The 62329-nt window shown below is 37.8% G+C and overlaps 2 protein-coding genes across 3 annotated transcripts; one reads left to right on the plus strand and one right to left on the minus strand.

Moving 5' to 3' along the window:
- Positions 1-4218: 4218 nt before the first annotated feature.
- MS3_00006282 (uncharacterized protein) lies at positions 4219-7267 on the plus strand. The gene is made up of 4 exons (XM_051214413.1): positions 4219-5068; positions 5104-5537; positions 5584-5644; positions 5678-7267. Exons 1-3 carry the CDS (start codon positions 4777-4779, stop codon positions 5620-5622), a joined length of 765 nt encoding a protein of 254 aa, XP_051067581.1. The 5' UTR covers positions 4219-4776; the 3' UTR covers positions 5623-5644; positions 5678-7267.
- A 252-nt stretch (positions 7268-7519) lies between these two features.
- On the minus strand, positions 7520-29709 carry MS3_00006281 (uncharacterized protein). 2 transcript variants are annotated; one of them, XM_051214412.1, is made up of 12 exons: positions 29620-29709; positions 26634-26678; positions 26084-26131; positions 24556-24606; positions 24259-24309; positions 22757-22792; positions 22176-22229; positions 20835-20870; positions 19495-19530; positions 13929-13964; positions 12589-12624; positions 7520-7800 (listed from the first exon to the last, which is right to left on the minus strand). In XM_051214412.1, exons 1-12 carry the CDS (start codon positions 29669-29671, stop codon positions 7793-7795), a joined length of 489 nt encoding a protein of 162 aa, XP_051067582.1. In that variant the 5' UTR covers positions 29672-29709; the 3' UTR covers positions 7520-7792. The 2 variants fall into 2 exon arrangements, with proteins under 2 accessions (XP_051067582.1, XP_051067583.1); XM_051214411.1 differs by lacking the exon at positions 20835-20870 and having other exon boundaries at positions 7552-7800.
- Positions 29710-62329: the final 32620 nt, after the last annotated feature.

The raw sequence follows: 62329 nt of genomic DNA on the forward strand, positions 1-62329 counted from the left end.
TCATAAAACCTATTCATTTGTGCACATGTTCTTCTTAGTTCTGTAGGGTTAATAGAATATGATTAGCACACTCAAGGAAATAAATATTTCATTAATTCCAAACAATAATTATTATTATTTTATATGAAATCAACGAATTTAGTGCCTCTAACCTTAATCAAAGTTGGCAGAGTTCAATTCTGAAGTAACGTATCCTCATTACATACAAAAGATCATGGCTAAGGCATGAAAGAATAATCCACTACTTTCATACGCCTCTAAAAAATTTTGTATGATATGCAATAAGGTTAAGGAAATAAACTGTAAGTAGATCATGACTGGTTGAACTCACCAGAAATTGAACAAATAACTCCTTCAATCAAATGAATGACATTTTAGTAACGGTATAATTAATTCCTGAAAAGTAATGACTACATTTCCCTACTCTGATGACTATTCATGTGATTTAGTATTGTTTTAAAATCTTTGCTTCAAAATAGTAAATAATGTGTCTTTGGATCCTATTAAGATGAAGTTGTTCAGACAACTATGATGACATACTTCTCACCTTATAAAAATTCGGAAGTTCCATTTGTTCCATATAACTTTCAGTTAGGCTGATAACAATTAAACTAATCACTCAACATATTATTAACATACTATATATAGACGATATCACATATGTAGTGATCGTAGCTAAAATTAATTTACAAGTCACCTATAGAATTACGTTTTTACCATCTTTTAGAAATGGTATAAAGGTTTTTTTTATTAAATAACCCTTTGAAAATTGTAAAAGTACCTCTTCATTCATACAATGATAAATATTTGACTGTAGACACTTCAGTAATCAAGTATGAATAAATTGGTAAATCTTACTTTTGATTTATTGGATGAAACTCTAACATGATAAGATAGAATATATGATATATATATATAAAGTTTACAATATATGTTTATGGATATTTTGGGGAAAAAACTATTCACATTGTTCAGAAATGATAATATCTGATCATTGAGCTCTACCAGGATTTCGATTCTAAATTATCTACAAAGTCAAATAAATTAGTTTTAAACGAAACTGGATCATAAATTTGTGAATGGTTGAGGCTATGGTAATTCATCATTTCGAACATGATCTTTTTTGTACAGTAGCGATATATCCAATCACTTATTATTACCGTGATCCTAATCCCCATCCCACCGTTTTTTTGTTTTCAAGAGGTATTTGTAGGGATTTTCGAACGTTTTGCGACCACAAACTAGGTTAATTTAGAAAACCATGGAAAACACAGAAGCACTGCACATCTGTTTCATTCTAGTATAGGACTTCTCAGAAAATTTCATCTGTGTGAGGCAGGTGCCCACCGAAGATAATAGAAAATGGTTGCTCAATGTTGCAAATCGCTTTAAGTTAGACCGGTAAACTACTGGGTGTCGAATTTGTAGCCTAAAAGTTAAGCTCCAACCAGACGACCTGAGATCCTTGGGTTCGATTTCTGGGATGCTCGTTGATGCGCACCCCTAAGGAGTCAAGTACTAGAATGAAATAGCTGTCTTGTGCTTCCACATTCTCAATAGTTTTCTAGTTCAGGTTAGTTTGTGATTAAAGCAAGGCAGTTAGTTAAATTAGTTGAATTTAAACTATGACAATGTAAAAGGAAAGAACATGTATACATGCTTATCAGACTATTTTATAATCAAAATGAGTTATTAAATAGGTTATTAAGTTGGATCTTTTCTGACCATAAAGATCAAATTTTTAATTCATGTTCCTATCGCTTTTTCAGTCTAAAAGAGTCGAAGGAGTCACAACTTAAATACACTTGAAATGGATATCACTTACAATACTGTGTATTTTATTCTGAGAATTCTTTATTGTGACATTAAAACAATGTATTTGTAATATGTAATGAGTGAACAATTGAATTTCTAACATTTCGCAACTCATTGTAAGTCGCTTCCTCAGACAAAATGAACAAAGTCGTCTGGATTGAATTAAATATTTTGATTTGACTCCATGTACTAATTAAACTTGTGTTGATTTAGTCTAATTATTTATTCATTCTCCAGAGTAATGACTTGGAGCATTAGAGCATTACAAGTATATTACTTTATAATCATGATACAATCCAGTCGATAGGCAATTCAATCAAAATTACAAAGTGTGACCTTGGTGAAGATGATGTCAACTAACCTTGTTCACTGAACAAATCAAAAACTTAGAAAATAAAGAACAAAAATGCAATTTACAATTTAGAATGAATGAAATGGATCAAAATTTTAAAGAGAAAATTTTCAATGTTTTACATTTTTCAGCATTTTACCATCAAATACTCACAACTGACTACATATTGATAGACGAAGCATACACCGGTTGCTAACGTCGAATTGATGCCAACTTTAGTTTACTAGTCATTTTCCCGTGAACTTATATCTTTGATTATTGAGAGAAAAATAACATTTATTGCCACTATTTTTAATAGTTATCGATCTGAAATCAGTTTAAATATTTTACGTTTGTTTAAACGCTTAATTGATATAGTCTAAACATGCCAAGAGTGAAACAGTCATCATCAATGATATCCAATGATCTTCGTACTGTATCATGAAGTTATAAAGGTCGAAAACGTGTACCATTTGGGAATAATCCATTGTTCTAGTGATAAAACGTTCACCAAAATACCCGAAGCTGCTAAGTTTGAAACTTTATATGGTTGTGGATGTTCTATAATGAATAGGCCCTTACTAAGAAAAAAGTATATCTACTATCGCACGGTTCTCAATAATACCACAGGCGAAGTCAATTCTTGACGAATCCCATCTGCAGATATTGTGTGTATGTGTTTGTTTAATGAATAGATAATAATAATTTACATTATCAGTTTATTATTTAACAAATTAAGAATGCGTAGTAAAGAATATTTGGCGGGTAAAAAGTAACAAGCCTATGTACGTATATCAAGTTCATATGAGATAAAACGTGATCATAGAAATCGTTACATCTTGCAAAACACCGAAACATATTTACTTACTTACGCCTGTTAACCGCCGTGGAGGAGCATAGGCCGTCCACCAGCACTCTCCATCCAACTCTGTCCTGGGCAATCCTTTCTAGTTGCTATTCATCCTTATCATGTCTGCTTCCAATTCTCGACTCAGTGTATTCCTTGATCTTCCTCCTTCCGTTTACCTTCATGATTCCAGGTAAGCACTTGTCACGTGGTGCAGTTTGGTAGTTTCCGCAATGTATATTCTATTCACCTCCAGAGTCTTTTCCTAATTTTCTCTTCAGCTGGAAACTGATTTGTTCTCTCATACGGTATGCTGTCGCTGACGGTATTCGGACAATGGATATTGAGTGCCTTGTCTAAACAACTGTTTATAAATACTTGTACCTTTTTGATGATGGTTATAGTAGTTCTCCACGCTTCAGCTCCGTACAGTAGGACTGTCTTGATGTTCATATTGAAGATTCTCACTATGATATTAGTGTGTGAAACACTGAAACTACTACACATGTAGTTTAATGTCTTACAATGAATATATGTAATTTACTCCAGTATATGTTTACAGTTTATTTCAATTCATATCATGTCACCAAGCTTTTTATTCATTGCTTTTGTTTCGGTTAGGTTTTTTTTTGTGTTGCTAAGAAAAACAACTCCAACCGAAACGAAAGCAATTTGTAGTAGTTTCAGTGTTTCACACAGCATTTTAAACTGTATTTATTCAATGAAAGAAGAAAAAATACACTTCATACTCACATCCATCACCAACTTCTGTTTTATTGTATAAGAAAAAAAGAGAGAGAGAATATGGTCAAAATAGTAACTTTATATCATTAAAAGTTATGCAACTAGTATTATATTTAGAAACAAACAGTATATACTAGAACAAGATGTCACTTATTGAATTAAGATTTAATTGTTAGTTAGCTAGTATATCCTTTACACTAGTCTCAGAACAAAACTAACCAGTTGTTTATTATTCCATAATTTCTAATGGGTCACTCATTATTAAGTAGAAATGTTTACAATTTGATCTAATCATAATTTATGTAATGACATTGTTCTTGTACATATAAAATGCAACATTCAATTGAATAGTAGGTTCCATTAATTATATTCATAACTCTTAGTAATTTGAAACTGTTAGGATGTGCAGAAAAATATACCAATAATTATCATGTTAAGTCTAATGGTGGCCTTGGACTTTAAATGTACGCTCCCTATTGGTCGATATTTATTTCACTTGTTAAATATTGTATAAATGTTGGGTTTTAATTATCCCTGCGGCATTTTTTTTTAAAAAAAACCCCACCCTTTTTTAAAAATTTTTTTCAACCCCAAATTTACAATATTTTTCATACCGTTTCGTCCAATGAAAAGACTATTTTCATAATTCGTTTCAATTGGTTAGTCATGTATTGTCAAATAGTTATAAAATATCAGTACTTGTCGACGAAATACATTTTAATCATCATTATGGAGGAGAGTGACGTTCCGAGTACAAGCGCTGTTGTTTCTAACGTAACGGAAATGGAGGAAGTCTTTTTGACTACATTGTTTCTCGTTGCATTCCCATCGCTTGAAGCGTTGAAGTCCGCTATCACAAATTATGAAAGATCGACTTACAGTCATTATATAGTTCGAGATTCGCATTTGAGCAGAGATGAAAACTCGTATATTAAATTTGTATGCTGGTCATATAACATCTAGCGGTTCGTCACGTCGTATCAGACGGAGGAGGTAAATTGATTAATGTTATTAAAATTTTTGGTCATGAAGAGCTTCCATGAACACTCAATGCCCGGCCTTCATATATTGTAAGATCATAGACGGCTACTGGACTGTTGTACGTGGGAATGTGCATCACAACCACGAGTGCAATTCCCTGAGGTACCAAGGTAATTCATGGGTGCGCAGGTTAACGGATGGGGAGTTTCAAATTGTGAGACCGCTGCTGATATCTGGTACCGCTGCATTCCATATAAAGAATTTTGCTTACCAATCTTTTGGGAAACGTCTGACAGATCAAGATGTCTGTAATATGCGGTACAAAGTGTTCTCACGTGCGAACCTTCCTGGTAAGCAATTTGCCAATTTATAATGTACAGCATAGGTGATTACGGAAAATTACAAGCTCACATAACATCCTTGGGCGGGCTTTGCGAATACGAACTAAACGATGATAACTGTCTATCGTATTTTTTCCTCATGACTGCTGAGCGAATGAATTTGACAGTTCGTTTCTGTGATGTTATTGGTTTTGACGGGACGTACAAGACGAATAACGAGAACGTCTATTTATATCAGGTCGTAGCCCTTGATATGAATTTTAAGGCAATACCCGTTTGCATTGCATTTTTAAGTCGCGAAACGTCCGCCTTGATTTCTCGATTCCTCTTCTTTTTCCAACGGTCTACCAACAGTCGACAGGTGATAGGCATTGTGACGGATGATTCACCTGCAATAGCTGCTGCCATCACACAGGTCTATCCAAATGCCCACCATATTTCGTGTCGTGTACACCTTGTTCGCAATGTGATAATGAGGGTAAGTGTACCGTTCACTAACATTAACACATTAACCGTCAATGTAGAGGGTGCGATCAGAAATTATACAACTTTTTTTGGCCTAATGTTCAGTCGAACAATCGAAAGGTAAATCAAAATGTGCATAATATTATTTTGTAGTTTTAACAATGTACTAACATTAATTGAAAATTCCGACGAAACATGTCGATAGACATTTATTGAGTCAGACGACGTAGGCTTGTTCATTTACACTTCATGAAAATAATATTTCAAATGCTTGTCAAAAATGGTTACATTCGTAGTGTCTAGATATTTCAGGTTTCATATTACGGTTAACAATATTCACACATGACTGATTAAACACACTAGTTTTTATTACGACCGAAAAATGTATTTTAAAAAACAGAACTACAAATAATTTACAAGTGCAAACAAGAAACCGTTTCAATGGATTTTCAAATTAACCGTATTGAAATCTAACGTTTTCTAATTCTTATTTCGAAGGACCATTTACAAAACAACCATTTACTAAATATTCAGTGCATATTGCGGAAACATTATTACTTCTTTAATATTCCCTAAATGTCGTCTCATTAACCCATAGTTTACGGTTCGTTCGCCGTAATCAATAAATTATCAGGATGATTTATTAATATGTTGATTTCTTTTTCCCATGAACAGACCATGTGTTCCAAAAAAAATTATGCACAAACTTTGGTGATAATTTCATTATTATTTTGATATTCAATATTTGACTATCGACCTAATTCAGTAAGCACTATTATCAAATATTCAAACCGGTTTTCACTTTCTTTTTCCCAAAACTGGCTTTTTTATGTGGTACTTATAAGTATTCGTGGCAAGATAGCTAACGACTTCAATTGAAGGTTGACATTAAATCACTTAATCGGAAATCAAAAATTTATCTCACTATACACATTCACTAATAGTAGGATTGAACTTAAGTTGGTGTTTTTTTCTTAAAATGTCTAAATTCTTTTCACGACTAACATGACACAAATAGAATTATTCATAATCATTAAATTTCAAATGTAAAAATGCAAATTCTGACATTCAATCACAGCACTTGATGCTATTTCGATTTCAACTAATCAGATTACAAAGATGAACAGTTTACGACCAATTACAAAATGATTAAAGGTGACAAAATGTTTGTTCATTTTCACTTCACTACACACTAGCAAAACAAGTACATCAATCAACGATCAATGAATTTTTTTTCACACCCTACAATTTCTACGAAAAGGAGAGTACGAAATCTTAATTGCCGTAGGCATAATGTCAACCCAAATGTTGTTTTCTGTTTTATGGTACGATGTTGTCTGGTTGGTTGGTATATAAACAAAGTATGTCTGAAATACAGTGATTCATATCTCAGAGGCTAAGACTGGTGTTCTGACTCAACTGGCTGGGCTAGACAGCGAAGCAAGGCCAATCGGGACTCTAGGCCGTCCGTACGTGTTTTCCGTGTCACTGTAATCGATCGATAAATACGCTGCTCCATCTAAACTGCAATCCACACGTTACAACAGAAACAATAGATATAAATAATTCACTTGGTATTATTTGGTTTCTATCTTCCCATTGAGGTTTAAGACTGCAATTGATCAGTCTGTCATCAGCATATGTACATACTGTGCGTATGCCTCGATATTGCCTTAATTCACAAGCTTTTTGTAAGCAATGGTGGATAGTGGCTAGCAGCGGAATCCAGGTCGCGCATTTCGTCCTATTTGGGACTCGTCAGCTGGGTGTACCTGCATCTCAGAGTTGATGTTCACTATGGGACTCGAACCCAGTGCCATTCGCTTCAAATGCCATCGCGTTATCCACTTAGCTACTGAGTCCTGATAGCCACTTGCTTGTGCAATGGGGTGAATTTCAATTCACTTGGTATTATTCGACTTGTATCTTCCCATAGATACAAATAGTTTTATTGACTTTTGACAATTTCCTTGGTATCCAACCTAAGTGAAATACTTTTATTTGTATCAAAGGATAAGTATATTATACGATAGTTTACATAGTATTCTCATCTATAGCTGTTAAATATAGTTTTATATTATACTTGAATAAATGTATCTTCAGATAATTAGTCATTTAAATTGAAAAAATTTAAGTTAGTAATATTTAGGTTAAATATGAGATCCTAGATAGAAATAGAGACAGATATTAACCGCTATTTAATTGACATAATATGCTAATAAGCATAGTACGAGGTTATAAGTGAATATCAATCCTTGGAGCTATTCATCATTGATCTAAAATTTAAAAAGGTATAAACAGAAAATCTTTCAACAGTCTTAATTAGATTCACTATAGAATATTAGCACTTTTATATTAAAGGTCATCAACGTTTTAATGCAATAAATATTCGCTTACTTTTTAGGAATGACTCTTTAAAACAATCATATTTGAAAAAAAAACAGAACAATATATATTCCATATAAAAGAGATATCATTATATTAGAGTGAAGTATCCTGATTGTTCCAATTTACAATGTTAAGTTTCGTTTAATAATATTTAGTGGCCCTGAATCTGATTCCAATTGGATCGTATGAATGTTATTGAAATACATATGTCGGTTATCTTTGTATATAATCATCGACTTGATTCGCGTTAGGGAATAACGGGATTAAATAAATCAAATACGAAAATGGATCTTCGAATACATATATATTATTTACACTCATTGATCTGAACAGGCAATCAAAGAGACGAAGCGAAGGAAGCAAAGAGAAGAGAGTGAAGCGAAACGACGAGCAATGGAGTAGGCGTGTGAGCCAACTCCATTTAATCAAGCGTTATTTATAGCCAGATGAAAATAAGTTATAGATATGTGATGAATAGGATAAAAAGTGTACACACATACGCTCATATAAAAACAGTCAGGGTTGATAAGTGAATAATTAACAAGGTCAAAATGTGACTCAAGAAGGATGGATAAATTGGCCTTTCAAGTAGCTAGAATACGTTGTATGGGCTTAACACAATAACCAACACTACAATATTCAAACTGACTTCATTAAACAAATACATAAATAAGAAATATTTCTGTTCAGTTTTACAGTGTACTTCAACTCTGTTTAAAAAAAGATATTTGTCAATGTGTTTTTTTTTGGGGGGGGGGGTAATTGTTTATCTGAATATTTGACTGATCATGAAACTTGATGATACGTTCTTATAGTTCGATTTTCCAATAAAGGACACTCAAAAATTCTGATTTATATTTTCAATAACCTACATAATGTTACTTATTTCCTTTTTGAAATAATTCTCTACAATTTCATGATGACTATGAACCAGGCAAAATTAGTTGCCTCTCCATTTGGGCTAATAAATTAAAATGTTTATTCATTTGGTCAGAGGAAATATCGTCCCATTGGTTTTTACCAACTTTGAACTTACAAATAAAAACGCAAACAAGTAAATCAGTTCAATATTAATGAACTGAATACTGTCCGTGATGTCATTTAAAAGTAGTCGCCAAATCAATAGATCTCAATAAGCAGGCAGAACTATGAGGCAATCGATATTTAAATAACATTTGATTTGCGTTCAAACATCCACTTGTAAAATATTCCAGAAAGAAATGAATTGACTACAAATATTATCTGTAGTAAGTCCAGACACACAACTCTGAGTATGGCACTTTATTCGTGAACTTACGTGATGTAACTATTCAATAATTAGGTTATGTATATTTATATTCCCCTTATTATAAGCTTCATTTTGACCTATAATTTATTATTGTACGACTTACGGTCCTTAAGCTATGTTCAGTTTATTAACTACTGCCTCTCACGTTCACAGCCACTTTTTGGCTTTATTGTGTACACATGTTATTTTCTATTTTATGGTACGTTGTGGTCCGTCTGGTTGATATATAAACACAGTATGTTTGAAATAAATGATTCGATTCATATTACAGAAGCTGGTATTGAATTCTGGACTCAAGCGAACGGGCTAGGCGGACATAGGACCAATAAGGACGCTAGACTGCTCATACCGGTTGAATGTCATTGGTTTGGCATAGTGCGAATATTGTATAAGTCGTATTTTGATTGGTGGATAAATCACGTGATTAAAGCCGGACATAAAATCATAACAGTACATGAGTGAATTATCTCTAGGAGGGTCCATTAGGTCTGATACAAACCAGAGCAATGGCTATAAACTGTTCTGTAACTAGTACATAGGGGCTGACACTAAAATTGTTTGTGGTATAGACGACCCATAACTCTAATGGTATAAAGGTAAGTAATGTATTCATTTACTACTACTGTTGGAGTCAACCAAACCATCTTTACCTATGTGTATACTATGAAGTGTAAAGCCTCGGTCTATGCATTCTATGTATGCATGTAACGTATAATTGCTAGCGGAATCATCTATATCTATTTGTTTACTTTAGAGCGCATAGGTGTCTGAGGTGTACATTCTCTGTATACATGTAACGCATACTTGCAATGTTTTCCACGTTCTGTACAGGTGTATTCACTTTAGCTTATAGGGACCTACTTTTATGAAGAGAACGCGATTGGCATAATGGAAACAATTATAACCAATTGTACCAGTGATTGTTTTACTGTATCTGTTTGTTTAACTGTATTAAAACCTTACCTTCTTCCGTTAACTGTGACTTTGCACGCATTCGTGTACGCTACGTAGTCCCGCTTGTACTCTTTGGTACGATCTCGGTACTCTTTCGACACCACGAGATTGTCAACAAATATATTCTATTACGACCGTCAATTGCCTTTTGGTTTTTTGGTCTATGAAGGGATCAAACCTAATATCTGATAAGTAATCTTCCTGTAGTGGTAATCATAGTCGATCGCGACTCGACGCCTATTACAAGCTCTAAAAGCCTTTGGTTTATTACAAAGTTTTAGAATGAAATAGGAAGATGAAACTGTATGGAAGTAAACTGATAAGGTGTCCGTCTGCTGCACACAAAGTATAGCTGAATTGAATTGCCTACTTGCACAAAAATTATATCAAAGTAAACTGCTAAAATATCGGTTCGTCTTAGCATTTTCCTGTGCTCCAGTCTCTCACTTATTTACTAAAGATCTTTTATTTTCTTTCCTGATAACCCAATTGGCCTTCATACTTAGTTGGGTCAAGTTAAACAAACCAATATCGTATGAATTTTATTAAATTCGTTCAGAAAGATTCGATTCGGTCTGGTCATCTAAAAAATGTGTTTTTTAAGACAGGCCTGTGTGAAGGATGAGGTTTACGCACGGGATCAGCATCCCTATCCCGTAGAAAACAACATTGCTGAAAAACGCTTACCAGAACAAACAAATTAAACCAATTTAAACTCTGTCCTCCTAGAAGAAATATGACGCTTCATGGTAGAAGCCGAAATTCTTCGGAAATCACGAGGCCAATAACTCCTTTAACAACCTGAGCAATAATTAATGTAGGAACATGGAATGTCCGGACAATGTGAGAGACCGGGAAACCGGTAAAATAGATACGGAAATAAGGAGATACAACCTGGCAGTGCAATGAATAAGTGAAGCACCATTGGAATCAAGCTGTAGAGAAAAGATTAGATTCGGGAGAGATGCTATTGTACTTTTTTATGAACAAGAAAATGTTTTGCACACACAAGGAGTTGCACAGATACTGTTGGAAGAAGCACAAAAAACTCTTATAGAATGAGGATCTCATGAATCCGGGATCATCGAAGTGTCCTTCAAAGCTGCCATGACGGGCCGTGTCCGAAATCTGATACTGATACACGACATGCTGCGCGCTAACTTCACAACTGTCTACTTGAGCGAGAACACAATGGTAAAAGAGAAAGCATATTAGGCTACCAAATGAAATGCACCAGTCCTTCAAATCACTCCCGAATGCCATCGATTGATCGTCTCATTAGGCTGATTCTGATTAGCTTATCACATCAAAAAAAAGAAGGGGAGGATCATAATGAATGTTTTCCAGTGCTATGCACCCACCAATGATGGCAACGACTACGATAACGACCAGTCTTATGAAGGGCCACAGTTGATTGTACACGAATAACCATGAAAGAACCTGACCATCCTGATGAGAGACAAACGTCAAAGTCGAAATGGATAACACCGGGTATGAAGATATCATAAGACGACATAAACTGGGAGAAAGAAACGAAAATGGTGACAGATTCGCAAATTTAATCGCATTCAACAAAATATTTATAAGCGGCACTATATTCCGTAACAAACGCGTACACACAGCTTGATGGATTTCACCAGATCACAAAACACAGAACTACATCAATCATATGTACATCAAAAACATCAGAATATCCATGGCGGGCGTCAGAACAAAGATATGAGCTAACATAGCTTCAAATTACCACCTAGTTTTGAACAAAATAAAATCTGCGCTAAGGAAGCACTCAACAACTAGAGAAACAGAATTACAAAGCTTCAATACAAACTTCCTTCGACATACTGACGGGCTCAAACAATTCAAGATGGATCTCAACAACAGGTTTTAAGCCTTGCAAGATCTACTCAAAAAAGAAGAAATTACGACTGAGGACAACAGGAAAGGGATCAACGAAGCACTAACTACAATGTATCAGGAGGTGCCGGGCCGCGAGAATTATCATCATAAGAAATGCGTCTCTATGGAAACCCTGAACATTACTCAAGAAAGGAAGAACAAGAGAGTAATGGGGGGGACATTGGAGGCGACAAGTAGAATTACGCAGAAGATCCAGTAACGAAAGCAGAAGTAGCTTAAAAAAAGAGGAAGTATCGGAAAACTAAATGATATAACGAAGAAACTAGCAGGAAAATAGACTAAAACAGAGAGACTAGTCAAGGAAAAGAAGACGAGACAATCACTGAGATTCATCAAGACGGGAACAAAGGGGTAGGACAAATTGAGGAACTCCTGGAACGATCATCCCAAATGAAAATCCCATACATCGTGCCAATACACACAGACAGTTCTATACATCACACTTCACAAAAGATGGAAGGTATCAGGATTACTAACACCGAAATAAAGAGTGAGAAAGCAACATTACATGACTTACCAGGTGCAGCAGTAGTTGCTTTTGTTCCATGAGCAACTAAGAAACAAGAAACATAATAAAACGTATTAGTAAAAAGACAAAAGTAAAGCAATACGGCAACACTATTCACAAGTTAATTATGATTATAAAGTATTTATGATTGTTAAATCTGGGTCAAATCCATTTGGCAATACCTTATCTTCAACACGAACCACAAAACAGTTCTGCTGTATGGAGATGAGGCTTGTAGAACAACTAGAAGCATCATCAAAAAATTACAAGTATTTATAAAGAATTTTCTACTCAAGGTACTCAATATCCGTTGACCAGATTCCACCAGCAATAGCCTACTGTGAGAGAGAACAAACCAGCTTCCATCTGAAGAGGAAATTAGGAAAGTTCGTTGGAAGTGGATAGAACATACATTACGGAAATCACCAAACTGCACAACGAGGCAAGCACTAATTTGGAATACTGAGGGGAAACGGAAAATAGGTAGGCCATAGAACACACTGCACCGAGAATTGGAAGCAGGCATGAAAAAGGATGTATAGCAACTGGAAAGGATTGTCCAGGACAGAGTTAGATGGAGAATGTTGGTGGGCGGCCTATGCTCCTCCACAAGGGGTAATAGGCGTAGGTAAGTAGGTAAAGTATCTTCAACCACTCACATTTTGTAATCAAAGTGTAGAATATGAGGTGAAGATGCAAATTGGGAACGTCAAATTGGTTATTACATTGAGATATAAGGACCCTATATTATTTGGGGGGAGGATAATGTTGGTGTATCTATGGTTTAAATTCTAGATACCATTGATTTCATTACACAACCAACATGTTGAACATATACAATTCCATGATCCAGGTGAGTCTTTTCCAATTTCAGTTGTTAATTCTAATACTAATGAGCATATTCTAGATCATACAGTGTCTGTATCCAATACACAGTCTGACAGACATACAATGAACCTACAAAGAAGACGTTCAATTGATTTCAGAAACTTAGGTTCTAATTTAAGCTGTGGCGGCTGTGGTGTTAGTATAAACTAATGATTCTCGTGTACTTGAGTGACTGCCTGATTTTGAATGCCAAATACAATACGTCCATTTATGTTCATCTCGTTCTACTTGCTGTACATTGCACGATTTCGGGAAGTCCTAGTTATTACAATAATTCAAATACTTCTAATCATCACAAGAAACTAATCCATTTGTTCTACAGTACAGAAGAAGATTGTCAAGATTTAACAAAACTTATAGAAATTCATAAAACTCTAGTTCCATAAACTCATGACACAGATAAAACAAAACTGCAAAACATTCCCACGATTAATTTTTAAATAAGATAGGAAGCGACTTACTAGGTGCAGCAGTAGTTGCTTTTGTTCCATGAGCAACTAAGAAACAAGAAACATAATAAAACGTATTAGTAAAAAGACAAAAGTAAAGCAATACGGCAACACTATTCACAAGTTAATTATGATTATAAAGTATTTATGATTGTTACATCTGGGCCAACCGACCGCCACAGAATTGGTGATAATAACATGCGTACACGAAACGATTTTCGACGACATAATATAACTTCGAATTTCCAACGCGCTCCGTTTCAATTCGGGTTATCATCTGGATTATGATCATAATTTCGGAATTTTATATCACTATTTTAATTACACGCACATTATCTCACAAGGATTATTGAACGTAACTATATATATATATATATATATATATATATATATATATATAATTTAGTAAGTTTGATCTATGTTTTAAATCGTTTCATTGGTTACCATCACTGTTTTTATCGGTCTGTCTTTGTGTCAGTTTGTGATGATTTATTTTTGTGACATTTACATTTTATTCGCGTAGTATTTAATTTTTATTAATGTCTTCAAATAACGACACAATAGACCTTCGTTAAGCACCGTCCATGAGGTTCATTAACCTTACTATTCCTCCTTTTAAGGTCACTGACCCTCATCTTTGGTTCATTAGACTTCAAAGTTACTTTGTAGCTGATCGTTTTCACTTACAGCGAGATAAATTCGGTCATGGATGCCCACTACTTTCGGATGAACTAAAAGACAATTTGCGAGAGGTCTTAGCTAAGCCGGACGCAGGGAAACCATACGACGTACCAAAGCAGGCAGTAATAAAAGCCGTCTCGTCAACCGACCGGCAGCAGCTGCCCAGTCAGATGCAAATAAGAGATAGGACTCCGTCGCAGTTAAAAAATTATATGAGCAACACGATCGGGGCCAGAAACGTAGAGAAAAACATATTTTATCACTTGTGAATACGACGACTCCCACTGCGTGCAGCAGATGCTTGCAGTTGGGGACAGCAATGTCGACATAGACAGCATCACCAAAATAGCCGATAGGATTTTTGAGAGAATGGGACACACGAGTCCACATAGGCATATCTCCACAGAAGATGAAAGAATCGATGCGTTACAAGAAAAGATTGATGTTTTATGCCACAAACTGACGAACCTAATTCAGGACGACGGACAAAGAAGATGGTCGCGAAGTAGATCAAGAGATAGAAACCGATCATGCTGTAGAAGACGCTCAGCTCCTACAACACGCTGGTACCATCAGAAGTTCGGCCACAGAGCTAGAAAATGTAGATCACTATGTAAATTTAAACGATCTCACAGGTTGTCCGTAACGGCTGCGACAACTAGCACAGCTCTTAGAAACAGTCGTTTATTTTATGTCCAGGATAGAGTAACATGCACTCAATTCTTAGTAGACACGGGAACAGAAATAAGCGTCGTTCAACGAAAGACGAAATAATAATACAGCACTAACCCTTAAAGCAGCAAACATATCCGACATAAAAACATATGGGAAGCAAAAATTGAAATTGAATTTCGGTCTTAGCACTCCATTTTGCTGGGAATCCCTTGTCGTAGATGTATCCGTATCTATAATTGGTATTGACTTATTAAAGAATTTCGAATTACTAGTGGATTCCCAACGAAACCGGCTTGTAAACGGAGACCATTCAGTAGTGATAAAAGGAGTGACAACCGATCACGTATCAATGAATTTAGTGGTGTCAAAAGACAAAAGCGGGTCATATAGGTGGCTTCTAAATGAGTACGCTGATTTGACGAGAGCGTCATACAATAACAGAGATCTTAAACATACTGTACAGCACCACATTGCAACGAAAGGTTCACCGACTAACGCAAAACCACGAAGGCTAGGCCCAAAAAGGTTGAATATTGCGAAACGAGAATTCGAAAAATTAGTGAAACTTGGTATCATAAGGCCATCGAATAGTCCCTGGGCATCCCCGTTGTATATGGTTATCAAAGGGAATGGAGAAATCAGACCACGCTGAGATTATAGAGCTCTTAACAAACAAACTAATGTCGGATAGATATCCAGTACTGCACATCCACGACATCTCTACCTATATAGGTGCCACGGTCTTTTCAAAAATTGATCTTGTTCGGGCTTATTACCACATACACGTGGCACCAGAAGGTATACCCAAAACTGCTGTAATCACTCCATTTATCTTATTTACGATTTTGCAAATGCCCATCGGATTAACTAATGCAGCTCAAACCTTCCAGCAATTCATTGATCAGGTATTTATAGGTTTGACAGGAGTATACGCATATATCAATGATATGCTAGTAGCTAGCACTACCATGAAAGAACATCTACAACATCTATGACAGTTGTTTACGAAACTTCAGGAACATAGCGTGTGAATTCGGAAAGGGATCGTTGCGATTCCTGGGTCATATGACAAATTCTCAAGGTACCATGCCAGCTCCAACAAAAGTTGCTGCTATTCGTAATTATTCGTTGCCCGAATCACAAGGAAAATTATGACTATTCTTGGGACTAATAAACTATTATAGACGATTAATTCCAAACTGCTCAACAATATTACAACCATTGATGGACGCTTTGCGAAGACATACCCAAGCATTTCGTCTATCAACAGAGGCTATACAGGCGTTTGAGAACGCTAAGCGAGCGCTAGATCAGAAGACGATATTTGTACGACGAAAGAGCGAAGCACCACTAGTCGTCATGACGGACGCATCGAACATAGCAGTGGAAGCAGTACTGCAGCAGTTAGTAAACAGTACATGGGGACCACTTGCATTTTTCTCGAAGAGATTAAATCCTACTCAGACGACGTATAGTACGTTTGGAAGAGAACTGTTAGCGATTTACTTGGTAATAAAGCATTTGTTACATATGATAGAGGGTACCATTTTTACAATGTAACAGATCGTAAAGCAATCATAAACGAAAGCATGAAACGCCAAGCAGGATAACTATTCGCCGAGGGAAATTCGACAATTAGAAATTATTTCCTAATTTCCATCTAGCATACAGCATATTAAAGGCAATAATAACGAAGTGGCAAACGCATTATCCAGAACGATGATAAATGCTCTTATCTAGTCTGAAATCGATTATCACAAATAGGCAGTATTGCAAAATATAGATGTTGAGCTAAATAGACTAAGGTCTGCCAACACAACCTCTTTGGTACCCAAAGAAACTCAATTCGAAAAAGTAAACACCACGTGTAGTATCTCCACGGGCCAACCACGACCAGTTATTCCGAAGCCACTAAAACGAAAAGTTTGCGAAGCTATGCATAATATATAGCATCCTAGAATAAGGGCCACAATCAAACTAACCATCGAGCGTTTTGTATGGCCAAGTATGAACAGGGATATTCTCAACTGGACGCAAGCTTGTATAAAATGTCAGGAAATTGAGATACATAGTTGCACCAGTTCCACCGTAGGTTTTTTTCGTCACCACGATAGCGGGTTTGAGCGTATACATATCGATATTGTGGGACCGCTGCAGATTTCAAATGGTTCAAGTTATATTTTCACATGCATTGATAGATTAATGTGATCGCCTGTAGCAGTGACCGTCGAAGAAATTTCAGCCAAACTATAGCCAAAACCCTAGCGGACCATTGGATTTCTTAGTATGGAGTGCCTGCTAATATCACAACTGATAGAGGAGTTCATTTTGAGAGTCGCCTCTTCCAACAACTCACAAAGCTCTTCGGAATCAAACGTATTCAAGCAACATTCTACCATCCGATCGCGAGTGGTATGGTAGAGAGATTACATTAGCAAATTAAAGCATCTCTTACAGCTCTTATTAGCAAAAACGATTGGGCCAACAAGCCCCCATTAGTCATGTTGAGTTTAAGATCAGCAATTAAACAGGATATAGAATGTTGCCCAGCAGAGTTGGTTTATGGGACTATCTACGTCTACCAGAAGAGTTTTTCACCTCAGGCAAAAGTGCTCCAACTGATATAGTCAACTATGTACAGCATCTAAGGCAGCATATGAGTAATCTAAGAGTAAAGTTCCTGAGGCTACGTCAAATCGAGTGTACATACCAAAACAACTGATCGACAGTACCCATGTGTTTATCAGAAAGGATAATGTGCGGCCTCTCTTACAAACGGCCTACGATGGTCCATTTAAAGTGATTAGAGGAATTGATAAAATTATTACAGTAGATAAAGCTGGAAAAACGGCTGTAATTAGCATCGAACGAGTCAAACCAGCTTCCATCGACGCTGACAATCAACCAGTACATACAGATCCTTCGAAAACCGTTGAATCGCCAGAACGTGAGTCCCAATCATCAATGACATCGACGAAGAACAACGAAGAGAATCAGGCAATTACGAGATATGATCGAAGAGTGAAAAGGCCGCAACGATACATAGCTACGATTTTGAATTAATAATTTCTTTCACCTCTTCAGATGTGAATTTTGTTTGTAAATCTTTGTTTTATATGTGCACATAGGTACTTTTAACTTGTTTACTATTATATTCGACATATTTTGTATATTCTGATATCAACGTTTATAAACTTCTAAAAGCATTACAGTATTATTTTGATCCCCTATAATAATCTTATCTGACCTCACGAACGTGCGCGAACTCAAGCTTACAAGTATTTGTAATAACTTCCACGATAGTTCCTTCATACATCTTAATTTCGTAAATTTCGATATTTACTGCCCTGTTTAATTTAACAATTTTTTCACAAACACAGACACTGTTTTGTATTTTTGTTTGCTGGAGGGAGCTGTTATAGCAGCTCACGTGCAATTGAGTCTGTTCACATTTGATTTGGTTAAGCCCTTTTGCTAACTTAATCAACGGACAGTCATTTGCACAATAACAACTTATCTATACAATTGTACCTTTATTATTGTTGCACTTGTATGATATGTATGCTTGAGCATTGCTTAATGCCTACGCATAATATCCATTCCGCAAGCCTTACTACTAGTCGCTTAATTGATTCGACGATTCATTCACTTCACTATGCCTATATATATGTACATTCTAATCCTGTTCACTCACTTACTCGCTTGCCCGCTTTGTTTTCTGTACTACACTTTCATGCTTTCTAAGCGTACCTGTAATTTTGGCGATTTATGTGTTGTGCAATAATAAAAGTAATTAATACTTGGTAACCACCTTCCCATTATTACAGCGTTTAGGCGTTATCTAGTGAAGGTAATCATCACGATCTGTATACGAAGATTAGGGAATATATAAAATAGTGACCAACAAACTAAAAAATTTTTGGGTTCGATTAACTGCCTGATTTTGAATGCCAAATACAATACGTCCATTTATGTTCATCTCGTTCTACTTGCTGTACATTGCACGATTTCGGGAAGTCCTAGTTATTACAATAATTCAAATACTTCTAATCATCACAAGAAACTAATCCATTTGTTCTACAGTACAGAAGAAGATTGTCAAGATTTAACAAAACTTATAGAAATTCATAAAACTCTAGTTCCATAAACTCATGACACAGATAAAACAAAACTGCAAAACATTCCCACGATTAATTTTTAAATAAGATAGGAAGCGACTTACTAGGTGCAGCAGTAGTTGCTTTTGTTCCATGAGCAACTAAGAAACAAGAAACATAATAAAACGTATTAGTAAAAAGACAAAAGTAAAGCAATACGGCAACACTATTCACAAGTTAATTATGATTATAAAGTATTTATGATTGTTAAATCTGGGTCAAATCCATTTGGCAATACCTTATCTTCAACACGAACCACAAAACAGTTCTGCTGTATGGAGATGAGGCTTGTAGAACAACTAGAAGCATCATCAAAAAATTACAAGTATTTATAAAGAATTTTCTACTCAAGGTACTCAATATCCGTTGACCAGATTCCACCAGCAATAGCCTACTGTGGGAGAGAACAAACCAGCTTCCATCTGAAGAGGAAATTAGGAAAGTTCGTTGGAAGTGGATAGAACATACATTACGGAAATCACCAAACTGCACAACGAGGCAAGCACTAATTTGGAATACTGAGGGGAAACGGAAAATAGGTAGGCCATAGAACACACTGCACCGAGAATTGGAAGCAGGCATGAAAAAGGATGTATAGCAACTGGAAAGGATTGTCCAGGACAGAGTTAGATGGAGAATGTTGGTGGGCGGCCTATGCTCCTCCACAAGGGGTAATAGGCGTAGGTAAGTAGGTAAAGTATCTTCAACCACTCACATTTTGTAATCAAAGTGTAGAATATGAGGTGAAGATGCAAATTGGGAACGTCAAATTGGTTATTACATTGAGATATAAGGACCCTATATTATTTGGGGGGAGGATAATGTTGGTGTATCTATGGTTTAAATTCTAGATACCATTGATTTCATTACACAACCAACATGTTGAACATATACAATTCCATGATCCAGGTGAGTCTTTTCCAATTTCAGTTGTTAATTCTAATACTAATGAGCATATTCTAGATCATACAGTGTCTGTATCCAATACACAGTCTGACAGACATACAATGAACCTACAAAGAAGACGTTCAATTGATTTCAGAAACTTAGGTTCTAATTTAAGCTGTGGCGGCTGTGGTGTTAGTATAAACTAATGATTCTCGTGTACTTGAGTGACTGCCTGATTTTGAATGCCAAATACAATACGTCCATTTATGTTCATCTCGTTCTACTTGCTGTACATTGCACGATTTCGGGAAGTCCTAGTTATTACAATAATTCAAATACTTCTAATCATCACAAGAAACTAATCCATTTGTTCTACAGTACAGAAGAAGATTGTCAAGATTTAACAAAACTTATAGAAATTCATAAAACTCTAGTTCCATAAACTCATGACACAGATAAAACAAAACTGCAAAACATTCCCACGATTAATTTTTAAATAAGATAGGAAGCGACTTACTAGGTGCAGCAGTAGTTGCTTTTGTTCCATGAGCAACTAAGAAACAAGAAACATAATAAAACGTATTAGTAAAAAGACAAAAGTAAAGCAATACGGCAACACTATTCACAAGTTAATTATGATTATAAAGTATTTATGATTGTTACATCTGGGTCAAACGTAGACGTCATGATAAATCTTGGCAGGCGTTGTGAATAATAAGTGTGTTTTCATTGCTAATTCATATTCCACTTAGAATTTCAAGCGGAGTTTTTTGATCTAATTTGTTGATCAATTAATATTAATTGAGCTATCTTATTCTGTATAAACTATTCAGTGTTATTTTTAATTTACTTATTATCTCTAGAACTTAATGCAACATAAATACTTCTCAGTATTGGGGTTGTGAAGTTTAATAAGTTTTTGATTGAGATCATCCATAACCCCTACGCTGAAAATTACCATGTGCTCACTAGTGACTAGCTTCGTGAGAAAATCCTCGGAGTTCCAGTGAGAAGTCGTGACCAGTGGATCTAATCCGTGTCGGGTAGTGACAGGTATCCACCTCAGTACAATGGAAGATGGTCGCGCACTTTCGTGGATTGGTTGATGTTAGACACTAACACCATCGGATGCCGGCTCAGTGGTCCAGTAGGTCAAGCGTTCGCGCGCGGGACTGAAGGCCCTGGGTTCGAACCCCGAGAGCGGGATCGTGGGTGCGTATTGCTGAGGATTCACACAGTAGGACGAAACGGCCGTTCAGTGCTTCCAGGTTTCCAACGGTGATCAATCAATCAGTTCATGATCTCAATCAATAAATACTTCTTTTGTCCTTTTACGTAGTTACGAGTTATCTTTTCTTTAGTAGTTATTTACAGAACCAAGCAGTATAGAACTGATTGTGATTCGAGATCTATATCAGCATTGCTTATATAAGCGATTTTGAACCCAATTCATCAAATCTTCGTAAACATTTCTCTTCAATACCTATTCCATCAATTGTCACATTTTGTAAAAGTTGATAATTTGCAATTCGCATTACTCATTATATGTTCACAGAATACAATACTAGCATTATATATTATTTATTCAAGTTTAACTATACTCATTTCCATCGAAAATTCAATGTTACTGGAACATGTTTCAGTTATGTCAAACTTTTAACATAAATTTGAAATAAGGTTTTCTGAAGAAACATTGGACAAAAGACTATCCCAATAAAAATTTACGCATTCATTAACAGACCTCAATAATGTGCAAAATCTTATTTAGAATATGAACTTAGAGAAAATCCGGAAGTGTAATAGCATTAGTTACCAATTTTTCAATAATAAATCTTTAATTGTGAAATAATGCACTCACTTGTATGATTTTGTGAAATTTTCTGGTGTGTTGTTGTTGTTGGAACGTGGGGAGCTGAAAGAAAATATATAAGTTTTATGTTTAATATATAGAAATTGCATGCTGATTTCGTAAAATAATGTCTTATTTTATAAACAAAGATGGATAGTGGCTAGCAGTAGAATCCAGGACGCGCGTTTCGTCCTATTTCGGAATCGTCACCTGGATGTACCTGCATCTCAGAGTTGATGTTCACTCTATCCATCTTTGCTTATAATGCTTGTGAATTAAGGCAATATCGAGACAATTCACACAGTATGCACATATGCCAATAAGAGACGGATCAGTTGCAGTCCTAAACATCAATGGGAAGATTCGAGTAAACAATACCAAGTGAATTTAATGTTTAATTTTGTATGTAATATTTGCTTTGGTTTCATTAATATATAATTGTAGGAAAATTATATTTGGATTATGTTAATCAATGATAATAAGTAATTCACTGTAACGTTACTTGGAATCATTTTACTAGCATTGGTACATAATTTCCCTCCATAGCATATGAAGAAGTAATGTAAATATTTAAACCAATATGCACTCACCTACTGTAGAGTTGTGAACTTGTGTCTGAGGTAAATCTAGGGACGTATGCAAAGCGTTAACAAGTAAGCTAAGATTCTTGTATGAAAAACGATTGGTTAAGGTTTGTGAAAATAGTCTGAAAAAGGTTGTTCATGTGTATAAAGAGATGAACTCAGAGAAGTGATGGGATCCCGGCACTTTTGGTAAAAAAAAGCTTTCTTGATGTTGATAAGAAATGATGCTGCAAAGGCTGAAGTTTTATTGGGATAGTTTGGTAAAGTGGCTTCTACCAACGATGAAGAAAGACCAACCGTTAATTATAATAATGATGACTTGTCGATGGATCATCTGATTAATAAGAAAGGAGTTGTTTTAGGATTAATTCAACACTCCAGACGAGATAAGTCTAATGGTCTCGAAGGTATTCATCCCAAGATTATGACAACCCTGAGTGATGTAATTACCAAACCTCTGACAAAACTGTCTGGTATGTCTCTTTTGCAGTCTAAATTATCAAGAATAAAGACCTAGTTAGCAACAATCAGCCCGTTAGTTCAACCGTTGGAGTCGCCAATCTAAGGAACAATATTATTCAGGAGGGTTATCTAAACCATGTGAAATGGAATAATCTTTTAGTTAGGAGATAACATGGTTTTAAGAAAGGCTTTTCATGCTCAACATATCTTTTCATTGCAAGCTTATATTGGACTGCAGAGAAAGATAGTAATACTCTGTGAGAAGCAATTTTCATAGGTAACGTTAATTGTTGTTTTCATCAACTGCAGACCACAGCCACTAAAATATATAGAGACTTAGATAGGGTAAACCAACTTATTGAAATGAATCAAACACTGCATGATAAATTGAGTACTCCATTTGCACATATTTCTTGATTTGTCTTGTTCTTTTATTCCTGTTCCTACTCCTACTGTTTTTTTCTTTATTTCTCTTCTCCTCATATTCTTCTTTTATCAGTAAGAAGCCTACTCCCAATTCCTGATACATACTACTTATATCTGTTCGTATAAGTAGCATACATTACACTACCACTATGGTGTAGTGATTAAGCTCGTCTCATAAAGTGAACGCCGTAGACATAGACTACCTGTTCAGTTCTCTGTTTCTAAAAGTCTTTGTGTCTTGAACCCTGAATAAGAAACCGAATATGAGGAGTGTAAATGGGGGTATACTTTTAGGGTTTGTTCATATAAAAAATAAGTTTTATTTATGAGATTTAGGGTAGGTCTTAGGTGTTAGGAGTCTCTTAAAATGATTTAAAAACTGGCCTATTGAGTTGCCTAGTGAGCTCCGTAAACTCTTCCAATCAAAACTAGTGCCAATAAATTGAAGATAAAACAGTACATCCCTTGTTTCATTGAAATGTACCCTTAACCACATACCACGGCTATTAATATTCGAACCCTGTATCAAATCAAGTAATGAGCTTCTATTGAAAAACTTCTATTTCTGAAATTGACATATATTCTCAATATTATAATACTTTACATCAATCTACACTTACTCGTAGTGGTGACAGGAACATTTTTACTTGATTTTTGAAGTTCACATTTACCTAAAGAATTAAGAAATGTATGCTGCGTTTAATACATGAACAAGGTAGCGCAATAACATCAAATAATGTTTAACTTTGATCTCATTAGCAACATCACTTTCAAAATAATAGTTTTTAGAAAGATTGTATTAAAACTATACTAATTAGCTACAGAATGTTGTACAAATAACTGAAATATTTTAGACAACTTCACAACTATGTTATTCTGACATACAAAAAAAATATTATGCGTAATTATACACTCACCTGTACCGTTGCATGAAGTTCGATTATTTGATTTCTGTGGTATGTGGATATCTAACCGAAAAAAGGTGAATTGTTTACATGCTCTGAAGGAAGTGTCATAAAACTAATAAGATTCCAACAATGTCTTTTCATTACTCTGAGATGTATAGAAAAGTTCGACTTGAAAGTGATGAATATTAACCTAAACTTACAATAGAGTTAGATCAAGAAAATTAATTGAGAAGTTTGTTACAGAAACATATAAATGGTCTATATCAACTATTATCTGATAGTTACAATATATGGATCATGATCCACCCCATAGGGTATTGGTCATTTCAACACAGACTTAGTAGGTATGGTATCTTAAGATTTACACACAGACAAAATAAAGAAGTATAAGTTACGGTAGCGATCCATTAAATTATTGTAATTTCAGAGTAAATACTTAAGACTCAGTAGGTAATAAACTTTTTGGATAACAGTCTAGATTTGAGTTAGAATTTGTGAATTGGTGAGCGAATGTGGCTAACACCAATCAGTTATCCCTAACACCTTCAGAAATTAATCCCAAATAAATTAAATATTTTCAGTGAATAGGTAATAATTTCTTACACAAAGTGACCCCAAATTCCCTGGTACAGCCGAGAGTGGGGAGAGTCAGCTCACCCTTTCGAAATACTCTCATATGGCCACGTGTATAAACCCACTGCCAGGGAAGTCCTACTCACTGCTCTCTCGTAGAGGTGGTGTTGTTCATGAAATTGAGAGGACGAAAAGCGAATGTCCAGCGCTTTAACCGGGTTGATGGATACGGAAAGTCCACCTAGAGGAGTTTGAAAACCCTGATTTCAAACCAATGGTGCACATGGGCTCCAGTATCCTGAGGGAACAAATGGCGTATGAACTAATCGTTGGTCACCGGCTACCATGGGATTGTATCTCCTGACGTTGCTCCACTGCTTTGTGGGTCAGACTTTCAGGTCGAAGGTTCGGGGTGCTTGAAATTGAGCACCCAGCCAGTATCTTATCCCTCACACAAATCGAATGATTTATGTGGTGCATATCTATTTGGTGCCTCCATGTACCAATGTTTATGTGTTTAAATAAATAAATAATAAACCTATAAAAATAACATAATTGTATCTTGATTACCGTTGTTTTAATTGTCATATAGAAAATTTGTGAATTTACAATTTATATAACACACCATTATGGTCAAATATAATATTTACACCATTTGTCTAAATATTATATCTCGAAGATTAAATATACTGGTTAATCTCGATAAACCAATTTGTTTCTATTAAGCTTTTAGCACAAATCTGAAGTTAAAATCTCTGAGAGAACACTGTACGAAAAGACAATCTCACAGTACATATAAACAAAAGCATCAACAATCCCAAATAAACCGAAAAGAAACCTTAATTAAAATAAAAATTTAGCAATCTCTAGGATGTATCTCGGAATTGATCATCAATAAATTACGAATTCTTGCCATGTACCCATCCATTTTCAATGATAATCTTGTAAAACGTATTATACTTACTAGGATCTGTCAAATTTTTCAAGGTAAGCATCTTTGAAGCAGATGAATCTGGAAAAAAAAACATAAGACTCATGTTATTCTATTTTATAAAACTCAGCATCCAAATATGTTTGGTTTAACACAGTATAGTTTTGATTGTTAAAAGCTATATATTTCTTTGATGATTTTGATTTTCATCATTGCTCTGAAGAAGTCCAGACAAGTTAGCTGGACAAAACGTTGGAATGATTTAACTTTCAATCGCTGAGATTATTTCAAATATAATTTTCACATATAATGACTTCTCTATACTCGGCGCCCAATTTTTGTCAAATTATTCGTTCTAATATTGACAAATATTTGTTTAAACACACGTTATATGTTGAATACAAGGAAAATGCAGAATGGCTTTTGTTGAATAATGTTTAATTGTGGTTGTAATAGTTGCCTTAACTTCCTCAAAATTCATTACCATTATAACTTGCAATACTTTCTAATAAAATTATACTGATGAGATTAGTAAAAATAAAATCTATACTATACGTGTCAAACTATTGAACAATTTACCCACCTGATAATTTGTCTGACTTCACGGTTCTTGCTGATACATGTTCAACTAACAAAATAATAATTCCATTTGAAAGTCATACAAAAGTATAACAATAAATAAAACTACAATTTGACTATATCTGTTATATCCGGTAAAGATTAAATTACAGGTAACTTCCGAGGACTATTCATGGACTAATATTCTATAAATATTCTTATTGTATAACTACTCAACAATTACACTATGTATATTTATATTCCTTTTATGATAAGCTTTATTTTGACCTATAATCTATTATTGTACGATTTACGGTTCTTAAGTTATGTTCAGTTTATTAACTACTGCCTCCCACAATCACAGCCACTTTGTGGGCTTATTTGTGTACAAATATTATTTCCTACTTTATGGTACGTTGCGGTCTGTCTGATTGATATATAAACCGGGTATGTCTGAAATAAACGATCTGCTCTGATTCGGAAGCTGGTATTGTGTTCTGGACTCAAGTGGAAGGGCTCGGAGGACATAGGACCAATAAGGACGCTAAACTGCCCATACCGGTTGAACGTCATTGGTTGGCCTAGTGTGAAGATTCGTATAAGTCGTATTCGGATTGGTAGATAAATCGTGTGATAAAAAAACCAGACATCCAAGGTCATAACAATATCATCTTCACTGTTAACATTATAATATTGTGTAATAGACAATATAGTTACTTAAGGGGTTTACTTTGTGAATAAGCATTTGCATTATTTAAAACTGAAGCTTTCGAAAATGAGAATGAAAGATTCGTGTTAAATTAAAATTAAAAGGTTTAGTAAACACTAGGTCATTTTATATCTACTCACACTTAGTCTAAACTTAATTATCCTACCTTTTTTATATCATTCAACTAGATGTCATTAATATATAGTCTAATATAGTCTAAATGTTGATTTCATCCACAACGTTATCAATCGTCACTGTGTTTATTATACCTAACACTTCTGGTCATTTTTCATATCTGTTTAGAGAGTAAACGCTACAGATCAGAATGTAACTTTCATTAAAGATTTCATTTTAAACTCCAATTTTTATTAGGTTTGTGTTTTTTTTAATTCAGGATGTTGGATAACAGTATAATGGGTATATCCATAACGGACAGTTAAAAAAGAATTTTAGCCTTAATTTACACAGTGAATAAATAGATATTATCTTTGGTTTCATATTTCACTGTTTTCACTTTCTACAATGTTTATGTTGATTAAATTTATGTTGTATTATTGAATTAGACTATTATTTTAGGGATTTCTTTTCAATAGTTGAGATCATGAGTCGATTGAATCTAGATCACCATGGAAAACCTGGAAACACATGAACGACCGTTTCGTCCTATTGTGGGACTCCTCAGCAGTGCGCATCCACAACACCGCCTCGCGGGATTCGAACCCATGATCCATCAGTCTCGCGCACGAACGCTCAACGACTAGACAACTGTTCATTAATTTGTATTGCTTATTTAGCTATTTACTACTTATTTCTTTTTCTTAAAGATTATTTATAACTGAAAAACGAATGGTTAATAAATGAAGCAAAAATCATACTTTTCATAAAATTAAACTATCGAGTGAAATTGTATAGAAACTTTTGAGTATATGTTTTGTTCGTTTTCTTTTTGACATTTGTTTTTACTATCAGAAGGGGTTTTGTGGATATTAAAATAATTTTGATAGTTGAGATTATGAGTCATTTAAAACTAAAGCACCATGGAAAACCTGGAAGCACTGTTGAGAAGTCCCATAGTCGAACGAAACGGCCGTCCAATGCTTCCGAGTTTTACACGATGGTCTAGCTTCAATTGACTCATGACCTCAACTATTTATTTTTACATTTAAGGAAACTGTAATAAGCACTTAAATCTTTATTCGTTAATAAATAAAAAGAAAAGTAGTAGTAGGAGGAGAATATTTTCCAATAGAAGATAAAGAGATGATAGATGCTTTAAGTACTTTCAGTAAATACTTAAAACTTCCAGTTTCCACGATCAAAATATGAAGAGACGAAATACATTTGATTGAGCTTTCTTTTTGTTTTAAAGTTAATTCTATAAATGAAATCATCTTCACAAATGGCCAAATGGAATAAACAAACGATTACTTTATTTATAATACAAATTAATTGTAACCGTTAAATGTTTTTTTTCTTTAAAAAGTAGGTCGAGACTATAATTTATGGATGATCTTTGAGCGACGCTAAAGTGACCTTGACAGTGTCTACCTACTTACTAGAATTAAATGAGAGTTGTAAAGCAGTTTAAAGAATAAAGATTGTAGTGTCAGTCATTATTTTAAGCCAATGTATCTTATTCTAGCTTTCGGACATTCCATTCTATTCATTCTACTTGATTCATATTTTGACCTTGTCAATCATTCGCTTATCACTCTTGTCTGTTTTTATATGAGCGTATATGTGTGTGCACTTCATATCCCATGACTGACTCATCACATGTCTGTAGTTTATTTTGTCTGCCTATAAATATTGAGTAACGCTTGACTAAAATGTAATTGGCTCCCCAGCCATCTTCCCTGCGTGTCATTTTGCTCTGCTCTGCTTCATTTGCTTCATATACAAAATATATGTATTCAAAAGTCAATTCTCGTTATTCGACTTATTTGATTCCGTTATTGACTAACGCGATTTAAGTCGACGATTATATACGAGAATAGGCGATAACAAACATTCGTACGATCTAAATAGGAGTCAGATTCACGGGCCACTAAAAGATTATGATTTACAATTGATGGTTAAGGTTAGGAATTAGATTTAAAGTTTTTATTACAAACTGACATTAGCTATAATACCAAGATGCTATTTAGCCAAATGGATGAATGAATTTCGTACCAAAATTCAAGACCTATTATCCTAAATCTAATTAGTTCATCCAATAAATTATAGCCTCATCAAAAAAGTTAGAATGTAGGAAAACAAAACAATAATTATAACCATGTCATCAATTATAAAGTCAACTTACACTTTCCATTAGTAATGAAATATAAAGCATAAATTAGGATAATCGCATACATGTTGTGTTTTGTTTTTCTATTATAAAAGTTTCAAATTGTTTCATCTCTTTATATAAATAAATTTTTATAGATTGTTGTTTTGAAATTGTTTTCTCTTTTTCTTTCTCTATTTTCTATATTTACACAAATCTCGTATTTGTTTTACAAAGAAAAAAAAGGAAAGAAAACAAGACGAGGTTTATTTACCTATCAAGTTAGTAATAAACTCAATACAAATGAACATAATCAAATTACAATCGGTGTATCAAATTATAACGTTAATATTCATTGATAATCTAATAATAGTAAGATAAACAAATTTATTAATTATAAAATGAATAAATCATTATGATTATCATTATATAGGCAAATAAAGAACACATTAGTTCATTATACTCGATTTTAATTCTAAGCGATATTTTCTATACTTACAGTTGCTTATCTTATTCTATTAATTTTATTAAATGTGATAAATATAATTTCTTTCAATAGTTGAAATCATGAGTCAATTGAAGCTAGACCATCATGGAAAACCTGGAAACCCTGGACGGCCACTTCGTTCTATCGTGGGACTCCCCAGCAGTGCGCATCCACGATCCCGGGCGCTTAATTATTAGACCACTGAGCTGGTATCCAACGGTGTTAATGTCTAACTTCAACCAATCCACGAAATCGCACCACCGTACATCATTGTCTTCAGTGAGCTGATATCTCACAACAGACCTAGTTGAACTCCACTGGTCACGGCTTCTCACTAGAACTCCAGGAAATGCTTCTTGAAGTCAGTCACTAGTGAGTAGATGATTAATATCAGGAGTTTTGTGGAGCGCTCGTGCGCGAGACTGATAGGTCCCGGGTTCGAATCTCGCGGGGGCTGGAATCGTGGATGGGCACTGTTGAGGAATCCCATAATAGGATGAAACGGCCGTCCAGTGTTTCCAGGTTTTCCATAGTGGTCTAGCTTCAACTGACTCATGATTTCAACTATTGAAATTACTAAAATCTCTACAAAATTCCTTTTGATATTTTCTTTGGTGAGACTATAATTTATGGGTAACCTTTGAGTGACGTTAAAATGACCTTGAGAATGTCACCCGACTTACTAAGGCTAAACGAACTTTCTAAACATATGTGAAGAGTAAGGATTTTGATATACAATTGATGGTTATGGTTAGAAATTAGATTTAGGGTTATAATCACAAAATGACATCAGCTAAAATGTCAAAACGCTATTTTATCAAATGAATGAATGAATTTCACACCAAAATTCAAGATCTGTTATCCCAAATGTGATTAGTTTGTCCATAAATTATAATCTCATCATTTCCTCTACTTAGTTACTCAGTAATAAATAATATTATTTTAATCTAGCCATTAGTAATAATTATCAGTTGGAATGGATACGGCATAGAAGTACATTTGTTTGATGTTATGATTTTGGAATCAGCTGACACGAAGCTTAGTTTACGCTCATCAACAAGATTAATCTACATGGGATTAAATCTGGCATCGTCCAGTAAAAAACGTTACCAGTGGTCCCAGTCATAAAAAAAGTAGAAACTATGGGTTAAATTCTTGTTTTATGACTAGATTACTTATTAGTAATCAGGCTTCATCCATATTTTTTGTATCTCACTGGTTAAATTCATTATCGATAAACTGGCTATGCTCTTATTGGTTGAAACATATTTTTACTTAGCTGTTTTGAACCCATCAATTTTATGTTTGACTAGTTTACGGTTGACTGTTTTTTGTTGTCTTACAACCTTGAATGTAAGCTCAAATTTAAAAAATTATGATTAATTGTAGAATCACATGCATATTATATATATATATATATATATATATATATATATATATATATATATATATATATATATATATATATATATATATATATAATCCTGATGGAAAACCTGTCTTTCTAGAATGAATGTGTCATTGCCATATGAAAATCTCCAGTTACTAATCAGTCATGTGGGGTGCTACAACGTTGAATGTCGAAAGAGAGTGAAATACCACCAAACAGTTAGTCAGAGTTAAAGAAAGTTAGATTTTATGGTTAGGCTTATAAAAATACACCCAGTGCAACTTTGGATACCGACTTCATATTCAGTTACTCGACCGATCAATTTCTGGGATCAACATACCTACATGTTGCGTTCTTTATCGTTATAATCGATATCCGAGGCTATATGAATTAAGTAAGAACTATAATACAAATGTTCTTGAATACATATTAATGTAATTGAATTTACTAGAATATATAGTAGAAGCGAAGTATAATTGGACTGAACGGACACAACTAGACTGGAATAATACTAGTATTGAATTAACACCAGAATTAAACTACTTCGTAACTGAATGAGATTTATATTGACACTGACACTTAGAATTGCCAATAACTATATTTAATTAGAAATAACACTGGCAATTCAATATCCAGAAATCGTTCTGTAGCGAAATAAATCTAAGGTTGAGTCAGACCAGTTGAATTTGTAATGCATTAATATGAATACAAAATGTCCAATGTCAATTAGTCAGTGTGTTTGAAGTATTTATGCATCAATGTAGTAATGGATCACGATTAGCAAATAGATGGATAGGACAACCAACCAGAAAAAGGAATATTGGAAAGACTTACATGTTAGTCATTTAAATTTATCACACAACTGGGCACAAACTAACCAACACAATTGAACTAATGCATTTGGCAGTCACATGCTCGGTTCGACATTGTATTTCAAGACGGGTATACAATTATTTCCATGTCTGTATTAAATACCATACGAATCTTGAAAGAAAACGGATACAGATATCTCTATTCCCATTCCACGATTTTGAAGCTCCGTGTCTTAATTATGAAGCAGTAAATGAACTTGAATTTTGATGGTTTGAGATTTCTGGTAAATTGCTTGTTTATCTTAATCAAATATATACTCATAGTTGTGTAGGACTGGTGAAATGTCAGTGGGTCCATGCCAACTATCCGGCAATCATGTCACTGAATGTTGAACAGTTCACTGATCCTTCTCAAATTCAGGAACAGGCAACGCGCATTAGTTAATTGCACACCATGAACTGGCCCATGTGGTGTTGGTTGCAACTTCTTCTTTGTACCTACTTTTACTATTACATTACTGTAATAATGTCCTTTGTGTTGTACGGTCATCAAAGCAGCCATAGTACCTTGATACGACGAAAGTTAGTCCACGTTAGGTGCTGGCCACGAGGTGTGACTTTGAAGTTAGCTATTGGTCACACCATTCCCTTCCAACTCGAGTGGGGCCCCAATCACTCGACATACATCATCTATGTTGATGATCTGAAGTTGTATAAACCCTCCTTTAGTCGACACTGTATCCCATTTCCGTCAAAATACAACAAATAATTCAACAACGAATAAAAAGCAGTGAATGAAATTAAAAACGTGTGATAAATATCTGATTCTTGGCACCTTTTATTCACGAATTAATTTCGTCTTCATAACTCTGGATTTAGGAATATTGGTCGCACTAAATCCGTACATAGTACTACTCATTTTACTGTCTGTGATAATAAACCCTGAATTTCAGTGATAAGGCTGATTATAATGATCTGATGCTTTCTCTGTTTACAACTTCCAGTAATCTAATTTGCATTCGGAAACGATTATATGTAACTGGTGGTATGTCTCATAATTTCATATTGACATAAAAGGCATAAAACCTACAATTTTAAAAAGGAATATAAAATCATTGACCTCTAATGTCCTGACTAAACCCCCTAATCATTCTATTTTTAGTATTATTGGCCATAAACTACTCGTTTTCAATGTTACAATCTACTGAATAATGATGAAAATCCTTCATTAACGAACTGAGAATTTCAAACCACTGAAAATGAAATATCAGTACTTCAACTGATGAATTTAAAAGTGATTCAAGTACCAACTTTTTCACTTACTGCTGGAAATAATACTGATAAATTGTTCATAGATCTCACTGCTAAGAATTCAAAGTGCAGAAATTTGTACTTAATTCTGAAATTGTCTTATCCTAATCCTTAAGCAAAAATAGCCAAATCATTTAAAAACTGCAAACACTCCTGTTCTTCCGCAACGTTACAGGAACTATGTGGGGGTGGATGAATTCATTCGACACAAATAAGTCTAATCATCCCATATTGCAAGACCCCTTTTGTGTTTCTTGTATAAATAATAATAATAATAGTTGTATTTCTATTCTGAAAAAGCTTTTATGGATTCGAAGTCCTTCGCAGCCATGGTTGAGTCGATATGATACGGCTTAAAATGCTTATCTAGTTCCTTTGATGATTTTGACTGATAGCATATTTTTCCCATGAAGGTATTGAAGCCAGTGGAATATTTGCGACTGATAGAACTTCAACAAAGAAACTGATACTAACTACTTGTTTACGTCAATTATCGGAAGTTCCGTAAGTGGGGGATTTGAGCCTTCTGTAACCGGTTGAAATTATGGGCTTCATATTTATGCTCGAGTGTTTAAGAAAATCTTCCCTATACGATACAATTTAGGTGTAACTACGGTACAGAACCACGGTTACACTGTTGCTACATTAATAACATCGTTAGAGCAGTTTGATTTTGATTCAGCATTCAGACCCAGCACTGTGCTGAAAATGAACAAGAAAAGCGGACGGAAGCCCCAACAAATAAAGTACATACACTTTTAAAGGACTTAGGGTTACATCTGCCATATTATCTAGAATAGCTTTAAAATGTTTGCTGAATCTTAAAAATGCCGTTTTCCCATCATCTGTTCTATAACGGTATAATATTCAGTTATATGCTATGCTGTAAATGCAAATTTCAGACATAAAAAGTATGTGGGTAAAAATTCTTCCATAAATATTTTCAGTACAATGTTCGTTCACCTCACTCTTAAGTATCAAATGTTTGTAGATTATCTACTTCTTGCATTTAAGAATTAATTGTAAAAAATTTTTAGTAACTCGGTACGTTGTTTCACTTAGTGTGTCTGTTCGTTTGAGTATTTTGGTATAATTCGTGTTAATTATTCCTTTAATAAAAACCGTACCCTGTCCTAAGATTGAGTTTCGATTTCACCTTTGGAGAAGGACGAGTATCTAGCGCTTCATCGGAAGCCATAATGAACTAAAATTACAACATGTTGGACGTTACATATGTAGTGACTCACTTTTATCACGAGAACACGACTGGTTTAATAAAAACAATTATTATTATAACCAACTGTACCAGTGCTTGTTTCAATGTGCTTTTGTTTAACTGTGCTAATTATAGCCATCTTGTGCTTCCATTACCTTCCATCATTGTTTCGCGGTTTTTGGTACTGTTCACACGTACTCCTTTCTCCTGCTTCCACTTGTACCATTCCTTGGCACGATCTTGGTATTCGTTCGATACCACGAGATCGCCAACGAAATAAATCTGGTTACGTTCAACCTTCGCCTTCTGATTTACTTGGCAAGTGTTTCTTGGTAGCGGTGTTCAAAGTCAATCTCGACTCGACTCCACGCTACAACTGATGAGCCAAATTTTGGAACACGCCCCAACCTCTGGTCAAATCTTCCAAAGAAGCCAATTCGGTGAGTCTATAGTTTATCTATCCACGTCTGTCGTATATTTTCATATTAATATTTTTTAATATAAAATATACACGACATGATGGATAGCGACAAGAATAGTATTAATGTTATAGACTCAGACGTACAGGCCATTCACTTTCGACCTGTATCATTCATTCCCCACGACTCAGAGGTTTGGTTTGCTGCATTAGAGTCTCTGTTCGAGACTCGTCGCATTACGAGCCAAAGGCAAAAGTACGCCTTCGCCTTCGAATCATTACCCGGGGACCATTTGGTTGCTGTACGTGAGATCATCCTCAATTCCAATGTGCCTAATGTTTATGATTGCCTCAAAGAGGCAATTCTCAGACATTTCCTCCCATCGAGGGAGGAACGATTGAGGACATTGTTAGCACGTCACCCCCTGGGTGATGCTAAACCAAGCCACCACCTCACGCGCCTGCAATCTCTTGCAGGAGCAACAGCATCTGACTCGGAAATGGTTAAGCAATTGTGGCTCGAGTCACTACCAGCCCATATCCAACCTACTGTGACGGCACTGCTCGAGGACGCACCGCTTAACCAGGTAGCCCTCATAGCAGACAAAATTTTATCGAGGACTAATAACAGAGGCAGCTATGTAGTTGCTTCAACGGCAGGTCCTAAAGTAGACAGGGACGCCGATCACTCCCCAGCTCATGTCGACAGGGACGGGTATATTCACGCACGTCTTAATTTTCGAGACTGTTGTAACGTACCCCAACCCTACGTCCCCCGAGCTCGCTCAAGTTCTCGCAAACCCGTCACCACTCGCCCAAATAGGGCATCTTCCAAGCCACGCCAAAAGGCGGCTTCGGAATCGAGTGACAGTTAGTGCTGGTTCCATAGGTCCTTCGGGTCTGGCGCCCGCCGTTGTCGAGCACCACGCTCATACAAGGCGGGAAACGCCAGCGCCGGCGAGTAAAAGCGACCGTACTCGCCGGCCCTTCTCCCCAGGTTGGTCGCTTATTCTATGTGCACGATTATCGCACAAACGCTAGGTTCCTAGTAGACGCGGGCCCAAGTCTCTGTCGTAACACGAGGTATCAGCAAGTCACAAGCCACAGTGCTTCGACTACGCGCTGCGAATGGCTCAGTCATTCCTACCTACGGTACACGACAACTCGCGGTCAACCTGGGCAACCGACGATGGTATCTGTGGACGTTCATCATTGCTGATGTTCCCATAGCCATACTAGGTATCGATTTCCTACAGCACTATGAATTGCTTGTCAATTCACGTAGGCTGCAGCTAATCGATACTTCGTCGAACAGCAAATTCATGGGCTATAAAGCCCACATGAACGCGCACCGAATCCTCGGCACTTTTTACTCGCGTGACGATAAATTCCACGCTTTATTCGAGAAATTCCCCGTACTCACTAAACCACTTGAGGAGATTCCATCGGTGACCAATCGTGTGGTACACCACATAGTCACCCGTGGACCGCCAGTCACGGCACGACCTCGCCGACTGGCACCGGACAAATTAGCTTTCGCTAAACGTGAGTTTGACAATTTACTTGCTACTGGTATGATTCGTCCTTCCCACAGTTCATGGGCCTCTCCTCTTCACATGGTGCGCAAAAAAGATGGGGTTAGTTGGAGACCATCCAGCGACTACCGAGCTCTAAACGTAGTTACGCGCTTTGATAGCTACCCCATCCCCCACATACACAACATCACAGCATCGCTCAAGGGCACGACTATCTTTTCTAAGATCGATCTGGTACGAGTATATCATCAATCCCAGTCGCTCTTGAAGATATCGAAAAAAACTGCTATCACGACTCCTGTCGGTTTGTTTAAGTTCCTACGAATGCCATTTGGATTACGGAATGCTGCTCAAACTTTTCAAATGTTTATCGATAGCATTGTACGAGACCTCGATTTTGTTCACGTCTATATTGATGACCTGCTAATCGCATCATCAAACGTAGATGAACATTATCAACATCTTACGCCATTATTCCAACGCCTTTCGGATACCATTCTATGTGATACTTCTACCGGTCTTCCTCGACCCATCGTACCCTCTGCTTATCGCCGTCTCGTATTCGATGCCCTGCATGGATTATCTCACCCAGGTATCGCAGCTACATTACGTCTCATCGCTGCACGATACGTCTGGCCGTCCATGAATAAAGATGTTCGTATGTGGGCGAAGCAATGCTTACAATGTCAACGATCAAAAGTGCACAGGCACGTAGCTGCCCCCCTTGGCACTTTCGCTACGCCTGATGCTCGCTTCGATCACGTTCACTTAGACATTGTAGGAACACTGCCACCATCGCACGGGTATGATCACATACCCACGTGCATCGACCGCTTCACCAGATGGCCCGAAGCTATACCCATCACGTCTATCACGACGGGGACAGTTGTTCACCGCTTCGTAGAACGATGGATAGCTCTATACGGTTGTCCCTCGACTGTCACGACTGACCGAGGACAACAATTAGAGTCCGCATTATTCTCCTCACTTACTCGGCTGCTTGGTACGGAATGCATACGCACTACCGCCTACCATCCAGCTTCGAATGGTTTAGTTGAAAGGTTTCACCGTCAACTTGAAAGTGCTCTTCGAGAACACGAAAACGACAACTGGTACGAAACCTTACCGCTCGTTCTCTTAGGTATTCGAACGAGCAGATATCCAATGTTCCGCCGCTAAACTTGTATACGGCACGACATTGCGTCTGCCCGTGGAACTATTCACACCACGGACCAGACCTGATTTCGGTAAATCAGACTACGTCCAACGACTGTCTGTATTTATGCGAACGCTGTCTCCGGTGTCAACTCGAATACAACATCGACAGGTCGCTCTCCCTCGAGAGTTATCTACCTGTTCACATGTTTTCATACGAGTAGATTCGGTACGAAAACCTTAGCAACAACCTTACGAAGGCCCTTTTCGCGTGATCGCTTGTCACGAAAAGACCTTCAAGGTTGATCGACACAGCCGCGTCGAGATCGTCAGCATTGATCGTCTCGAACCAGCACACGTTGATGACAGTGCCCTATCTGATAACCTGAGATTCAATGCTAGACCTATCAAACCCAGCGGGATCCTCAAACCACCTTCAGGTCCCACACTAGATACACCTGAAACCTCATTCTCACGTCCCAGTCAACAGCACGCGTCATCTGCACCGTCTACGGACGAGACGAAAGTCTCACATCCAGATCAGCAGACCACGCCGCCCTTGACTTCGGATGAGATTGCAGGCTCACGAGATACGAACGAGACTGCCGTCTCACGTTCCGGTCGCCGAGTACGGTTGCCCGTACGTTTCCGCGACTAACCGCACAGTTAACAACCGGTACGGTGTAGGATTATTCCTATACTACACGCATGCTACACTCTTCTGTTTTTTGATTTTCTTTTTGTTTCCTGAGCCCACGCCTTCGACCGTCTCCGTTTGGTTCCGTCGACTTCAGTCAACTTTGGCGAAAGCTGGATTGGCCACCCATGCTATTGTCAACGCACTCAGTCGATATATTGGTTTCGAATGCTTGGCATACGCTTGGTCTCGAACTTGGTCGTTACGGTCGCTTCTGGTCTTTTGGCTCAACGTGGTTTCGTCCTACGTCTGCAGCGTTTCTGGTCCGCATTCCCTACGAATGCAATTTTCATATTCTGGATACAAATCACTCTCGTGTAGCATGCCAACTCAAGCAATAAATACAGCACATCGCTCCTGGTACCGTTCTCCGAAAACGACCTTCGTTGGCAACTCGACGATCAACGATCGCTTTCCTGCTCCGCCAATTCTTCCGTCCTACAATCGCTCGTCAGCCGATCAGTCCCACGATTTAAACCGCTACTTATTGAAAGTGTAAACCCTTTCTAGCGGGGGGCTCCTGTAGTGACTCACTTTTATCACGAGAACACGACTGGTTTAATAAAAACAATTATTATTATAACCAACTGTACCAGTGCTTGTTTCAATGTGCTTTTGTTTAACTGTGCTAATTATAGCCATCTTGTGCTTCCATTACCTTCCATCATTGTTTCGCGGTTTTTGGTACTGTTCACACGTACTCCTTTCTCCTGCTTCCACTTGTACCATTCCTTGGCACGATCTTGGTATTCGTTCGATACCACGAGATCGCCAACGAAATAAATCTGGTTACGTTCAACCTTCGCCTTCTGATTTACTTGGCAAGTGTTTCTTGGTAGCGGTGTTCAAAGTCAATCTCGACTCGACTCCACGCTACACATACGTGAAGGAAAGGAAAAGTTACTCAAACCGGGGTTTATAGTACAATTATGGATACTAGTGATTAGAGTAAATACAACTGTCTTATCAATCGAATGCATTGCCAGGACTAAGTGACTTCATTCCAGTTCCTATTAGTAATTTTTCGATCTTTTATTATATTCAACCCAGTCAAGAGTCACATAGAACTTCACTGGAACTGCGTAAAGTGAATTAAACAGTTTAGATCCCTATTTAAGATGTGTTTAACGTGACGCTTACGTATAGCGGTTATTTTTTGATACATTGCTGATTGGCCCATTATTCTAGTTACGACAAAATAAATTTACGTGTATCCATGGTCTGAGTTTCTACTTCTATGCTACCATATTCATGAATACTAGACTACTTTTTTAAGTCCTAGGGATTACTCGTTATTGTTATGAATTCCATACTAGTACATTGGCAAAGCAACTAAATAATTACAATTAACTTTATCGTCGATTAAATCTAGTAGTTGGGTCACATTTTCATGCTCGTTACACAACGTTTAATCAATTCTAACAGTTTACTTTTAATAATCCACATTCATTCTTAGCTACAACTACGGTAGGAAAGTTTTCGTCTAATGTATTCTATAAAACATGGACGCTGAGGACGCAGTCTCTGACACTCAAGAGTGAAGCTCATGAAACTTTTCTTAAAGTCTAAGTCTCTTAACTCAACGTATGGCACGCTTGGTCAAGAAGGACGAGGATACTCAACCCCGATTAACGAATACAACCTGTCCCTCATTCTAAATGACGACTACCATTCTAAAGGCGCTTGATGCCAATTGACATCTATTAACAGCCGGGATCTACATGATTTCGGATAGGTCATATAACACGTGGCTTAAAACCAAAAACAAATCACGACTGACAACTCTACTCGTAGACTGTCACAAACAAATTTGGGCAGAAGTGGGATGGAAAACTCATTCGTAAACACCATCACATAAAGCTTATTCAAGCGAAAAGGAGACGAAGACATATGCTTTTCAAGTTAAAAGCACCAACTCGTTATGTATGAACTCTGTACTTCTGACCAATAAGATGAACAGGTTGCATGAAATAGGTAATGCGGACAACGACCATCTGACAGAAACTACCAAAACATGAGCGTCTCAAAGTAAAGTCTAATAATAATAATAATAATAATTTATTCTCAAATAACGGTTTTTCATATGAGGCATGCCAGTTTGCAGGAAAGATCAAATTGTTACAAACGAAAAAAATTTTCACTGCAGCAAATTACTCAGCTCGGTTGATATTTTATAATATATGTATGTAGATGATTTCAGTCAGTATCACCGCGCTTTTCGAACGGGAAGTTTAGTCATAACGTGATTTGCATTTATCAAACTTTTGCTGTCTTCTTACGCAACAAAAGTACCATTTCTGATCAGAAGAATATATCCCGAGCTATACGTTTAGTAGATTACTTTTTTTAGTTTCACCCAATTTAATAGTTAACTGTGGTTTTGCCTCAGCTTACTATTCGGTTTTTTTTCAGTTTTTCACGTAAAGACTAGTTCAGTTTATCTCATCCGTTTTATCCATTTTTGTCCGTTTTCAGTGTGTTTTTTAGCGTATTTTTTACGGTCTTAGGCTTTTGCTAGCATCTACAACACAGTTTACGTCAATACAGTAATGAAAAATTCATGCAAACGACCTGGATGCTGTTTTGCTGTTACATCTGACATACAGTGCGACAACTGCAAAGGTTGGTTCCACGAAGCGTGCACAGATCTCACAGCAACTACTTACAACAGACTCAGCAAGTCGGATCATAAGTGGGAGTGTGTTACGTGCAGCATGGATGCTGCAGTCTTGCTGAGTAATATCATTGTCCTACTGACAGGTCTGCAGAGTAAGTTGTCTGCAAACTTGAGAAAAGACAGTCAAAAAATGGGTAGACAAACAAGAAAACGCATTGAAAACGAGAACAGGAATGTCGACAGGTCTACCAACGACGGAGCATGCAACAGCATTATTGATAACACGCTGAAACTCAGCACCATGATTACGACAACGGTACTCGACTCCCTCGGCAAACTTGGGTCTCACAGCTCAAGGTCCTTGGACGCAACAGTGGTTCCCAAAAACTCTGTAGGTAATCGGACCCATGTCAAAAGAGCTAAAAAGGGCCAGGCGTCACAGTCTAAGTTGAACATCCCAGCTGTTGAACGGAAGTCAACTGGTCATCTGTTCGCACAGTCTATCCCCAAGATTGTCCGTCCGGTCATCAAAGAGCCAAGGATTCATAAACGTGCTTCGACCCCCAAACAACAATGTGCTAAACTTGAACGCACCGTAAAACCTGGAACGACAATAACGGTTCGTGATGACTCTCTCATAGTCATGAACTTCAAAGACAACCCTGACCTTCCTCTCAGTTTGCAGAACAAAAATGATAGGATGCTCTGGGGAGAGCTGAACAAGAAACTTGGGCTTCCAAGAACAGAGCCTTTGACAGTCACACGGCTCACTTGGGGAAAGGAATCTAAGCATCAAAATCACCCGAGGTTACTTCGTGTAACACTTAAGAATGCTACCGACGTAGAGGATGTTTTACTAGCGAGTCATTTACTGAAGTCAGATGGGAATGTAAGAATACTGCCTGGCATACCGTATTCTGAGCGCAATCTCATCCGGAACATCCCCAAAGAAACTCGCTATCAGTTTTTCCGCTGGAGGAATATAATCGTGCAAGGTATACCAGAAAATATGGACCCTAATCCATCAAACTCTGACATCAGGGAATGGAAATTCATCAAACAGTCCTTAAGACTCAAACACATACTGAATCAGCATGTGACGAGACTAGCCAAGAAGGATGGTGATTCTAGACCCCGTCTAATGAAGACAACCTTCCCATCTTCCCATATGGCGGCTGCAACTCTGGAAGCATTTCGTGCCAACAGACGTCGACTGCCACCTGGAATCCACATGCACCCGGATAGGCCATACAAAGCTAGAACCAAACACAGAGGCAAGTTGGAGCTGATCATTCCACTTGTGGACTGTCTAGACGATAAAAAACGTGTAAAGGACAGGACCTACTGTAAGATCCATTTTGAATACTTTGTGTGTTTGTGAAAATCCCTCCATGTATATACTTGCACTTTGTTCCTGTTGATCCTCTTAGTTGTACATTGTTAACTTTTTGACTACATTTGTATTGTTAATATTTGTATTTATTATAGTTTTCGTTTTTACTACACCTTCACTAATCACCCATGTTTCTTCCCGGACTGTACTTATGTTGTTTTACTTTATACTAAGTCTGGGCGGCAGCCATTTTGGTTTGTTCCTGCTTTTGATTGCTTGACCTGTGTTGACTGGAATTGTGCATTTTGGTTGTGAATTGAAGCACTCTTCCAGAATTGAAAACACTCTGTGTTATAGAGCGACCAATTATTACCTTTTGAACGAATCTGTACGTGATCTATCCAGACAGGATAGAATAACATTTATTTGTGGTGATTGGTAATTTTCTTGCATCCTTTATCAACTTTCTTATTTATTGTAGTTTAGATTTGATCAACTGAACAATTATTGGTTGGATAGCTGAGTGGTTATATTTGTTTAGGTAATAATGTACACTTAAATTTATGATAAATTATAGAACCGTCATCTTACCCAATTACTTTGTTTTGGTTTCAAACGGGCGAGGGCGCGTATCTAACTCATCCAGGCAGCTGTCCAGCAGTCCAAACGTAGTTTGGATCTTACACCTACCACCTCGGCAAACCTCATATAGGTGGGCTACCTGTCCATTCACGTTAGGCTCATACAGACAAACAGGAAGAAGCTCGCGCGTTCCAAATTGAAAGCATAAACTGTTTATATATGAACGCCGAGAGTCTACTAAACAAATTGGATGTACTAAGTGAACTTGGCAACGCTAATAATGCTCATCTGATAGGAATATCTGAAACCTGGATATCATCTCAGTTCTCGGACAATGAGTTAGCATTACCTGGGATGTCTTTGTTCCGCAATGACAGAAAATCAGGATTTGGGGGCGGAGTAGGTGTTTGCATACGTTCTTGCTTGGAGGTGCATCAAGTTCATAACCTCGAGTTTAACAATCTTGAGGAATCTATATGGTGCTCTGTAAGATTGTCCAGTACTTCGAGGTGTCTAGTCGGAGTCATTTACAGGAAGCCAACTGCCGACATCGAGTACGATAGTCGTATGCTGGAAGGACTATCTCGCTCTACTCGTCTCGGTTTCACACACATCCTGATTCCAGAGGACTTTAATCTCCCTAGAGTCAACTTCGCGGAACACACGTATACTGGAGGCGACAACCCAATTGAAGCTCGGTTCTTTAACCTCACCGATGACTTAGGATTGTTCGAAAATGTGAGGTCGGCAACTCGTTTGAGAAACAGTCAGACACCATCGCGCTTAGACTGTGTATTCACAAACGAAGAATTTCTAGTTGACAACCTCTCAATCCTGGCTCCCCTGGGAAAAAGCGATCATGCCGTCATAGCCTTCAGTTTTGTCAGCAAAACTAAGCTAAGATACCCCACCAATAACTTGCGTTGGAATTTTAAACGGTTAAATGTGCCAGCTTTACGCGACTATCTACAACAGATGGTTTGGGATGTTCACCCCCAACTCGATGTGGACGGTCATCGGGACTTCTTACTGCACACGCTCTTACGTGCTACAAACCATTCAGTTCCTCAAACGGTTCCTAAAAGCTGCAAGCCACTTACAATAATCAAGAACCGTACCCTTCGCCTGCTAAGCCACAAACGGCACTGTTGGGCGGAATACAAACGAACTGACAACGACGGAGCGTACAGGCAATATAAACATATCAGGAACATATGCACGAAGGCTATAAGAGAAGATAGGCTTCAGTACCAGACAAAGCTTATGGATAAATTTGCCTCCAATCCTAAAAGCTTATTCCGTTATGCAGTCTCTCTTCGTCAAACCAAAACTGGGGTTTCCAAACTGCTAGGTCTTAATGGCCCGACCAACGACGACGGCGACGCCGCTAACCTTTTGGCTGAACAATATTCTCGTACATTTCAACCGACCCACATAAATTATACTGAACAAATCTTAATCTGCAACTCCAAAGGACTTTTCGAAGTGAACCTGAGCGCTGAGTTGGTGTTCCGGAAACTGCAGCACTTAAGATTAGACACTTCACACACATCCTGATTCTAGGGGACTTTAATCTCCCCAGAGTCAACTTCGCGGAACACACGTATACTGGAGGCGACAACTCAACTGAAGCTCGGTTCTTCACCTCATCGATTACTTGGGATTATACGAAAATGTGAGGTCGGCAACTTGTTGGAGAAACAGTCAGATACCCTCGCGCTTAGACTGTGTATTCACAAACGAAGAATTCCTAGTTGACAACCCCTCAATCCTGGCTGCTCTGGGAAAGAGCGATCATGCCGTCATAGCCTTCAGTTTTGTCATCAAAACTAAGCTAAGGTATCCCAACAATAATTTGCTGACTGCGGTGGACAGATGGACAAGCATCCTCGATCACAAGGGGAAGGTTGGTATCATTGACCTTGATTTCTCAAAAGCTTTTGATAAGGTTAACCATACATGTCTCATCAATAAGCTCAGACGATTGGGTATCAGACCACCTCTAACCGATTGGCTTACTTCATGCCTGAAAAATCGACATTTTAAGGTCAGGGTTAATTTCACTTTATCTCAGGCTATGGAATGTCCTAGTGGGGTCCCCCAGGGCTCAGTACTAGGGCCTCTTCTCTTCTTGATCTACATAAATGATCTTCCTCAATAGGTAACGTCAGACTTATTACTTTTTGCCGACGACGTGAAACTTTGGAGAGAGAGATACGCAACCAAGACGATATGCAGGCACTTCAGGAGGATCTGACTGGACTTCAAAGTTGGGCAGACGATAATGGACTTACCTTTAACACTTCAAAGTGTAAAGTAGTCCATCTGCGACATGTCGCAGACTACACTTATAACTTAGGTACCTCCTCTCTAGTAGTATCCCAAGTCGAAAAAGGTTTAGGAGTCCTGGTGCCCTACGATTTAAAGTCTTACGCTAACTGTGACAAAAATGCCTTCCGAGCAAACCTTGCACTGGTAACATTGAAGCGCATTTTTGGACAGTTTGACGGAAGAACTTTCCATATAATCTTCAACATTTTTATTCGTCTCCATTTAGAGTACGGAAACATAGTACTTCCCCCCTCAGTCCAAAAGGATAAAGTCACTTTGGAGCGTATCCAACGGCGAGCCACGAAATCAGTTCGAGGACTCAAATCTAAGCCTTACGAAGAACGCCTCCGTTCACTAGACCTTTACCCATTAGAATATAGGCGTCTTAGAGGTGATTTATTAATGACTTAGAGTATTCTTAACACTTTTGGACATCCTCTTAAACACCTACTTAAGCTTAGTTTGAATAATAACCTAAGGGGTAACACCCAGAAACTGGAAACAACATAGCAAGACGGAATGTAGACACAACTTCTACTCCTTAAGAGTTGCCAAAAGCTGGAATTCGCTGCCGGCCAAGCTAGTCCAAGCGACTTCTCAGGAATCCTTCAAGAGGCAACTTGACCTATTCTTAAGGACCAAGGACAGCATCACACTATGATTTACTAATTTCTATTCCTATTTTGATGTTAACATACCTAGGTTCCTGCCTGGAGGATTTGGTGATCCCTTGCTACTAGACACGGAAGCCTGTTAAGTGAAAGCTTCTTCTATTCCGTCCACAACCATCTGAACCATTCGAACAGTTGGCGCGCTTTATGAAAGTTGCGTCGCGACGTGCAACTGATGGTCGAGAATAGATCCATTGAAGTTGGAGGCTTCTAGAAATCGCAACCTTATATTCCTCTGGAATATTTGAAGCTTTGATGATGGTACGGGACCAAGCCACCCGTGTTCATATCTGTTTTCGGTGGCACCTCTCAAGGGGCACCCTTTAAAGGGTGCAAGAAAAAGAAAAGAAGAGAAGCAGAAGGAATAGTTAAGGTATGACTACTCAGTTTAATTCTCTATTTCTTTAACGTATTTATTAAGCAAGAGCATTTTAACAGGCTAAAGAAAATAAGTGTAAACAAGGTGTGAGTGGATAAACAACTGATAAATTGAGGTGGTGAGTAAGAAGCTGAGAGTATGGGATTACGTGAAGTTATAAAATATAGTGCTAAAAACAGTATTGTGATACACAAATGGCTGTCTCCCTTTTTTGTCAAAGTTATCGGAGCCCTTTTTTAGATTTTATACGGTCTTGAGTAGGCTTCGTTTTTAGCGAAGTTCCTGGTATATCATAGTTTCACAACTATTAGAAAACCTTAATGGGTAGCGTGACTTCCTTATGCTCACCTCCTGCTTGCTAACACATCAAATATATACCTAAGAATCTGTCACTCCTGATGAACACGTGATTTACACTGAGAATATTTAACGCATCAAGGTGTCTGGTTAGAGTTGTTCACGGAAAAGCTACTGCTTGCTATATTCAACGAAAACTGAAGGGATGGCAAATGTCAGGATTAACTTATGGACCATCATTTTACATATTCTTGTATAATTTTTGAGTAACTAGGTTATTATATATATTCCTTTTTTCATAAGCTTCTGATTAGCTCATTAACCACCGTTGTGAGAGGCATTCATTTCCCAAGCTTGTAGGGTGTTTGTCTCACTAAAAACACTTCATAGAACATGTATACAACAGACGCGCTGACTCAACTGAAGCTCCGTTGTTTAAAATCGTGAGGTTAGTAACTAGGTTGAGAAAAAGCCATACGCCGTCACGTCTAGATTGAATCTTTATGAATGAAAAAGTCCTGGTTAACGACTTCTCGATCCTAACTCCCCTGAGAAAGTGTTTGCAAAATCTCTTATGGTATTTCCCTGTATCACATGTGGAAAGATTCCTCCACGAATCCATTTACCGATAACTAGTCTCTTGTTCTTCATTTAGATGTATCGTTTCCTTGACTGTTGTCTGTACTTTCGTATGTTGACTTTTCTTTTTGTCTACTTTCAATTATTATCACCATATTGCTTACAAATTCTGGATCATGACTAACTCTTTGATATCGCTAAGTTTTTTGATGACTGTCTCGTCTGTTTTACTTAAAATTGTATTTTGGTGGCTTCAGTATTCAGTTGTTGTACTTCACTTGTTGCTGTGTGTACAAAGTGCTTCTAATTATACTAATTTATTTATAACAATCTACACAATGCTCACTTTATTCGAAATTATCAAGTCAAACCTTGGTAATTATACCTACAGACTTAATGCTGTTCTATTTTACTGATGTTGAGGTGCGTTCTCCGTTTATTTTCGGAACATGTACTGTTGACAATCATCGACTGCTCATTTTTGAAGCGTACTAAATTGTCGCATACCTTTTTTTAGGTAAAATGTTGTTCCTTTACTGATGGGAACATTTATCTTGGGTTTTACCAAGTGTCTGTATCCGTTCGAAAGAATAATGTCAAGGTATATTTAGTTTTGCTTGTGCGCACGCTTATCCTAATGCTAAATCTCTATATTCTTGTGCGTTTATCACGCTGTTGTAAGAAAGTCGTTGTGAAATGTAACGTTCTTAGTAGGCTTAGAAATGGAAATGAGAAACTGCTTACATTTTGAACTTTCTGGAGTGTCAGATTAAAAGGACAAGTTACAATAGGTTAACTGACGGGCACATCCTCATTTTGTTGCGGACGCTCCCCAGGGTTTCGTGATGCACACGAACTCACGCGCTACCAGTCCGTCTATCCGACAAATTGTCTGTGGAGATAGGCCTTACAAGCTTATTTTGTAAATAGTTCTGAATGTTATTTGTATTTATTTTGTCAATTTTCCACTGTACGTACATTTGTCATTAAATGACTGTACGTGTTGTTTAGGTGAATGACCTTGAACACACTTTCCGTTGTGTAACCTACATAGCGTGACATAGTGTTGATTGCTAACAAATACATTGCTACATACATATCCCTCGTTCTATTTTCGTTTGTGATTTAACTACCTGAAATCTAAATCGAATATTACCAACATTTATAGACTGTGAGTGGGAATATACCATACCTTACATTGGATTACACTACTGGAGAGTCCGTCAACCTGATTGGGATTACCAAGCATTTATAATTGTGGATTTTCAGTACCAGACCAAAGCTGAACACGCATCAATTTGGTGAACTTAAGTAAAGTCCCAAATTTTTATTGTATTTGTAACAAATACTTATATATATATATATTAACGTTACTATTGATCTTTAATAACTTTGTTGATACTTTTTACGTTTATACATCGTCTGGTCCACCACGATTATTTGGTGAGCCGTGAATTCACTAGACTTCCTCCATTTTGATGTATCGTCCTGCGCCATCAGCGAGCTTTTTAGTTGGCAGTGAAACCTTTCGACCAAGCCATTAGCTGCTGGGTGGTAGGCTGTCGTTTTGATGTGGTTTACCCTGAGAACTTTTTAGTCGGCTTTCAGCAAATCGGTTAATGGCTGTAACACTTCAGCACAACGTGGTAAGAATCGGCGATAGAAATTACACGTCCCGAGGAAACGTCGTAATGACTTCACAGAGGTTGGTTCGGGGTAGTTAGTGATAGCTCCAACTTTCTTCTGAAGTGGTTTGATACCTTGTGAGTCGATGTAATGTCCCAAAAACTCCGAGGCTAGGACTGCGAATATACATTTCGAAGGATTAATGACAACGCCATGTTTTTTAAAACGATCAAAGAGGATCTGGACATGTTGAATGTGCTCTTCTAAAGATGAGCTTGCAATCAAAACATCGTCTATGTAGGCAAACACGAAATCTAGGCCTCTTGTACCGTCATCCATGAAGCGTTGGAATGTATGAGCAGCGTTTTTCAGTCCGAATGGCATCCTTAGAAACTCAAACAAACCAAAAGGTGTGATGATGGCTGTTTTTTCGATGTCTTCCGGTGCCTTCGGAATTTGGTGATATGCTCGCACTAGGTCGAGTTTCGAAAAGATGCATTTACCGCCTAGGTTTAATAAAAAGTCGTGTATATGTGGAATTGGTTACTTATCGGGAATGGTTTGGTTGTTCAATCGGCGATAGTCACCATACGGACGCCAGTCTTGGTCTTTTTTCGATACCATATGTAGTGGCGAGGCCCAAGGGCTATTAGATGGCCTGATAATACCAAGTTGCATCATATGTTCGAATTCTCTTTTAGCCGCTTGCAACTTGTTTGGGGGTAGTCTCCTCGCCCTGGCGTAAATAGGGGGACCGGTGGTAGTGATGTAGTGTTGCACCTGATGCGGGTTACATTCCTTTTGATTACCTGTTTTCGTGATGCACTCGTATTGTTAGAATGTCGTTGAAAACGTTATTCGCAGGTTTCATTATTCGTACACCATGGATTTCATAGTCGGTGGAAGGTGTACCATCTACCTGTAAACATGTATTTACATCAATTATTCTCTTCTTAGTCATGTCCACTAACAAGTTGTAGGCGCTGAGGAAATTGGCTCCGAGGATGGGTTGTTTGACATGCGCAACTATGAAAGCCCATGTGAATAGTCTGCGGGGTCCAATGTCTAATATGAGTGATTGCTCTCCGTACGTTTTGATGATTGATTTGTCAGCCGCTATGAGACAGCTTAGTGCTTGTTGTTTGTTGTCTTCGGGAGAGATGAAGTGGGATAATGCTGATTTCTGCTCCTGTGTCGACTAAAAAGTCCGAGCCAGAAATACGATCCCTGACATGAAAGAGGCGGCTAACGTGTTGGCCAGTAACAGACGCCGCCATTACCGTCTGGCTGGTTCGTTTCCCTGATGATCTGGCTTCTTTGTCGTAAAGTTGCACGGTTTAGCGCAACGGCGTGCTTTCTCATCATAATTCAAATGATACCAACAAATGCCAGCTGCCTGCTTGGGTGATCTAAGGCGTTGTCTGGACACTGACCTTTTTCTGGGCGTAGATCTAGCAGGTCGAGAATGAATCGTTGCAATAGTCGCCTGAAGTGATGCTAACTGTTGTGTTAACTGTGTTATCTGTTGCTGAATGTTGAGTGCGTGACTCATATCTTCTCTACTGGAGGATTGTATCGCGTTAACTCCGCGACCATCGAGATATATTTCCATCATCTTATCGGCCATATCAGCTAAATCGTCAAGGGTGACAGAGGTTCCTGATATACTGAGGATTTGTCTAACATGTGGTAACCTTTGTAACCACATTTATTTAAGTAGTGCCTCGTCTAGTTTATGGGGGCCGGCTAGCTGTCTCATGTGTCGAAGCGACTGTGAGGGTCTCTTATCCCCTAGCTCGCATGAGGTAAGAAGTTGTAGTAAACGTTTTTCGTCTGGGAGCGATGTGCGTTGGATTACTGCCGCTTTTGTCTTGTCATAAGGGTCGGTTTCTGGTACGTTATCGATCAGGTCACCAACTTCCAATGCTACTTCTATAGGTAATGCGCCAACGACGTGGGCATATTTGGTCGCTTGCGAACGTATACCCCTCTCCAAAAATAGTGCTTCTACCTGTGCGAACCAAATTCTGGGGTTGTTAACGCCGTATGTTGGTAGTCTTAACTCAGAAATAGCATTGATTGAGCTTAAAACATTACCTTCTGGCTGTGATGAATTAAGAGGGTTGGTTGGTGGGCTATCTATACCAATAAGTTTACTAGGAGAGTGCATGGCGTGAAAAACAAAATGGACTAGTGTACCAAGTAAAAAAAATATAAACAGTATACGTCTATAATGGATTCACGGCTCACCAAATAATTGTGGTGGACCAGACGATGTATAAACGTAAAAAGTATCAACAAAGTTATTAAAGATCAATAGTAACGTTAATATATATATATATAAGTATTTGTTACAAATACAATAAAAATTTGGGACTTTACTTAAGTTCACCAAATTGATGCGTGTTCAGCTTTGGTCTGGTACTGAAAATCCACAATTATAAATGCTTGGTAATCCCAATCAGGTTGACGGACTCTCCAGTAGTGTAATCCAATGTAAGGTATGGTATATTCCCACTCACAGTCTTTAAATGTTGGTGTTAAGTTTGTCTTACATTGTTCCTACTCGTTCTATTTCTACTCTTTTGTATATGTCTTATACTACTTATTTACATTCAGTAGGCAGTTGTATTACCGAAAATATTCACACTTATGTTGTAACTCAGGTTGTACTGTAACATTCTGTAATGTCCACATATATCTTTAACGTTTATTTTATTTATCATTGTATTTATCATTATAATCACTGTGATTTAATTACTGTAACGGTTATCCACAGTTTTATGCATTTGTTTAAACGCAACAGTTTCCATATTGTTTGCTCTTGGTTCGAGTTTCGGTTGTTCATAAGCTGTTAACGAATTTAGACACAGCTATCGGCTGTCTTTGTAGTATCGTATGTTATAATCATTCTTTATGTTACTCTCACAGGAAGCCTTTGCTATTTTCATTCTTGAACGACGCGTTTAAACGCCTAGACACCTCACAAGTTGAGGTTTGTAACTAATTTTTTTGTATTATTTAATAAAGAACCGCTTCTGTAGACAAATCGTTGTTTTGGAACTTCGATTTTGCGCGTATCTCAATCGGGGTTACTTCGACGCTTCGATAGAATTAACAGTAGGTAATATTCGATTTAGATTTCAGTTAGTTAAATCACAAACGAAAGTAGAACGAGGGATATGTATGTAGCAATGTATTTGTTAGCAATCAACACTATGTCACGCTATGTAGGTTACACAACGGAAAGTGTGTTCAAGGTCATTCGCCTAAACAACACGTACAGTCATTTGATGACAAATGTACGTACAGTGGAAAATTGACAAAATAAATACAAATAACATTCAGAACTATTTACAAAATAAGCTTGTAAGGCCTATCTCCACAACGTTTTCACGTTTTGATATGTATCCATCATCACAACGAAACATCTGTCTTGTAATTTTTCAGGCAATCAGGTAAATGATACTAACAGTTTGTCAAGCAGTATTGTAAGCATACTGCCAATATCCATATTTTCAAAGACCATTTGACGATGAGCCCTCTCATTACGTTCCAAATATTATCCGTAATAAAACCTACAGCTGTCAATCGTATGGCCACGGTAACTGAAGTCTATGAGCGGCAAATTGTGTATAATTAAAACAATATAGTTGAAAATGGAAAGATGAACGAGACAACGAAAGTCCAAACCCATATATAAGGTAGCAAATAACGTAGCAGCATAAAAATATATTATGAGTGGAAAATCATATCTCGTGCGATTTATAATATCTATATTGTGCTTAAAAACATCGATTGTTAATCGGTTTGTCAATATATTTATAGCAGCCTACGTGCAATTGAGTCTGTTCACATTTGGTTTGGTTAAGCCCTCTTGCTAGCTTATTCAATGGAAAGTCATTCGTATAATAACAACTTATCTATACAATTGTACCTTTATTATTGTTACACTTGTATGAGTATGTATGCTTGAGCATTGCTTACTGCCTACCCATATACCCATTCTGATAGTCTTACTATTAGTCGCTTAATTGATTCGGTGATTCATTCATCTCACTATGCGTGTATTCTAATCTTGTTCACTCGCTTGCCCGCTTTGTTTTCGGCACTACCCTTTCATGCTTTCTAAGCGTATCTGTAATTTTCGTGATCTGCGCGTTGTGCAATAATAAACGTAATCAACACTTCGTATTCGCCTTCTGATTAATACGCCAGTGGGGCGTTGCCTAGTGACGGTTATCATGACTGCAGAATAAAAATGACAGAATGCTTCCCAAAGTAGAGCCTTTGACGTTTACATGGCTCATTCGGAGGAATGACTATGCACGGACACTGACGTCGTGGGGGCTGTTCTACTCGGCAGTCACTTACTGGAATTGTATGTGGGTGCAGGAATACCGCCTGACATATAGTATTCTAAGTTCAATAGCATCAGGAACATCCCTGAGGAATCTCATGAGACGTTTTTTCGTTGTAGTATTGTCATTGTACAAAGTGTCCCAGAAAAATACGGAAACTGATCATGCAGACTATGATCTTCTACAGTGGAAATTCATAAAGAAGTGCTTGAGGCTCAAGAATATATTGACTCTACAAGTGGTGTGATTAGCCAGGACGGACAGTGATTGTAGATCCCGGCTCGTGAAGATAACCTTCTCACCCTCTTATAAGGCGACTACTACTCCCTAACACTTTACTCCAACAGACCTCGGTTACCAACTGGAATCCACATGCATCCGGACAGGCCATATGATGCAAGGATGAAGCACAAAGGCAAACTGGAACAACGACAAAGCGTAGGGGGACAGGGCTTCCAACTCAGAATACCCTGTGTATGTAGGTTGCCTGTCCAACCACACAATGCTCATTCAGATAAACAGAACAAGGAAGCTAACGCGTTTCAAATCGAGAGCACTAACTACCTGTATACGAACCCCACGATTGTGCCGAACAAAATGAATGGGTTGCGTGGACTAAGTAGTGATAGTAATACTTTTGTAGCGACCGAACAACCAATATTCGGTTGGAACAGCGGACTGACGAACCCAAAATTTATTCCATTAGACCAGACCACGTTCCTCTGTATAGCTCACAACGCGTTTTTGAGATACTCGTATTATATTATATCAAAACACAAACTCTGTGCTCAATATAAACGGCTCTCAAACGGTACAGCCTGTGCTATACAATCAGAAGTTTCTGTAACGCAAAGTAGTGCGCTGAGAATCAATACAAATATTCCCAACAAGATGGGATCAAATAGCTATCTCCAGGGATACCAGCAATCCTCCCAAGCAGACAGTCAGAAGGTTCGCAATCACACACTGAACCACGCCGTGACCTTGAGCTTAGTCAAACACGACCTTACTGTCAATGGTCTGGCAACATGCAATAGAAAATTAGGTAACAAAAGATATGTCTTTAATCAAAATCACATAATTAGGGCCCAGACGAGGAAGACTGAAGAACAAAAGATACGATTAAACGAGATCGGAGCAAAGGTTAAAATACACAACAAGGAGAAGGAACAAATGAATGACAGGAGGATTCTCATCGTTTTCTTTCCGTTACAACCTTTGTGGTAGAAACATAGGAATTTTCTTGTTTATCAACGACTGCAAAACGGGGAGGGGGCGGAGCAGCCTTATGACTACTATGTTGCTTAGTGGTACACTCAAAAGTTTATCAACCTTGATTATTGTATATGGTGCTTGGTAAGATTGTCTGACACCTCGAAGTAGTCTGTCCCGAAGACGGTGTGGCTGTCCTGAGTGATGAAATTTGGGTGGCAATATGGAAACAAAAAAGTGAAAGAAAAAACCATAAGCGGCGATCACTTGATTGGCAGGTTATTGATGGGCTCCTATTCTGAATCACGAAATACACTACCAAAGTCTGAAAGTAAGATAGAACTCCATCCAACCGTGACTGAGATAAACTTAATGTCATTTAATATTATCTTAAGTAATTTGCTAAAATCAAAGGACCCTAATCACAAAACTAGATACACTCGTAATTTTAAAAATCTCGGAGAATTTATTCATAGCATGTTGCCAGATAACTACAGAGGAGCTCATGTCAAAAATTGATAAGGATATGTAAGAGGACCTGTAGTGGCATTGGACAATAACCGCACAATCCACAAAGCTGAACACGAGATTACTCAGAAAATAGATATTCAATATTTAACGCGGATAAATACCTAACAATGGAGAAGGCGCGAACAATGAATTGAATGGACTGGAGTTGATCGAGTGGCATGGCCCGGCCATGCAGGCGTGGTCTCTGCCGAATGTTACCTCATATCTTCTATTCATATTAAATATATTGTTCTTTCTCTAGCATAACCTTGTTCTACATCATGTACTGGTAATTGATACGATACAGTGAGTTGGTGTAGTCGATGGTATGACTTCCACGTAAGATCTTATAGATTAGGCAGTTATATCATGACGAATCTACAAATTTAGGATTAGGTCTATTATTAGAGCAGTACTAATATCATAGTAGACCATAGTTCTACAGATCAATAACTGTTGAATCCCGACCACATAGATTCCTTGAGGTAGCACTAAGGTTAGAGAAGCAACATTATCTCCTGTTAGGTAGCGCTAGTAGTTTCAACAATACTAACATACGGTTAAGACCTGATATGCCCCTAGAAGATAGAATGAGAAGGAAAGCGGCACTAGCTGAACTAGAAAACCGTCGACAAATTGTTGTGGAAAATCTTCTCCCAGTGGATTTCCGAATGGTCAGATCTTGAAAGCGGAGGCTATCAAGGCCTGTGTGGACGGCTAGTTATTCCTAGGAGTTTTATATACGAATACTCGTAGTTCAAGAAATAAATTCTATGAACTAGGTGAATTAGTGGACAAATTGAGTCCATTCATTGTAGTTGTAAAGGAAACTTGGTTAGTCCACGACTCCAACATTACTCCAGAATTATCCGGATAACACTACCTATGCATAGATGTAGAAAATGAGGTGACATCCTTTTATACATAGCTAATAATATAAACATCCGCTCCTTTGCTTGCAAATCCCTTGATAGTGGAACTTGTGAAATCATTAACTGTAAGCTCACTATCGGATGTTGTACATTTATACTCGGTGTCATCTATCGCAGCCTCATTTGCTTAGTTGATGACTTTATTTTAGTGCACATTCACCTATGAAGTGCAAATGACAAGTGTTTGATATTAGAAGACTTCAATGAACTTGATATTGGTTGGACTGAGATAACCACGGAAGGATTTATAAACTCATTTGATGGTGGGTTCCTGATAACGGTAATGAAACATACATTAGTACAGCATGTATCCAAACCCACACGTTGTGGTTCAAACCAAGATTCTTCCTAATTATACTTGGTAATCACTCATGCGACTGAGGACATTGCAAATCTAAATATTCTTCCACCGCCAGCGACCACGCTGTTATTTCATTGACGTTTAGAGCTAGTGACATGATATTTGATCAGGTTAAGCCTCACCCAAATGTATCGAGAGCTAACATACCAGTCATTCAGGAGTGTGCTGCTAAAACATATTGGTCAGCGGATATCAGCTCATCAGTTGAAGAACCATGGTCTAAATTTAAAGGTAAGCTTAGTTCGGTTACGTCCTCGTTTATACCATGCCTAGTATCACGTAGACCGGATAACTGTTTACCATGGATAACTAAACATGTCAAAAGGCTTCCTAGACATGAAAAAGGGTATTGAAATATGCTCATTCATACTGGCTTAGAACAGTACAGTTCCAGTTACTGTAAGATTATGAATACTTGTTAAGCGTTAATAAACAGTCATATGAAAAACACTTGGTTAGGAATTGCAGAAATAGTCCGTACATAGGGAGGCGAACTCAAAGAAAAAAACTGAATCCCATCATTTTTGGTAAAAGAAAATCCGTTAATTCTGGCAAGAGATGATGCCGAGAAAGGTAAAGCTTTTTAGGAATATTTCAGTGAAACGTTTTTTATCAGCAGTGTAGAACGACCAACGATTAATTTTGGTCGGGGCTGCTATTAGACGGATTCTGTAGTTATCCAGAACGTTACTGTCGCAAGACTACTTCAACATCTCAAACCTGATACGTTCAGTGATCCTGACGATACTCATTATGAAATCCAATAGGATGTAATTGCTGAAACTATATCCATACTGTTTGAGATGAATGTGAGGCAGTCCACAATGAAAAGAGACTGGAAAGAGGCAATAAATGCTCAGATGCATAAGGCAGGGAGCACAGACTTAATTAGTAAGTATTGGCCACTCAATGCAACCTGCGCAAATATCACAGTAATCAAAAGGATTGTTCGGATGTCTATTATAAACCATATGGAAGGGAAAAAACCTTTGTTCAGGGAACAACATGGTTTTAAGGAAGACTTATCATGCTTGATAAATCTGCTCATTGCAAGAGAAGATTGGGCTGCAGAGAAAGATAGCAATATCCCTGTAGATGTGATTTTCATAGATCCAAGTAAAGTCTTTGGCAAGGCTTCCCATTCGGGTCTTAAATTAAAACTAGAAAGTTTTGGAATCCATTATAAGGTTACAAACTGGATAAGTGGCTTTCTCAGTAATAGGAGACAACGGACACGGGTAAATGGGGCTGTGTCAGTGTGGGAATCTGCAGAAAGCGGAGTTCCCCGATGTAAAATCCTCCGTCCTCTTCTTCTTTACTTTATGTAGATGACTTACCAATTGTAGCAAAGTGATTCGTTCTATTCTTTGAGGATAAAATAAAGATTTGGAGGTCCATACACAGACAGAATGATATTACGGGATGACTTAGATTCAATGATTGAGTGGATGAATAGATGGTCACTAGAAGTTAACTCCAACAAGAGTTTGGTGATGCAACTAAATAGCTGCGACGATTCATATCATTACACAGTACGTGGAGTTGTGTTACATGAAGTAATGGAATATAAAGACCTGGGACTCATAACAAACAGAAACCTCAAATCTACGGGTAACTACAAAGCTGTTGCTGCCAAATTATTCGGGGAATATGGGCTACTCGTAAGCTGTCTTAGCACTTGGATAAAGAAATTTTTAGGTATTATACCTGGCTTTCGTGAGGTTACCATTGAAATATGAGATTCAGTCGGTCAGTCTTTGTTTCAGGTACCAGGTGGATGTGCTAGAGTAAGTTGAATAGCAAGTGACCGAAATGGTAAAGGTCCCTCTAATCTACCTTGTGAAGTCAGACTGAGACTCCTCAATCTTGTAGTAGGCGTCGAGTCGCTGCTGATTATGATTACCACTACAGAAAGACTACGTGCCAGTTATAGGCTAGACCCTTCCGTAGGCCAAATATCTGACGGCAGTTGAAGGTTGTAGTTAAGACGTATTTGTTGGCGATCTCGTGGTATCGAGATAATACCGAGATCGTACCAAAACTTACGGGCGAAACTACAGAGCGTACGAGAGGTCGTGCCAAGTCACAGACAACTGAAAAGAGGGTTTTTGGTATATTTAAACAAGCAGGTACAGCAAAACAATCACTGGTACAGTTGGTTATAATAATAATTGTTTCCATTACGCCAGTCTCGTTCTCTTCATAAAATTAGGTCACTACAGCCTATCACCGCAGGTTGTGGATTGATTAAACACTGAACGATGTTCTTGGTATCAACTTTTCTTATCCCTTTCTTCCATCTACAACTGATCGTTTGAGACGATATTCAAAAACTGAGATCAAAGTGTCTACATATGGAGTGTTGTTTCTCTGACCAAGTAAAGAATGACGGAAAATCTCTACCGGAACACGCAAAACCATCACCTTCTGTTGATATATTCAAAACGAGATTGGACCTCTACTGAGTTAGAAACTGCAGGGAATAATATAGGTCGATAGACCTATCCTTATAACTGAAGACTAAGAAGATGCCACAGGTATTTGGAGTTTGACAACGCTTTAACCAGTAACACCTAATATAACTCGCTCCCACCAAATGAAGTCAAAAGACAGGAGTGAGGAGGTTCGAAGATATATTTAATATATCGAGGATCAACTGACACAGACTGACTAGCGATTGCAGGGGTTGTTGAGCACGGCGTTCCCACACGTGATCTGGTGCGGATGCATGACCGAGCGCCTTCAGCTAGTTGAGTACGTTGGAACTAATGTGGCCAGCATCCAATGTCGAAAACTTACAGAGCTATTTATTTTGAGGATTTATTTACCGCTATAGACCACTCCCTCCCTAGTGGAGTAGTGATGACCCTAAGACGTGGCCAGCCAGAAGTTTAAACCCAACAAGTTTCGTCGTTGGTGAACACTCTTCCGATAGCTTGCTAGGGTTAGCAGCGTTTGGTCGTCTTTCCTTACCATAAGGGACCATGAAATACAATATAGTAAGAAAACAATGTACAATGAAAATTTTGGTTCCTCGTAAACCTCATCGTTCTTTTTATCGTATTTTCCAGCCGTCCTGGAAAAGAAAAAAAGAATATGCAAGTGCATGTCGAAATAAACTCGTACTCGCTTTAAGACACTAAATGAGCGAAAAAAGGTTAATAACGTGAAGACTATTTTGACAAAATGTTTTTTGTTTTTTTTAAATCAATTTAATATACATATTAGCCAAATGATAAATATATATAAATATAAGCATATTAAAAAAATTTTATATTATATATAATGCCATGGAAAATCGAGATGAAACGAAATGTTAACTAACGTCTTACGTGCAATAGTCATTTAAATGTTCTGGAAATCTTACCCTTCTTCCAGAACGCGTTGTTTTAAATTTATTTTCAGATATTGTCGAAGTATCATCGTGCGTGTTGGTTGTCGGATGAGGTATTATAAACGTCGGAGTCGTGTCGTTCGATTGTACCGAAGGAACATCGACGTGGATAGGATTTCCTTCTAAATACGCTGCTTTCAGGCGATCGATGCTGATGCTATCGTTGGTTCCGTTCTTATCGATTATATAGTACCTAGAATCGCGTTGAAGAACCTTGAAAGATCCATCGTATGCTGATTCGAAAGGTCGCTGATCCGAGTCTCGATGTACGAAGACGTGTGTACCATATGGTAAGTCAGGCTGAACGAAAACATCAGTTGATTGAGGTCGAGTGGAAGCAGGTTTAACTGGGCGCATTGCGTTTGTAAGCCTGTTCGTGTAGGAGGCTAGATCCATGCTCATTGAAGAGGACGAAGGATCCACGAATTCTCCTGGAAGTCGAAGTGTCGTTCCATAAACGAGTTGAGCCGCAGTGCATCCAATGTCAGCTTTCACTGCATTGCGAATACCTAGTAAGACAAGTGGAAGAGCGTCGGTCCACTGTGAAACGTTTGCAGCTGATAGTGAAGCTTTTAGTTGTCGGTGAAAGCGTTCTACCAACCCGTTTGCTTGTGGGTAGCTTGAGTGTTGTGGACGATAACTAGTGCTGAAGATCAGTGTCTTCTTTTTGAAGCTCGGCGAGTTTAAGAAGGTGGATTCCTTAGAAACTGTTTAAGGAAGTTATTCGAGACAAGGCACCTTCAACTCCATTGTTTTCTCCAGAAATGTGTTGTATGTCTGAAGCAAACTGCGAAATGTAGTCCAGTTGTCGAAACTCTCGAGGTGAGTACTTGTCTGAAGATGAGCTTAGCGAGGAAGTAAGAGGTTTATGGTCAGTAAAAAGGGTGAGTTCACGCCCTTCGATATAGTGTTGAAAATGCCGTACAGCACAATACATAGCTAGGAGTTCCCTGCCGAATGTGCTGTACCTCGATTCGGAGTCTAGCAACCGTCTAGAGAAAAATGCCAAAGGTTGCCAGTTGTTAACCCATTGTTGTAAGACTCCTCCGATTGCTGAGTCGGATGCGTCTACTGCGATACTAATGGGTGCTCGGGTGTCCTGATGTGCAAGCATTGTTGCTTTAGCGATGAGTTCCTTAATTGTGGAGAATGCTTTTCGTGTGGTGTTGTCCAAATTAATGGATTTCACATTTCCACGAAGTTGGTCGGTAAGAGGTTTCATGAGTAAAGCGCATTTAGGTATGAATCGTCTATAGAAACTTACAAGGCCGTTAAACGTTCGTAGTTGCTTGACAGTGGTCGGTTCTGGGTAATCCAGAATGGCCGCCACTTTGGTCCTAAGAGGTCGAATGCCTTGAGCATCTATAGTGTGTCCTAGGAAGTTTAATGAGTCGGTTCCGGTTTGGCATTTCTGAACGTTTACAGCAATGCCATGTTTTTGTAGTCGTTCGAAAACAAGATCCAGATGCTTGAGATGTGTTGCTCTGTCCGGACTTGCAATCAGACAGTCGTCAACATACGCGTGTACGAAGTTGAGACCTCGGAAGACGTCGTCTATGAATCTTTGGAATGTTCGAGCAGCGTTCCTTAGACCGAAAGGCATTCGCAAAAATTCATAGAGTCCGAAGGAAGTTATGATGGCTGTTTCCGGTATGTCGTCAGTAGCCATAGGGATTTGGTTATACGCTTTAACCAAGTCGATTTTCGAAAAGACAGTTGTACCTTTCAAGGTAGCTGTCAAATCGTGAATGTGAGGCAACGGGTAACGATCGGGGATGGTTTTCGCATTCAATCGCCGATAGTCACCAGTTGGACGCCAATCGTTGCTGTCCTTTTTAGGGACCATGTGCAACGGAGATGCATATGGGCTGTTTGACGGTCGTATGATTCCTAAGTCTATCATGTGATCGAACTCGTCTATCACCAACCTTAGCTTTTCGGGGGCTAGTCGCCGTGCTTTAGAGAATACAGGTGGTCCCGTAGTCGTGATGTGATGTGTAACGCTGCTGGTTACACGCGGTAATTTCGGTTGCGTTTGATGTATCCCAGGATACTTATCGAGAAGTGGCTGATAAAGTGGGTCTATCATATGCTTAATTGTGACTGGGGATAATCTGCACACAGAAAAAGAAGTTACGCAAACGGATAAATTAGTGTTTCCGTCTACTAGCCTCCGTTTGTGCGTATCGATGATTAGATCATGGTGTTGTAGAAGGTCCATACCAATGATTGGCACAGAAACATCTGCGACAACGAAGATCCAGTGAATGGGTTTGCGTAATCTCACGTTAAGGTAGACATACGTAGAGATAGTCTTTCCGTTTGCCGCCTGTAAGTTTAAAGCTGATTCGTGAAGCCGGTCGTCGGGATTCGCTGGGAGAACGCTAACTTCCGCGCCAGTGTCGACGAGGTAGTGAACTCTCGTTGCTACATCTGTGACGTATAACAGACGGCTATGTTCGCTGCCTACGGTTGCCGTTAACGCGTGCCGGCTTGGAAGTTTCCCGAATTGTTTTCCGTGTCGCTCGGTTTTGAGTTGG

This window comes from Schistosoma haematobium, chromosome 2 (assembly GCF_000699445.3).
Source record: "Schistosoma haematobium chromosome 2, whole genome shotgun sequence".
Lineage (NCBI taxonomy): Eukaryota > Metazoa > Platyhelminthes > Trematoda > Strigeidida > Schistosomatidae > Schistosoma > Schistosoma haematobium.

What these genes read in the sequence shown, in the direction of transcription:
- MS3_00006282 (XM_051214413.1), top strand. Translation starts at nt 4,777, where the DNA reads ATGAACACTCAATGCCCGGCCTTCATATATTGTAAGATCATAGACGGC. An exon ending in CTCACGTGCGAACCTTCCTG is followed by an intron (nt 5,069 to 5,103) that starts GTAAGCAATTTG and finishes TGTACAGCATAG; the next exon opens with GTGATTACGGAAAATTACAA. An exon ending in TTCGCAATGTGATAATGAGG is followed by an intron (nt 5,538 to 5,583) that starts GTAAGTGTACCG and finishes CCGTCAATGTAG; the next exon opens with AGGGTGCGATCAGAAATTAT.
- MS3_00006281 (XM_051214412.1), bottom strand. Translation starts at nt 29,671, where the DNA reads ATGTATGCGATTATCCTAATTTATGCTTTATATTTCATTACTAATGGA. An exon ending in AACTTCATGCAACGGTACAG is followed by an intron (nt 24,310 to 24,555) that starts GTGAGTGTATAA and finishes TTAATTCTTTAG; the next exon opens with GTAAATGTGAACTTCAAAAA. An exon ending in AGCAACTACTGCTGCACCTA is followed by an intron (nt 13,965 to 19,494) that starts GTAAGTCGCTTC and finishes CTTGTTTCTTAG; the next exon opens with TTGCTCATGGAACAAAAGCA.